Genomic DNA, 72,089 nt, shown 5'->3' with positions numbered 1-72,089 from the left:
GAAATTAGCTTTTCCTGTTTCCAGTGACTAGAGTAGCTATAAGAAGCCATTATTCAGTAAATTGCACATTCTGTCTGGTTTATGGACATATGCATATCCTGGATGTCATAATATAAGTTTTTATAGATATAAATTCCCTTATATCATAGGACATTATCCATTTTTCCCCACATAAGAATAACGTGGTATGGATCGTTTGGATTCAATCCCAGCTGAGTCATAGGAGATGGAATTTCCTTTTTCATCTTTGGCACCTGAGACATTACAGAGCAACAATCACTCCTTTTCCCTCTGTGGCATCTGTCATAGTGTCCTCTAAAATATACCACCTTGGCCCAGGTCACTAAGCTTACTGACTGGATCTTTAAATACACCAGAATCCATACTGTCCTTCTTGAGTGAAGATTTAAGCCCTCTATCAGAACAATAACGAGTTTGGTATTTCATCAGCTTAATGATATGACTAGCCAACTCACAAATTATTCATCATTCCCAACTGACCGCTGATGCTGTTCCCCTGAACTAGTGGTAAAATTAAATTCCTAGAATCATAAATCAACTGAAATTCCTACATCACATCTTGCCTACCATGTCTAATTGTCATCAAGTCACCACACTGTTGCTGCCATGGGGTGCTTTGACATAGGACAGAAGAACTGTGCCTATGTTCTTTGGCATAAGACAGAAGAACTGTGCATGAAACTCTCCACTGGGCAGAGTCTAACTCTAAAAACAGCTCAGTACAGGTTGCCATAAATAGCACATCTGCATCTCAAAAGGAGAGTCTTTGTGATGTATGACTGCCTCCTAATCCTGAATTCCCTTCTCTTGAGGCTGCCCTGCTTCTATGCCATTTTTCTTAAAGGTACTTAATCTACATTCACATTTTAGTGTATTCAATGGAGCAGGTCAAGTGCTGATCTTCTGGAAAGGTGGTATCAACTGGCATCCTACTCCACCCACATAGCTGCCTTCATTTGGCATCTCCCTTTAAATCTACACCATGTACAGAAGCTAAGCAGCATAACTCAAGTGTAATACTTACCTCCAGATACATTTTAAAAGAACCAAAAGAGTAAATACCGTCCACAAATCATGCATTGAATGTTAGTTCTTATTGGTTGAATCCTAGGTGTGCACTGTGACATCTTTTTTCCCCTGATTATACAGAGCGAGTTTGTAGGCAAACCATAAATCAGCACAAGTCAGTTTTCACTCTTTGCATAAAATAGGTATTATGGCTTCTCCTCTATTTGGCACTAAATGATACTGGCTCTTAGAGATAGCTAACAGTATTATGCTCTTGTTCTGAGACACTCTTATGGGAATAAAATTATTGCATCTTTCCCTGGAATTACAAAACACTTATAGGTGTCCTTCTAATTTACTATTAATTTCTTTTGTCTTTCATTATCTATTTTTTTTAAAATATTTTATTTATCTATTTGACAGACAACACAAGTAGGCAGAGAGGCAGGCAGAGAGAGGAGGAAGCAGGCTCCCCACGGAGCAGAGAGCCCAACGTGGGGCTCGATCCCAGGACCCTGGAATCATGACCCAAGCTGAAGGCAGAGGCTTTAACCACTTAGCCACCCAGGCACCCCTTTCATTATCTATTTTAACCTATATCTTCCCTCCCTTGATGCGGGGCTCTGTTTGGTCGTAATTCTTACTTATAGGTAGACAGAAACATCAATAATAACTGCTTCACCAGGTCTTTATCCTGTTTCCAGGAAGAAGTCTAGGACTTGATAGGTAAAAAGTTGTAAGACTGTCCTTTCCCCTTGGTAATGAAGGCACAATCTCAATTATATCTAATTGTGCAAGGGGCAAAATTTTATCCATTCTAATCACTTAGTAATGTCCACTGACAAATTTAGCTAATAGATATTATATCTTATGCATCAATATCATTCCCTATCTTGGCATATGTAAATGCAGCTTTTGCCTTAGGGTAGCCAATTCAAGTAAATGAAAAGAAAAATTTTGAAAAGGAGGAGAGATAAAAAGTTATATAAATGCATTATCACGCAACATCTCATTCCCCTTTTTTAAATTTTGCATTTATATTATGTTATTTATATTTTACAAGATATTTTAGATCACATTAATTATTTTACATTACCCTTGGTCTATAATAAATTGTCAAAATCATATCATTTACATTTGTGAGTTCCAAAAGAATAATCTGCACTAAGCATAGAACACACATAGGACAATTTCAAACACTCTAACCCTAACTACACCAATCTGTCACTGAGGTTTCATTTAAATTCTGTATTCAGAATTTCATTGTTTACCCCTGAATACAATGGATAGTTCTAAATCAAGCTAAAAATTTTAAAATATCATGGCAAGGAATAAGCCAATTTGATGAGATTTCTCCTTGACACATGAGGTGACTGAGTGTTAAGATATTGGCTTTCTCAATAATTCTGAGATGATAAAGATTAAGGCCCCATGGAATCAAGGAAAATACATTCTGAGGTTCACCACAGACCTTGGTTGAGACTTTTGCCCACCAGACTGACTTTTTCATTAGTTTCATCTATGTTGCTTTATAATCCTATGAGTTGCCAACATATTGACATAACTTTCTCTTGATGACAAAATTCCTCTTTCCTGACCACTTTTAGGAATGAATGATACTAAAAATTGAATTGGGGACAACTGCCCAATGATGAAGAAAGACTCTATAATAGTGCACCAGACCATGGAGCAATAGTTTCACTGGCTTTGTTTATCCATGAAGCAATTACTCAAATATGATTTATTGATTACTTACTCTGGGTCACCCAGAGCTTTAACATCTCATTCCTTTCTTTGGATCCTAATAACTGCTCCTGGAGAGTCCCTTTTTTTTATGCCTTCTAAATTCAATGTCAGGACATACTCATTTAATTAACTCAGCCAGGCTCTCAAACCTTTCCCATCACCTCTTTTAAGGAACACAGTGTTTGAAATTGTGCATTCAATAAAACCACTAGTCAGAGGGTATTAAGGAATATAACATATCTTGCTTAAAATATTTTCTTGCTTATAGTTATACATTTGTAAAATAAAATGTGTATGTAGGTTGGACGAAATAAGTCTGTCAGGGCAAACTGATAGCCTGTTTGCTATCCCAAACTTCAGTTGTATTTGCCACAGTTGCTTCTGAAATGAATAAACAAAGCACAGGAAAAACAAAAACAGAAACAACTCCAAATTCTAAACAATATCCATTTTTAGCCCCCTGGGGCTATGGGTAGGAGTTCATACATTGTAGCAAAGTGATGGCATCTAAGCAGTAGAATATCACCTAGAAACATCTTAAGGAGATTTCTTTCCTGTTGGTACCAGCATAGAGCAGTCTCTTAACACATTAGTGGTTGCACTTGATTGAGGTTTAACTTTGTACAACCTCATTATACCCATGCATACTCATTTCATGAACTCAGGTCACTAGTTCTAGGGATCTGACTATGGTATGTCCATAGATTTCCAATCTCTCCTTGGCTGACAATTCTGGTTTTTTGAGAGGACTTCTACATGAATTACCTTGAGTCTTTCTGTAAATTTACAAAGAGACATCCATAACTAAGTAAATCACACAGAAGTGGAGTTTCTCATCTAATTAGCTAGAATTTCCTTGTCTCATTATACTCTGAGGCCATTGGCTATAGCACAAAGGTGCTATAGTTCCAAGTGGTATTCTCAGTGTGGGAGCCTAATTCCACCTGTGTCTGTTAAATGGCCTGACACCAGTTTCACCTAGTGTGTATCTTTGCCTACCCCACTAGAGTTTTATACTGTCTATCAAGTAGATTGCAATCAATTTCCAAAACAGTGACTCAGCCCTCAGTTCTAATTGGGGACAAAAATAGGCTTTGCTGAAAGAGAAACATAAGGTTTAGGATGCACTAAGATGAGGATAGGGAAATCCCTGAAGGGTTCTATCATAGTACTCTGTAAGTAGTCAAGAAACCAGGTCTTGTATGCATGAACTCATAATGAAATTTTCCTCATCATGGTTTTGGATCTATCGGCTCCATTTTGTCAGTGAACATTGTTTTGCTGCTCTCTGTCTATGGAATTTCTCCAACATTACCTGAGACATAATAGCTATTTCTGGTTTCAAAATTATCTGATATATTTCAGTGGCAGGAATGGTTTCTTTCAATACCTAGTAACATGTTGGAAATTGTCTCTCAAATAAGCTATAATATTGCCTGTGTATGGCAATTTTAGAGCTCAAAATGTAAGACATTTTGGATGAATAGTGGTATTCAATTTCTGCCAAAGGGTTCAGTCTGCATGAGTTCTTGTTGCAAGCACATATAAAGCCTTACAAGCCACTTAGAATGTGCCAGTCAGATTCCTAAACAACCGCCTTTTGCTAATCTTTTAAAATGTCTACTCAGAACCCAATTCCAATTTAGATTTTATTTTGGTGACCTTATGTATAGAAGCCATCAAAGTCCTGGGTTCATTAGAACTCAAATTGTTCTGCCAGACACTTGGAATATTTTTCAATAGTATGGTTAGACTTTGAGATACCACCTTACACCAGTTATAATGGCCCAAATTAACAAGACAGTAAACAACATGTGTTGGAGAGGATGTAAAGAAAGGGGAACCCTCTTACACTGTTGGTAGGAATGCAAGTTGGTGCAGCCACTTTGGAAAACAGTGTGGAGATTCCTTAAGAAATTAAAAATAGGGGGGCTCCTGGTTGGTCCAGTTGGTTAAGCCACTGCTTTTGGCTCAGGTCATGATCCCAGGGGGATCGAGTTCCCCATTGGGCTTCTTGCTCTGCAGGGAGTCTGCTTCTCTCTCCGCCTCTGCCTGCCACTCTGACCACTTTTGCGCATGTTCTCTCTCTCTCTCTGACAAATAAATAAATAAATAAAATCTTTAAATAAAACAAAAGAAATTAAAAATAGAGCTTCCCTATGACCCTGCAATTGCACTACTGGGTATTTACCCCAAAGATACAGATGTAGTGAAAAGAAGGGCCATCTGTACCCCAATGTTCATAGCAGCAATAGCCACAGTCGCCAAACTATGGAAAGAACAAAGATGCCCTTCAACGGATGACTGGATAAGGAAGATGGGGTTCATATATACAATGGAATATTACACCTCTGCCAGAAAGGATGAATACCCAAATTTTGTATCAACATGGATGGGATTGGAAGAGATTATGCTGAGTGAAATAAATCAAGCAGAGAGAGTCAATTATCATATGCTTTCACTTATTTGTGGAGTGTAAAGAATAACACAGAGAACATGGGGAGATAGAAAGGAGAAGGGAGTTGTGGGAAATTGGAGGGGGAGATGAACCATGAGAGACTGTGGACTCTGAAAAACAACTGGGCTGAACTTTAATAAAATAGATAGAGATTATGTTGGTATGACAGAGTTAAAACTCTCATCACTCATATTTTAAGCTGAATAGATGTACTTTCCTCCATAATTTTCTTTGGTACCTGGATTGATTATAAATTCATAGCATTTTAATATTTTATTATGACCTTATATAAATGAATTTTTTGAAACTAAGCACAAATATTTAAATATATATATATATACATATATATATATATATATATATATATATATATATATTTCTACAGACTGATAGTTTCTATTTTTCTTCCTAAAATGAGGTCTCATTTTACCTGTATAACAGTATTTTAGATAATTGATTTGAGAAAGAATCATGGGAATTCTGCAAGGGGGAATCTTTTTAGGAACAATAATTAGAGAGATTTCTACCTGCTTTTAATTTACATACAAAATGTAAGTTTCACAGTTAGTTCTAAGAGGGCAACTCATTCTGGAGAGTCTGTTTCTTGATCTCTGTCCTCCCACACAAACGCATTTTCTTACCTCTACCCAGGCAAGCATAAGAGGCAATGATGATGCGGGCAAGAATGTTGATACCAAGGGATTCTCACTGGTTCTGTATGAAATATGCTACAACACAGACATCTAATTAGCAAAAATAATTAAAAATAATCTTTTCTCCTACTCCATTTCCTCTATCATGGAATTAAGATTTATTTTCAATAATATATTTTTATGTCACAATTACTAGCAGGGGAATTTATGCTCAAATTTATATTATAATTTTCTACTCTTAATGAATTCATTTTGTCATGTTTTAAAACTATAGCAATATATTACGGACACAAAACCCTACTGAAATATCTCATGTCACTAAAAGTTATCTTAAATGAACATGTAACAGGATTATCTCTAAACATACAAATATTTTTTAAAGGGAGCTTTTGTGTTTATATCACATTGTGATCCCATCTGCAATACAGAATTAAATATGAATGCATGAAAATATAAAAGAGTCCATGTATTTGAAAGTATAATTCTCTTTTCTTCACAAAACTAATAATTTTACAGGTGCAAGAAACTAAAAACAAACTGGTAAAGGAGAAAAACAGACTTGGGAGACATACAATTTATCATTTAGAAAATCAAATTAAAAGAGAAAACTACTGAGTAACAGAACCAGAAAACATGAATTTATATCACTAGCACTGGTTTCTTCCAAATACCTTTACTATCTCTCTCACTCAGGAAATAAATAATCCACCATTCGATTTAGAATGTGGAAAGACTGATGTACAATTTTATATAAGTAAGAAGTCATACTCCCACACATTTAGAGTAGAGTGGTTTAAATTCAAGTTGTGGAAAATTCCAGAGGCTGTGTAGCTCTCCAATTGGAGGACTCTGGAGAAGCAGCATTTCTGAGTCTGAGAGCCAAACATAAGTACCAGTTCAGTGTCTGCCTCCCCAAGGACTACCATCAGGCAGAAGGAAACACAGTAGCTGTCACATGGTCACAAGGCATTCCCAGTTCCCTGGAGAAGGGGATCAGTGCTCCTTACCTTATCAGACCAGAATGAGGGCAGAAATCTCTTTACAGCACTCTCTTGTGTAGAAAAAATGTTACAACAAAGGAGGATTTGGGGGATGGGGACAGGGAAACAGATTCAAATTATTCGAAGAAGCAGTTATGAGCCTGGTCCATGATGTTAACTTCTTTTACACACACATTAAAAACATAAAATTTAGTCTCTGCCTTTATGAGCCTTTCATTTCAGAGAAAAGGTAAATCCACATGAAACAAATTTTCTCTTCCTAAAATGGGCAATAGAAGAAAATTTTATATATATATATATATATATATATATAATATATAATATATACTATATATACACACATTACATATATATGTAATACATGGAAAATAAATTTAATCTGCCCTTTGATTAAATGTTTCTTAGTCTTCAGATTTTACCTACTTGAAGCATTTTGACAACACTTTAGAAAAAGAAAACTTTATTTTCTGATATTTTGAGAAAATTACTAATCAGAAAGTGCAAAATGTGTAATGACATCTGTTTTGCTTTTATTATTGAGCAATTAAGCCAGACACGTTCTCTGTTAATCAATCAGGTGAGCACAGAAGGAGTTGATCTCAGCAAGATCCTCTTTTCCGGCCCTTCATCAGTTACTGTAAATAGGAGTCCGCTAGGGTTGCAGCACAGTGTTCCGCAGAGAAGGCTCTCCCACCGTGCTTTTGTGTGGCTTTGCTTCCAGAGGATGAAAAAAAAAGAAAGATCCCCCTCTACGCTATAATATTGCTCTCGGTATTTGGCACCAGGTAGGCTTTCAGATTCCTGAACAAAAAAAAAAAAAAAAAAGGAGGGGGATGTTTTATTAAGAACAGAAAATAAAAACTGGCTTTCAATTTTGTCTAAAGTAGAAAGTGAGATTATTGACTTATGAAGTAGAAAAATAATGATTCAATGTTAATAGCCAAACTATGACTCAGAAATTAGATCAAATACTACTTTCAGATACTAACTATATTCAAATGAAATTTTCACTGTGATAAACTAATATGAAATCTATTTAATAGAAACTGAACGTATATACAATGACTATGGTTATGATAAATGGATAAAAACAATTTCTTCCAGTTAAGCTTTTGTTCTACATTAGTATTTCCCAAAACAACATTTTTAAGGGTATTTATTTCAAAGCATTGTAGAAGTCTTCACAGAAAGAAAGAGAAGGAGGTTGATGGAGAGAGAAAGAGAAAAAAGAGACAGACAAGCAAAGAAGTGATTGAGAAACAAAAGTTAATGTTTTAGAATCAAACAATGTGGTCTGTGAAGTTAGAGTTTTCCATGAAATAAGACAAAATTTACATTACCTGGGAACTACTGTTAATACACTACAACACCATAAATATTTTTCAGTTTCCTGAGAACATAGTAGTATGCCTCGATTTGTTTTTCCATGAGAAACCAGTCCTGGAGTTGTTCCATGGGATATGTGTACTGCCGTCCAAAGAAAAGTGGTCTGTGTTCAACAGAAATGACCTCGTCTATTTGCTTTAATAAATTCTATATCTCATATCTCAGGAACTGGGCGTGGCACATAGTAATCTTCCTAAAAATAGTTAAATGAATGAATCTATCAAACTTAGAAAATTATGTGTAGTAAATACCTTCTCTAGAAACATTTTAGGCACTATCTATCTTTCTATCTACCTATCTATCTCTAAAACATAAGTTACATCCTTTGAACTCAAATACCCAAGAAACATATCTTTGCTTTCTATAATGTTTCAATGCTTTTTTTTTAAAAAAAGATTTTATTTATTTATTGGACAGAGAGAGAGCACAAGCAGTGGGAGCACCAGGCAGAGGAAGAGGGAGAAGCAGGCTCCCCACTGAGCAGGGTGTTAATGTGGTGCTCCATCCAGAACTCCATCCCAGGACCCTGGGATCGGGACCTGAGCCAAAGGTAGATGTTTAATCAACTGAGCCATCTAGGTGCCTCCATAATGTTTAAATTCTTAATCCCTATACAACCTGGGTGGCAAAACAGTTCATGAGCTCCCATTGCCTCTGAGGTATCTCTTGTCCCTGTCCATCTACATGACCTTCAAGTCCAATGGTCTCTGCTGCACCTCTATAGTCTCTGCTCCTGATTTCTATACAGGAGGGATATAGAAGTTGCATGGAAGAGAAAAGCTAATGAACTTTTCTTGACTTGTGTGTGTATATGGCAAGGCTTTAAGAGATCTGACGGAAATTACTAAGTCATTAATGAGCTGTTCAGGCACTTCCCCAGCTATTCCTTGATGCTGATATGAGTTCTCCACTGTTCTCGAAGTTCAAAATCTTTTTTTGTATTTCCTTGCTTTGGTTAGTGCCTGGTCTGTGATTTCATCTCTCCAGATGCATCATGTTCTGCTCTGGAATTTTGACACTTCGGTAAATATGAACAGAACATTCATTGCTGTTGTAGTCCTAAGAATCTCACTTCAGACAAAGCAAAATTACTCACCCCTCATGTTTTTTTCTTGCAAACATACTGTCTATGCCCGAACCCCCTTCATGTTACAACCCTTTGATTGTATAGAGGGCCTAAACTTTTGGGGAAAAAAATACCAAATACTCATGTACTTTTTCTCACTCTATATCCTGTACCTTTACCTATATGTTGTTTGAACAGAAAAAGGAAAATATACAAATAAAATGTTTGCCACATGTCTTAGTCTGTCAGGGCTGCTATAACAAAATACCACAAATTGGGAAGCTTATAAAAGATAGAAATGTATTTCTCATAGTTCTGGAGGTTTAAGTCAGAGATCAGGGTGTCAGCATGATGGGGTGAGAGTCTTGGGTTGCAGACTTCTTATATCCTACATGGAGGAATGTTCGTGCACCGCCCCAACTCCTTTCAAATGCTAAAATCCTAATTCTAAAACTCAGTGTAACCATATTAAGAGGTGGGGCTATTTGGGGTGGAATTAGTGGCCTTTTAAAAGAGGGCCCAGGGAACTCCTGTTCCCCTTCCTCCACGTAGGATACATGTAGCATGATAATGAAGTATTTACCGGCCATATGTACTAAAGGCTCAGGAAAAAGGAACTCAATAACATATTTTAATAAATATCATCCAAATCAATTTGAGTAAGCAATGCTCTACCTTCTACCTTTTCCATCTTTCATATTAACATCATATGGCTGAGGGTTCTGTAGAATACCTTTTGGGGAAAGCTGATTTAAGTACTTACAAAGATTGAATTGTGAATATTTAAATTGAGGTATAAAGTACCACTAACTAGTAGTTATGAGATTACTCACAGGATATAAAAGAAATGTAAAAATGAGGATTTGTTTACTTTGCAGAAAGTGTCAAAATGATGATGGTCATCAAATATAAACTGAATAATTGTGAAGTGTGGAAAACAATTGCTTTTCCTCTTCACTGAGTAAAGTAAAAGCAAATTTTGAAGCAAGAATTTAATTGAAGAAAAGTGGATTGTTCATTATAGAATGTGTCAATAGTAAAGCAGTTCACCCAAAAAAAAAAAAAAATTAATTTCTGGGAGAAGTTTCAAAGCAAGATAGAAAAGTCTCTTAACTAACAAATATACCTTTCAGGCTACATGCACAAAATAGGACAAAAAATATGCTTGACAGTATTTTTTCCTCTTAATCTATCAAGTAGAACTAACCTACTATTCACCTTTCACTTTCTTATGTTATGTTCATTTACCTTAGACTTAAGTTCTAATGTAATTTTAGAGAAAGCCTCTACCTAAGAAGGGAGCAAGGCCATTTGGTCACAAAAGGATTTTTTCCCCATCCAAATCTAACAGTCGTGTTGCAGCTATCTTGCAGCTCTTATTCATTCTTCATTTATATCATTCTTTCCGCCAAAATATTTTCCTTGAACTCCTGGTACTAATTACTGATGCCTAACCTCCTGAATTATATTTTCTACCAATATTCTTCTGCAAATGTATTTTTTTTTTTTTAGATTTTATTTATTTATTTGACAGAGATCACAAGTAGGCAGAGAGGCAGGCAGAGAAAGAGGGGGAAGCAGGCTCCCTGATGAGCAGAGAACCCCATGTGGGGCTCAATCCCAGGACCCTGGGATCATGACCTGAGCTGAAGGCAGAGGCTTTAACCCACTGAGCCACCCAGGTGCCCTCAAAGTGTGGTTTTTAAAACTTAATTTTTTCACTTCTGTGTAATATTTACTGAGTTTTCCAAATAAAAATTTTGGAACTTTTGGTATATTTTACTATTTTATTTGGAAAGACAAAGAGCAAACAGAAACAACATCTGTTCTTCCACCAAGCAAAATTAAAAAAAATAATAATCAATATTCTCATAGTTCCAGGGGCGCCTGGGTGGCTCAGTGGGTTAAGCCGCTGCCTTCGGCTCAGGTCATGATCTCAGGGTCCTGGGATCGAGTCCCGCATCGGGTTCTCTGCTGAGCATGGAGCCTGCTTCCCTTCCTCTTTGGCCTCTGCCTGCTTGTGATCTCTCTCTGTCAAATAAATAAATAAAATATTTAAAAAAAAAAAAATATTCTCATAGTTCCAAACATTAATAAAAATACCTAAGAAAGGTTGTATTTGTGTGATTCAAATATTAAAATTAAAATGGAAAATTTGCTTTATTGTAGAGAATATTTTTTTTAATTAGAAAAAAAGTCACACTTTTAACATGAACCAAATTGGAGCTTCTAACTATCAGGTAAAATATTTCTCTGTTATTACTTAGTCAAATTTTAGAAATGTTGCCTTAGGACTAAAAAAAAGAAAAATAAAAATCTGTTTTATTGGGGATAGCTACCCAAGGAACTAATGGGAAAAATAGTATAAAAAAAATTTAAATATTGTACAATAGTGCTTTCGACTTAATCTTATAATCTCTCTATGGCCCCTGAATATACAAGATTGAAAGAAGTCTAAAATATGAATTTTTAAAATAGTCTTTGAGATAACCTGAAAGAGAAAACAAAGAGCTACAGCTGATTTTACCAATCCAGGGCTTCTTTTATACTGTCCATTGTCTGCAGAGTAAAGAACACATTTATTTTGTAAAGGTCTGGCTTCATAAATGGATGGGCTAGTGATATGATTTGAGGGATTCTGTGGCAGGTCAATGTCTACTAAATATTCTTCCCAAATCCAGATGCTATCCATTGAATCCTATAAGTTCTCTTCCATGAGATTCTCCCATAAAATATAAATATTCATAGAAGGTTTTTTTTTTTTTTAAGATTATTTATTTATTTATTTATTTGAGACAACACAAGCAGAGGGAAGGAAAAGAAGGAGAGGGAGAAACAGATTCCCCACTGAGCATGGAGCCCAGTTGAGGGTCTCCATTCCAGGACCTCAAGATCATGACCTAAGCCAAAGACAGACACTTAACCAACTGAGCCACCCAGGCACCCTATGAGTTTTCATAATAATAATAATAATAATAATAATAATAATACTTATTACTAGCAGTGCAAATAATGATGACTATGATGACATGGCTCACACATTTATAGGGTTTACTATGAGCTAAGTGCTGTTCTAAACACTTTACATGTATGAATTCATTTAATCTTGGCAATAAAGCTAGGAGGCGACTCTATTAAATTCCCAACTTTACAATCACAAAAGCTGGACTACAGAGATGCTAACTTGTCCAAGGTCACAAACTTATTATTAACAAAGCAGAATACATTATACAAAATCCCTTTATGGTGTCAGGGACCACTCCGAATTACATTTCTCCCAAGGGAAGAAACATAATGGACCACACTATGAATATATTAGGTGTCAAGGTAAGAAAGTATATACACATGAGGGTGGGAGATAGAAAATAAAAATAAAAATGGCACATCACTGATGAAGTAAACTAAAATAATTCAAGAAAAGAAGAAAGTTTTAATGATAAGTTTTAGCTACTCCAGGGTTTTTAAATTTTTTTATCTTTATTTTTGAGAGAGAGAGAGAGAGAGAGGAGCATTCATGAGAGCTAGAGGGGGAGTACAGAGGGACAGGAGAGAGAGAATCCTAAGCAAACTCCACACCTAGCATGGAGCCAGATGTGGGACTCTTTCTCATGACCCTGAGATCATGATGGGGTTTTTAATATGGCCTTCGTTTTAAAGATTTTTTAATTGAATTTATAGAAAATGCTGTTTGTTGAAAATCTCCTTTTACTTATGAACCAAAAACCAAATGTTTTTATAATGCCTTTATTCCTTCTTATTCATATTTAAAACTCAAATCTCCAATTTCCAATAAAGTGTTTACTATGTGTGTTGATTCAAACACCTTCTAATGAGTAAATGCCCTTCTTATTTAACAAGTAAGCAAATATTTTTGCTGTAGCTTCTGAGAATCTTGGTTATTTGTGTCATGAATTCTCCTGACAAGCTTTAGTTCTTTGCCTGCTAATTAACTTCAAAATCTTTCCAAAATACTGGTCAGTATTTCCTGCATAGCTCTTCCCAGCAGCACCTTTTGAGAATTGGTTCTAAAAGAAAATTCAGGCCAAGGTCAAACTGGTCAGTCTTCTAAAATCATCTTTTACCTTAGGGTATTCATTTAGAAGAGATTTACAGTGATTTGTCCTTCATAAATTCATTCATTTATTGTCCTTACATTTTTATGGTCAACATCAGATAGCAATATAAAAAGGGTCAAAGACATTTTAGAAACTGAATGATGATTTTCAAATAATAATAGCTAATACCAATGAGCAGTTACCACATTCCAGGTATTAACTTTATTATAAAAGGTAGGTACTGTGATCATCGTCATTTTATGAATGAAGAAACCAAGCTAAAATGTTAAGCTACTCAGCCAAGTTACACAGTTGGTCAGTAGCAGAGCTGGCGTTCTAAGCAGACTTGGATGAAGCAAAATCCACATCCCTAACTTCTGCTACATCATGAAGATGAATAATTAAGAACAATTATTTAAATGGTATCAAAAGAACTATGTCAAGGTCTTTGGAAATTAAAGAAATTTAGTAATGTTTTACAATAGCTCTCCAGTTCAACCCTCTTGGTTGTGGTAAATATGTCATAACAAGGTGAAATAATAATGTAAAGAGTGAAAAAAAATGGATAAAAAACTGAACCTACATGAAGTTTTGTTGTATTGTTCCTAGTAAATACTAGTATTTATAACCACTACCACAACCAAATATAGAATATATCCATAATGCCACCGTTGCTTTATGACCCCTTCCAGTCCATATTCACCTCTCATAGGCAGCAGTTGCTTTGATTTCTAGTATTATCAGATTCGTCTTACCTGTTCTTAAGTTTCATATAAAAATATACCATATGGGATGCATTGCCTTGTGTCCAGCTTCTTTTCTCTAACATATTTTTTTTGAGTTTCATCTATGTTTCTTGTATATTAGTATTTCTAACTTTGTTTTCTTTTTTTTCCTTCTCTTTTTTTTTCTTTTTCCTTTACTTTTTATTGCTGAGTAGTATTCCATTACAATACTACATTCTGTTGTCCTAGTTCTTGAGTGTGGGCACACAGTTGTGGGCAATCATATGTCCTCCCTCCAGAGATAAAGTTAACACAAAGACACTGTCAAAATAGAGAGGTTGTTCACAGTGACAACATTGAAACAGTCCAGGGACAGCAAGACTCCAGTGATAGTGAGAGTGGTTAGAATGGGATCCTACACACATGATTTCAGTTGTGTTATCTTATCTGTAGTTCTTACTAATAAGTTTTCAATGGTCTCAGTTCATTTTTCTAGACAACTGCAGGCTTCCATGAATTCTCAAAGTTCCTTGATATCCTTCTAGTTATGTTTCTGGTTAATTACCAGAACTGCTTTCTATTGCTTTCCACCAAGAATCTTTCTAGGCTAACTCATTTCCTTCCAGTACTTTAAGATTAGATATCCAACACCTTCATTTTGCACACTAAGATAACAAGTTTAAAAGCTCTGATCATAGCATTAGAAGTATTTGCTGACAGACTAGTTAAATTTTCTTGTCATTGGATCAATGATTGCTTTTAATTCAGAAAGATATTAAAGGTCAGGACCATGAATTTTCTCATGTACTTTTTTACTTATTCATTCATTCATCAAAAAAATAAATAAGCACACAGTGATAATATAGAAAAATGTTTATTGCATGTTTCAGGATAAATGTTAATATATATATAATCACATTATGTAAAAGACATGCATGCACATTTTTGTACATACACTGAGATACTGCTTTCCAAAATCAAAACAATATTTGTATAGACTAGAAATAATTTTTCAAAATCATATTATTGTTTTTTTTTCTGTTTATCATAATAAATATAAATTGATTTAAAATCAGAAAAATAGATTTTATAAAATTAAGTCAATGCCATGATCCTATTATAATTTTGTTCTCTTGATGTTTAAAAAAAGTAAGATATAGTTGTGTCATAGTATGATATAGATAAAAATTAATACAAAGTAATATCTTTTCAAATTCTATCTGGAGTAAAGAAGAAGCTAAGAGAGAAGGAAATATTGTCATTCTTCCTGGAAGAAGGTAGAGTGAAGATACATGTTTTCAGGAAATAGCATGTATCTAGAGTATTAGATGTGTTAGAAAAAGTGGAAAAAGAAAATTGGGAAAGAAAATTAGCAAATTATCTCTTAGAAAGATCACTCTAATCTTCTATTCCAATCATCCAAAAAGAAATCTCAATTAGTGAGTTTGAATAAGGTGTATAGATTAGGTAGTAGTTCTGTATTAATGTTAATTTCCTAGTTGTAATTATTTTACTATAGTTATGTGAAGGAATGTCTCTGAAGGAATATACACAGAGGTATTTAGGGGTAGAAGGCATCATGTCTGCAACTTACTCTCAAATATTCAGAAAAACAATTATATAAAAAACAATTATATATATCAAAAGTAATTGTATATAAACAACAACAAAAAAGAAATCTCAGTTTGGTTCAAAGTTGCATTAAAATATCTTAAACGATGAATCTGTTGATGAATCCCCTTTTGACAAAACAAGAACAGCTTTTGACATATAACAGTTTCTAAGGAGAATTTTCTTGATTTCAATGATTTTATTTTGACAGTTAACTTCTATTAATGACAATTGGTATTGAATACATGTTTCTTTTAAAATAAATTTCTTGAACTGTTGAAAGTTATTGATGGAAGATACTGATGGAAGAACAATGTTGAATAACAGCATAGGTGGGTCTGGTACAGAGATTTGTTGGAGTAAGGAAGACACTGTTACTAGTTGAGGTTTAAAAAAAAGTAATTGAACAATTTGAGGTTTTGAATTGAAAAATGACTTTCCCAAATATTTTTATGCAATCCAATTCCTTTAAATTAGATCATGTATTTTAAATAAGTTTTCAGGGACACGCAGGTGACTCAGTGGTTTAAGTATCTGCCCTTGGATCATGATCCTGGGGTTCTGGGATCGAGTCCCACATTGTGCTCCCTGCTCAGCAGGGATTCTGCTTCTCCCTCTGCCTGCTGCTCCCCCTGCTTGTGCTCTCTCTCTCACTCTCTCTGTCAAATAAAGAAAGAAAAAAATGTTTAAAAAAAAAATAAATAAATAAGTTTTCAGTTTACCCCCCACAATCATAATTATGATTGAAGATGTGTGGTATAGTGGAAAAAGAAGCAGTCAATAAGGAGGGCACATGATGTGTTGAACACGGGGTGTTATATACAAACAATGAATCATTGAACATTATATCAAAAACTAAAGATGTGTTATATGCTGGCTAATTGAATTTAAATTACAAAAAAAGCAATCACAGACTCAAGGTCTCTATTCTTTCTGAATATTTCTGAATATTTATCAAGCTTAGTTCTGTCATCTACCATGAGACCACCAAAAAGTCCCTGGACAGCTGAGAATTTCTTCCTTCCTTCAGACTTTCCCTTTTCTTCAAAAGGATCCCTTTAAAAGCATATTGATAAATGAAGGCACTGGATCTGTCATTAATTTTCAGGCCATGTTCTGATTTGAACGAAGATTCTGTGATGAAGGAGATGGAGCGGTTAGGAACAAGAATAAAGAACTTTTTTTCTTCATCTCCTCCACTCCTCTCAACCTGAACAGTTCACAATTTATACATTTTAAAGATTTTATTCAATGACAGTGTCCTGGAATTAAATTTGAAAGCTTTGAATTAGATTTTTCCAAAAATCTTTGCCAATTTTTAAAAAGAAAAGGCTATATTTTATTGATTCCATGTGTTGTTCATAGTATTCTCATCTATTAAAATAAAATATATGTTTTTGTTGATATAATTAAGGTAATGCATTATAAAATTTGAATGATCAAAACTCAGGTGCTATTAAAAATATGTAGGTTTACTTCTTTAGAAAGGGAGGTGCTATGGGTCATCATACAACTATTATTCTTGTGGATATCACAATTTGTTCCTGAAAAAGTATTGAGGAGCTGCTTTGTTAAAGAATTTTCCAGTAAAATCAGAGACAAAAGTGTAGAGTTCATACCAAAATGTTATTTGTTTTCCTCATTTTTCACATAAGACACATCCACTTAAAATCTCACTCAAAAGTCTCACCATCAGAGAAATGAAGCAATTGAAATAGATTCAGATTCATTTTACATTTTTTTTCCAATAAAATGTAGTTTGGCATATCTGCAGAATAAATCTATTTAAACTCAAAAGGGCACTTATCTCTTCGTTTCCCTGAGGTGATACTATTGGATACTGAGTAGAGTAGCATATAGCAATTACCGTCATATTAAAACAACAAAATTTAACTTATGAAAGTGTTAGAGGACTAAGGAATGAAAGAAAAAAAAAAGATTTTAAAACATAGAGACACACAGTGCAAAGCCATTAACTATTCATTCCTGCACACAGGAGAATTTAAAGATGCATTGAAGAATCTGGGTGTAGATTTTACCATCATTTATGACAGGTGTCTAGGGTAATAGTAAGATTTTGATTTTGACAAAACCTTCACATGAAAAATAAGACTTTGCTGATAAAAAATATTTATGAAGTGTAACTATTTAATAAAGTTTTCAAATGTTTTTTAACTGACTTTATTTTTAAATAGTTTTAAAATTACAAAGAAAATGGGAAACTGGTACAAAGAACTCACACATACCCCCTCACTGAGTTTCTGTATAATTGCTATTTTACATTAGTATGGCACACTTGTTGCACTTAATATACACTACTACTATATATTTTATTCAGATTCCTTTAGTTTTTATCTAAAATTGTTTTCTGATACAGAATACCACATTACATTTACATGTTATGTTTCCTCAGACTTCTTAGGCTTATAACAGTTTCTCAGACTTTCCTATTTCTACATGTGATTTTGTAGGATGTTGCAAGATGCGCTCTACTGGAATTTGTTTGCTGCTTTTCTCATAATCAAACTGAGGTTATGATTTATTGGGAAGAAGGCCATAGCTATAAAGTGCCATTTTTTTCCACATCATATCAAGGGTATATATTATAAACATGATTTATCACTGTTGACATTGACCTTTATTACATGGTTGGAATAGTGTTTGCCAGGTTTCTCTACTATAAAGTCACCCCCCCCCCACGTTTCCATACTGTACCCTTAGAAAGAAAGTCACCACACACAGATCACACGTAAAAAGGGTGAAGTATTCACCTAAATTATGTGGAATTATTCTACAAGAGAGATTTGTCCCTTCTCTTCCAATTATTTATTTACAAAATAATTTATTTATATCATATGAACTCAATTGATTAAGCAACTGCCTTTGGCTCAGGTCAGGATACCAGGGTCCTGGGATCAAGCCCCGCATTGAGTTCCTTCTGCTCAGCACAGAAGCAGCACTTCTCCCTCTGCTGCTCCCCCTGCTTGTACTCTTGCTTCCTCTGACAAATAAATCAAATCTTTTAAAAAATTTTTTAAAATATATATTGCTAAGATCAGACAAGGGCTTCTCCAAGAAGCCCTTGTTCCTCTTATTGGATAACAGTATTAGAAAACCAATATATGTACATTGAGGTCCACACTGCTACTAGAGTGTTGATATTTCCAGGCTCTCCTAGCTGACACATCAAGAAAATATACATGTGTATACTAATATGTATATATACATATACCTATACATAATTTACATTCATATATATGTATCTCTATTTAGCTGGGATTTTATACTGCCTCCAACTATAATCCATTACCTATGAGTCATTCTAGCCTCCTCCTCATACTTATCCATAAATTCAAACTGAGAAACCTGGCTTCCACAATCTACCATTCACTCACTCAGTTGCTCATTTCCAGTCTTTATTACACACACACACACACACACACACACACACACACACACACCCCAGATATATATATATATCAGATGCATATATCAGTATCAAAATCAACCTGTGGACCCCATAAACTGGTTTTCAACCATAGTACAATGTTTATCTGCCACTGCTTTGCCTTAAATCTTACAGATTCCACTCATTTCCAAAGTTTCCCTAAGACTGTATCTATCCCTCCAACCCTTTTTGTGAAGTTGTTTCATGCAGGTTTAATATAATTGACTTGTTTTGTCACATTCTGCATTCCATCATGTGATCTCCCACCTGTGAACCTCCACACTGAAACAAGTAAAGGCAAATGAGAATAAATTACCAGTGATGACTCTTTTATGCTATGAGATTCTATAATGTGAACACAATTGAAACTTTTTTTTGTTTCTGATAGGCTTAGGGGCTATTATGATGTTTTTGTTGTTGTTAAGGTAAATATTTGAATGGTCTTTTCTTTGGCCACAAACAAATCACTCCATATTTTCTCTTTCTGTACCTACTTGCTTTGAATATGCATAATATGTCATGTCCATCAATATTTATGCCAAGAATACATTACTTTCTCAGGTAATCAAGCTTTAAAAAAGTAACACAGATGGTTTTGTAGAGCTAAACTGGGTGAAGTTCAGTGTAACATAAATGATTTGTAATCTGTGAACAAATAATTTTTTGACAATGTTAGGAATGTTCTTTATAAATTTAGGTAGATGTTGAGAAAGATGAAGTCAAGGTTTTCCACAAAATTTACTGTTATGTCTCCCTTACAGAAACAACTATTTGTAAAATATGTATTTCAAATCAAATCTATCTTCTCTATATCCAGGCCAATTATTTCCTATATAAAAATATTTGTATAGGAAAGAAACAATGATAAAAACTGTATTCTGTTTTATCCAAAGAACACCTGGAACAGAATTGATGATGATGTTTATTAAATATGTTGAATTCAGGATTAGACCAATGAAATAAAAATAAAACCCAAATATTGCCTCAGAAACATAGAGAAGCTCTGGATTCTGTTATCAAGTAAACTCACTTTTAAAATCTCTTCAAAATATTCAGAGAGAATTGAGAATTGTTATTGGTAGTTAATACTGATTGTTTACTGGACAGGCAACAAATTTCCATAATGGACCAATTTATTAAATTTCCATTATTACATATGAGATGTGTTGTTAGATTAACTGTAATGATGTCCAAATACAAAATTTAAATAGTATTATATAGAATTCTGAAAATGTTTATCTGCTACATGGTTAGCATAAAAGCATTAAATAGAGTGTACTAGTAATTACTTAATTTTTTAAAATACTGGTTCACCTCTCCAAAGACTTGTAATAATATACTGGGGAATATTTCTATTAAAATACGGTTTGAAATAAGTATAATTACTTTATTTTAGACTATCAGAAAACAATAAACCTAAATTGGGAAGCAGTGACATATAAAAATAACCATGGTTTTTCAAGCTCTTTGTGTTGTAAGGGAAACAAAGTATATATAAGACTTGTTTCATGACCTTTTAATCTTGTGCTACAGATGGGTTTCATGTAGCTATGGTAGCTAAATTGAGAGGCACTGTTTACTTTTAGGACCCCATTGATTTTTCGACACCTATTTCATGTGTCGCAGTGACTAAAGCAATACTTTGTTAGGAAAAGAGAGAATTAAGATTCAGAGCAAAATGTACAGTAAGATAAGGTTGACCTGCAAAGAAAAGGCTGGCACTATTCATATTAATGCCTAACACAATTCCTAGACAATTCCTGGACTACATTAGGAGTTCAACAAGTACTGTTGATTGAAAAAAAAAGTATAATTAAATATATGACAAAGTACCTATTTAACAGAATATTTAAATTGGATCATATTATAAATGTAAATATACTAAGATCTAAAATGAGTGAAGGAACATATTGCTTACATTTATTTCCTAAAACAAAATTAGTAATTATATACTTATATTTTTTCATAATTGGCTTTATCTAGTAACAAAGATTTAAAAATGGTTTGTGTTTGAACAAATTTATATAAAAATATAAGTTAAAAAATCCAACTGTATCCACTCAAAATTCATTTTTATTTATATATTCAAAAATTATTTTTCTGCCTACATCTTTGAATTATACAAGCAAAGAATTTTAGTTGAGATATGTCAAAACGTTAAAATGAAAATTATGTAAGTAAAACTAACATTTTGAGAGTTTAATTAAATCTTTTTAAATGGTTTCAGCATTCATAGTCCTTTTGGTTTTTAATATAAAGAATTACTTTCAGGAAATAACACTCAACCTCTCTCTATAGACAAATTCAAGAGTAATATGAAATAATATGGCAGTATATGCTGCAGTTGTCAGATTAAGTTCTGTTGTACGTTCGTGCATATTACTTCTAGAACCACTAACTGAAACGTAAAGGAAGTAAGAAAACGGATACTTCACACAACGGAGAAATAATGCTGATTATATAGGGCTTTTAGCTACCTGAGAAGAACATTTTGACAAAATTAATATATTTGTAATTCTCTAACCTAAAATATTCTGCTAAATAAATAACTTTTATTTGTCAAGAGCACAATTCAAATGTGACTTTCAAATGCAAGTATCTTAGGGTCTGTATACAATTCATCAACTCTCTTTTTCTTACCATAGGGACTGATGTTCCAGATGGTGGAAGCCGCATCCCCTAAATTATTGATTGAGACGGAATTAGAGCCAAGGCCTCAGAAAATTCACAATGGACATGCAATGAAAATGATCAATAATTTTTGTTTTGTTTTGTTTCAGCCACTTCAGCTTAACCTAGCCTATTTTGTTTAAAATACAGGAAGTTTCCTAATGGTCTAGTCATTTGAGTTTTGCTTCAATGTAATGTTTATATGAATATAAAAAATGTGATCATGTACTTACTGTCATTTTTGACTGATGGTCCTGCCAAATAATACAGATAGGATTAAAATTATGTCATATTTGTAAAGATATATATTAATTTTTTCCAACAAAGATTTAGTTTTATTGAATTTAGGAAAGTATACAACAAGGTCTCATTCCTACAGGGTTCCAGGTTATCTTAGTTTTTGTGTGTGTTAAGTGTGTGTATGTTTGTGTTTTACTAAATAGCCAAATTTTCTTTTTCTTTTCCAAGTTTTTATGCATTCCAGTTAGTTAACATTCAGTGTAGTATTAGCTTCAGGTGTAGAGCTTAGTAATTTATCACGTACATCCAGTCCAAAGAGTGAAGTTAACAAAAAACAGAATTTATTTGTATTTCCATGGGACATATTAAGTTATGATCATTCTGTCACATGTCAAAAAACTTCTAGAAGCAATTTTTACTACTCAAATTCTGAGTTCTTAAAATGCTAAAAATAACTAGGCTAAAGAATGGAATAAAACACAGAAATAACTATATGCTGCAGTTTAAACTGATGATTTCAGGTTCCTATATGCATTCTAGACCTCAGATGATCAATGTATCATTTATTCTTCTCGTACCCACTTAAGCCCCCATGTTGCATCACCACTTCCTCATATCAGGGAGATCATATGATAGTTGTCTTTCTCTGCTTGACTTATTTCGCTAAGCATGATACGCTCTAGTTCCATCCATGTTGTCGCAAATGGCAAGATTTCATTTCTTTTGATGTCTGCATAGTATTCCATTGTGTATATATACCACCTCTTCTTGATCCATTCATCTGTTGATGGACATCTAGGTTCTTTCCATAGTTTGGCTATTGTGGACATTGCTGCTATAAACATTCGGGTGCACGTGCCCCTTTGGATCACTACGTTTGTATCTTTAGGGTAAATACCCAATAGTGCAATTGCTGGGTCATAGGGAAGTTCTATTTTCAACATTTTGAGGAACCTCCATGCTGTTTTTCAGAGTGGCTGCACCAGCTTGCATTCCCACCAACAGTGTAGGAGGGTTCCCCTTTCTCCACATCCTCGCCAGCATCTGTCATTTCCTGACTTGTTGATTTTAGCCATTCTGACTGCTGTGAGGTGATATCGCATTGTGGTTTTGATTTGGATTTCCCTGATGCTGAGTGATATGGAGCACTTTTTCATGTGTCTGTTGGCCATCTGGATGTCTTCTTTGCAGAAATGTCTGTTCATGTCCTCTGCCCATTTCTTGATTGGATTATTTGTTCTTTGGGTGTTGAGTTTGCTAAGTTCTTTATAGATTCTGGACACTAGTCCTTTATCTGATATGTCGTTTGCAAATATCTTCTCCCATTCTGTCAGTTGTCTTTTGATTTTGTTAACTGTTTCCTTTGCTGTGCAAAAGCTTTTGATCTTGATGAAATCCCAATAGTTCATTTTTGCCCTTGCTTCTCTTGCCTTTGGCGTTGTTCCTAGGAAGATGTTGCTGCGGCTGAGGTCAAAGAGGTTGCTGCCTGTGGTCTCCTCAAGGATTTTGATGGATTCCTTTCGCACATTGAGGTCCTTCATCCATTTTGAGCCTATTTTTGTGTGTGGTGTAAGGAAATGGTCCAATTTCATTTTTCTGCATGTGGCTGTCCAATTTTCCCAGCACCATTTATTGAAGAGGCTGTCTTTTTTCCATTGGACATTCTTTCCTGCTTTGTCAAAGATTAGTTGACCATAGAGTTGAGGGTCTATTTCTGGGCTCTCTATTCTGTTCCATTGATCTATGGGTCTGTTTTTGTGCCAGTACCATGCTGTCTTGATGATGACAGCTTTGTAATAGAGCTTGAAGTCCGGAATTGTGATGTCACCAACGTTGGCTTTCTTTTTCAATATCCCTTTGGCTATTCGAGGTCTTTTCTGGTTCCATATAAATTTTAGAATTATTTGTTCCATTTCTTTGAAAATGATGGATGGTACTTTGATAGGAATTGCATTAAATGTGTAGATTGCTTTAGGTAGCATAGACATTTTCACAATATTTATTCTTCCAATCCAGGAGCATGGAACATTTTTCCATTTCTTTGTGTCTTCCTCAATTTCTTTCATGAGTACTTTATAGTTTTCTGAGTATAGATTCTGTGTCTCTTTGGTTAGGTTTATTCCTAGGTATCTTATGGTTTTGGGTGGAATTGTAAATGGAATTGACACCTTAATTTCCATTTCTTCTGTCTTGCTGTTGGTGTAGAGAAATGCAACTGATTTCTGTGCATTGATTTTATATCCTGACACTTTACTGAATTCCTGTATAAGTTCTAGCAGTTTTGGAGTGGAGTCTTTTGGGTTTTCCACATATAGTATCATATCAGCTGCAAAGAGTGATAATTTGACTTCTTCTTTGCCAATTTGGATGCCTTTAATTTCCTTTTGTTGTCTGATTGCTGAGGCTAGGACCTCTAGTACTATGTTGAATAGCAGTGGTGATAATGGACATCCCTGCCGTGTTCCTGACCTTAGCGGAAAAGCTTTCAGTTTTTCTCCATTGAGAATGATATTTGCAGTGGGTTTTTCATAGATGGCTTTGATGATATTGAGGTATGTGCCCTCTATCCCTACACTTTGAAGAGTTTTGATCAGGAAGGGATGCTGTACTTTGTCAAATGCTTTTTCAGCATCTATTGAGAGTATCATATGGTTCTTGTTCTTTCTTTTATTGATGTGTTGTATCACATTGACTGATTTGCGGATGTTGAACCAACCTTGCAGCCCTGGAATAAATCCCACTTGGTCGTGGTGAATAATCTTTTTAATGTACTGTTGAATCCTATTGGCTAGTATTTTGTTGAGTATTTTCGCATCTGTGTTCATCAAGGATATTGGTCTATAGCTCTCTTTTTTGGTGGGATCCTTGTCTGGTTTTGGGATCATCAGATGATCAATGTAAAGAGAATACTCATGGGTTCCCGTGATTTAAGAAGTTTATGGATGGATATTCTATAATATTAATCAAAAATGTTTTCTTATAAACCCCATATACTAATTTTACTGATAAGATATACTAAAAATAGGGACACCTGCATGGGTCTGTTGGTTGAGTGACTGGCTCTTGATTTCAGCTCAGGTTATAATCTCAGGATCCTGGGATCAAGCCCTGCATTGGGTTCCATGCTCAGTAAGGAGTCTACTTGAAATTCTCTCTCTTTCCCTCTCCCCCTACCTCTTCTTACATGTACATGCTCTCGCTCTCTCTCTCTGAAATACATAATACTTTTAAAAACAAGATATACTAAAAAAAAATAATAATAATTCTTAGCTGCCTTTGTTTTTAGAATATTCTGTGTCCATTGTTGGGGAACACAGCACAATGTTGAAAAAAGCAGAATCTGAACTTTGTGTGGCACAGATACAGATTTGATTTCAAGCTCTTCCAATGTAGTGATTGAGTAGTCTGAGACACATAAATAAATTTCTTTGAGTCTTAGTCTCCTATCTGAAATGGAAATTTAAATGTAGTGTTTGTCCTATAATTGATTCATATACCTAGTATGAATATTAAAGAGACAATGCACATAAAATACTCAGTATTTAAACCAAGTATACAACACATACTGGCTAATATTAGTTTCAGCAATTGTAGTAATAAAAGTAGTAGTTGATGATGATGCAACCACAAAAATAAAATGTTTTCATTATTTAAAAAGGTAAAGAAAAGTAATATGCAATTGATAAAAAAACCACTTAAAACGATTTAGCTCAAGAATAGTTGAAAATTATATGATAAATAATAAAGTTATGAAATTGCTAACAAAAGATTGGAAATTATTCCAAAAATTCCATTATATTTTCAGTGATCAAAAGCTAATATGTATATTTTACTTCTAGATGTTTATTTCCTTCAGTATTGGCCAAAAAGAATACAGAAAACAAGTCTAATACTACAGTCAGTCTACTAATGTCTGAGTTGGTATTAAGACAGGAATTTTAGATCCTTATGATATTTGTCATGGTGGTACTATTTCATAAGCTCAAGTTTCCTGTTTGCAAGAAATGAGAACTAAATCATGGAATCAAATATTTATTGAGAATCTACTCTTTTCCAAGAGTTCTTCAGCATGAATATTTCTCAGCAATCAAGTTGAATTTCTTTTTTAATTTTCCTTTTTCATTTAAAGAAGAATCACAATGTACAAAAGACTAGACAATAAATGCTCTTAAATAAGCACAGATTCCCCCAAACACACATACACACATACTTCTGTAGTTAACATTACAATTGTTTTAGTACCATAATAAGTACTTTCTCCAAATATCTTTCCTTGCATTGAGATATTAATTCTTCTATACCAAAAATTTTACATGAAATGCCACTTTATAGATTTGGAGATCTTCCAGAGTTGATACTTTATACAAAAACAAAATGTTTCCACAGTATCTTCCAAAGATTTGTAAATGCAAAATTAAATGGAATTGGCTCTTTAGTATTTTATGATTTTTCAGAACTTTTCATTTGAACTTTGTTTATGTACGTACATGAATGTGTGTTTGTGTGTGTGTGTGTGTGTGTGTGTGTGTGTTTTAATTTATGGCACAGTAGACAAAAGAGAGGTGAAAAAGATTTAAAAAACACATAATCTAAAAAAATGACATGTCATTTGTCATTTTAAAATATGTGCCTTGGAGGGATGCCTGGGTACACAGTTGGTTAAGCATCTGACTCTTGAACTCAGCTTAGGTCTCAGTCTCAGTGTTGTGAGTTCAAACTCCATGTTAGGCTTCTTGCTGACTGTGAAGCCTCCTTAAAAAAAAAAAAAAAATTAGAATGTGTGCTTTGGAGCAACTAAAATTTGGAGTTAGCATCTCAATCTATTTGATAATATCTGATAGGACTTTTTGACAAATCCCTTTATAATATAATTTGTATTCTCTCAGATAATATAAAATATTTGACATAAAAATATTCACCAATAAAAACAGTATTTTTGATGAAAATTATTTTAGTATATATGCTGCTGAAGTGAGCACATGAAAATTATTTTAAAACTCAAGTATAGGAGCAGAAATTATTGAAAGGAATTATTGTCCTTTATATGTTTTCAAAAGTCACTTTATTCAATTCACCAGGTTGTTAGTCTGATCTCACTTAATTAATCTAATTCTGAAAATTGTGTTCTTGAGTTTGATATATTAAAAACAGTTTTATATAATTCTCTGATGATTTTAAAAATCCATGTTTTCAGGAAGAGTATCTTTCACATTTTCTAGTTGTTTGGTTATTGGAGAAATAGACATTAACAGGCATAAAGACACTCTTAAATGCATTGCTTCTGTTGGGCACCAAGTGCAGTACCAAACAGTACACAGGTCAAACAGATTGTACTATATAATTGGAATCTACCTTAGAGATACATAGAAATGTGTACCATTTCTTCTTGCCTCCTTTGATCTCCTGGTCTCTGGATCCTTTACATATAGCCTTACATTGAATGGTTCCTGATTTTTCTTTATAACTAACTCCTTCAGAATCAACTTCTACCTTATATGTACACAGATAAGGTGAAAATTTAGCTTCCTCATAGCCTTTGAGGTCGTTTTGTGAATGGGTTTCTTAGCAAACGGAATCTCAATTTCTTATACTGCCACTCCCCTTCCTTTAGAACTTGTAATACCACTAAATGTATTTATCACAATTTCAGTGCTGCCCTTTCCAAAGACCTAATGTAGCAGAATCCATTAGAAAGAGTAAGACATATCCAAACTCTTGGATATTTAAGGACACAAATTAAGAATCACTAGCACGATTAGATTGTTTCCACTTTTGATAATTCCTAAGGTTAGTTCATAGCTTCATCATAACTGCAAACTAAAAATTTTAGAATCATATTGAACTATCTATTTTTTTTTCACTCATATCCAATCAGTTAACATTCATTCAATCTCAGCAGAATTTCTTGCAATTGTCCTGCCTTTGTTCAATCTCACCACTTCCTTAGTTCAGACCTTTTCTACTTCTCAACTATAGTTTTTAATTACTCTTGCTCCATTCTCTGCTACCCACAGGAAATCAACATTCCCATACATATTTTAGCCTGATGACATAGTTAAATCCTAGCCATTCTTGAAAAATGAACTTAAATGTGAATCTCCTAATCTTTGCCTCCTCCTTTGTAACTTCATAGTATTTTACATTTATCTCATCATATTTTAATACGTTATTTTCATAACTGCATCTTCCACTAGATTATGATCTCATCAAGATCAGAGACTGCATTATGTTATTCCATATCCTTGACCCCAAATAAATATTTGTTAAAAAAATTGTATTATTTGTGTAATTATGGGTCCAGTTCATACCAAAATCAGATGATTGTCTGCCCCCCTCTTCTCATGATATGCATTTACCATAAATTCATATATTCTAGTTTTGAATCCAAAAAATAATCAACATAATTAAATTGATAGAAGAGCAGATATTTAAATGTTGAGAGTTCTGATTCAGGACATAACTGTAAGCTCATGAATTCTGAGAGGGTTCAGTGCCTATTCTCCTGGTTTTCCCATCACAACTAATTTAAATGCAATAAAAATGTCTGCTTGGTTGTTTACAAGCAATTGGGGCCTTGAATTCCTTCATCCAGGGCCACTAGGGACTCTAGATAAAGTTCTAGAATAAACAATTTAATGAATAAATAATTAACACACAATTAAAAAGTTATTAAAACAGACTGGCATTAGCTATCTGTGTATTGAAGTTCTCATAGGTCTCTTGTAGATTAGCATTTAATACTTCTACCTCTATTATTAATCTTGGTTAATGGCACTTTTAGTCTTAAGTAAGAGAATTTTTGTATTATTATTTCTCCTAAGGCCAAAAGGTATATAAAGCCATGCAAACTAAACTGCCCAATTTTTGTGTATAGATTTTTGAGAGCAATATAGCTGAATTATATTTGAGTTTATTTTTAAAACGATTTCTAGATGAAACACTACCAATCACTGTAAGTACAATATTCTCATAAAATATTTTGCAGTTGGCCCTTGAGCTGTGATTAGCTTATTGTCCCAGGAAGTCTGGAATATAGTGAGCAAATTAGATGATCCTAATTCTAACCTCTTTAATTCTTACAGAACTTCTTAATAAAATTTTAGAGGGACTTTTCTCATAACTGTGCTATTTCTATGCTACTGTGATAAGCTTAGGAATATCCCAAGTACTTGTCCAGATTTCTTCACCTGTTCCTTTAATCATTATGATACTCTGCTTAAAGTTAGTTTTAGACATTCCAAGGCCCTAAAAGAAATAATTTAGGCATAACTATTTAGATGTTCTAGATCTTCCACTAATATGCCTGTGTGAATGGGGGTTTAGAAGAAAGGAGAAGGAGCAGGTAACATCTGCTGACACAGGTGACCTGTGCTCACACAGATGTTGGCTATATGATTACATGTGGTATACAGTTAGAAAATACAAATATATAATAATAAAAAAGGCACCATACTTAGGGGAAAGAAAATGGATTCCTGACTAATATAATTAAGTTGAAATTCCAGCACTGAAACTGATAGCTGTTAGATCTTGGCAAATAAACTCCCATATTAAGTTTACTTATGTAGAAAAAGGGATAATACCATAACTCACAGCATTGCTGTAAAGACTAAATGAAAGTATATAAGCTCACCAGAACAATGCTTAGTGCATTATTTGTGTTCAACAAATATTCCGTTCTTAATTCTAAAAGAAGGAAGGAAGGAAAGCAAGAAAGAAAGAAAGAAAGAAAATCAAGTCAATATTTCCTAATTTTTTAAAAAAATTGCCAGATAACTCTTTTATAAAATTCTTCAAGTCACATTGGTTTATCAAAATATTCATGAAGGTGGATGCTTACAACTGTTAGGTACAAATGTGTAGATGCTCTGATGAATTCCCTATAGAAATTGTTATTCATAAAATGCAACAAATAACTTAGGAAAGGTATTACTTCTTTCATAAAAGTTCATTTTGGAAATTTTCATTTTCAAAATGTTTTTGTTTTGCTTTTCCCCTTCTGCACTTACATATGCTAATCATGGAGGGATCTGAGTAGTTTAACAGTAAGAGGAAGCAGATTTTCCATTCATATGCTAATAGGTCAGTTCTCTAGATATGCAAGGTATCAAAGTGAATGTGAACCAGTAGGTAATTTTATTCTGCTCCACTGAGTTACCTAACCAGATGAAGTAAAAATATGAACCTGTTTTTTTAACTATTATAGTTGTTATTATTTTCTTAAATTAGGAATATTATTTGTTATTGTTTTAATTTAATTAAGGGAAATTAATCACATGAATCCTTTGCTTATCTAACTTTCTGCTCTGAAACATTTACCAAAGATTGGAGTAGTGAAGATTAAGCAGAATGGCTTTGCTGCAGTTGAAAGGGATTAAAATTCAGAAATTCTGATGCAGCAGGAATTTCCAAGATAGAATACCAGAAAGTAGAAAGCTATATAGAAGAAAGACATCTAGGAAACTGTTTAGGTGTACATGGATTGTAGCTGAGTAATAAGGTACATATAGTGTAAGACTCAATTAGACCAAAAAAAAAAAAAAAAAAAAAACTTCTGGAATTTGTGTGGGTTTGAGAGATGTTCAAGTTAGAATCTGAGATCAAATTGTCCACATTGAGCACCCAGCTTTCAGGAGAGACTCCCATGTCATATTCTTAGGAGTATAATGAAGATGGCCCTTTAGTTTAGTCTAGATAATAAAATGTATTAGTAAGACGTGAAAAAACTCAAGCTGAGCCACAAATACTTTTACTGCTGATCAAAACAAAACTAAACATTCCTAAAGATAAACAACAAATACAGATACTCAGCAATAAAATTCACAACAAATTTTTGTTTTGATCTAAAACAAAATCAGTATGAGAAGTAAGTATAAGACAATAGAAATCATGAAAATAAGGTAATTATCAAACATGTTTTTTAAAAACAGCTGTGATAAATACATATAGAAATTTTTTCAATGAACATAATAAGGAAAACAAATTATAAAACAGGAAATAAATGGAATATCCAGATTATAAGATTCTGAAATGAAAGACAGTACTGAATGAGTAGAATAACAGATTAGACACTATAAACAAAACATATCAAAAACTAGAGCTTAAAGACAGATCATTAGAATGCCTATCTAAAAAAAATAGCTAGTAGAAAGTCTAAAAATTAATATAAGTTCAGCAATCTAAAGGAAAATATGTATCTTAATAGATGTACAATCAGATTCTGGAGCAATATAAGGGAAGATAAAATACTCGAAAATATAATAAACAAATATTTTCTAACTTTAAGAGATATGTAAGTCCATAGATCCAAGAAACTCAGCAAAATCAGAGTGGAATAAAAATAAAGAAAATAACCTCAAGAAGTCGTGATAAAATTTCTGGAAACCAATTATCAAAAGAGCACCTTGATAGCAGTCAACAAAGAGAAATACATTATGTACAGAGAAACAAATATAAAAACAAGGGCTGATTTTTTATTGGAAACAATGCAAGTCAGAAAAAAAAGGGTAAATTATTAATAGAGCTAAAAACAAACAAAACAAAACAAAAACCTCTTAAATTGATAGAGAAGGTTATATTCAGAAAGTGTTTTTATTTCCCTTTGTTTTTATTTTTCTGAAAAAAAGTTGAGAAATTTCACAGTATAAGGAATAGTAAAAGATATTCTATAATCTAAAAGAAAAGGATTCCAGTTAGAAACTCAAATCTTTAGGAAGAAATTAAGAATGTTGTTAATGATAAGAAAGTTAATAAATATAAAAAATTATTTTTCCTTTAAAACTTGCTTCAAAATATATTTAACCCTTTAAAGCAAAACATGTCACTGTACAGTAAGATTTATAAAATAAGTAAAATAAATCACATGACCTTAATAGCATGTGGGGAGGGGCAGAAATATATTTTGTAATGTTTTTATTACTTATTATTGTTGTTGTTATTTGATCAATGGAAAAGAATAAAGGACCCAGATATAAACCTCCTAGTACATGATCAATTAATTTATAACAAAGAAGCCAAGAATATATATTGGGGAAAAAATAGCCTCTTCAATAATTTGTGCTTGGAAAAATGGACAGCCACTTGCAAAAGAATGAAACTGGACCACTATCTAACATTATTTACAAATAATCAACTCAAAATGGATTAGAAATGTGAAAGAAACTCAGACCTGAAGTCATAAAATTCCTAGAATAAAACTTCAGCAGTAAGACACTTAGCAATGGTTTTCACAATGATTTTTTGAATTTCACACCAAAAGCAAGCATAACAGAAACAAAAATTACCAAGTGGGACTATATCAAACTGAAAATATTCTGCACATAAAAGAAACCATCAATGAACTGAAAAGGTAGCCTATGGAATAGGAGAAAATATTTATAAATTATTTATCTCATAAGGAGTAATATCCAAGATATATAAAGGACTCATACAACTCAATAGCTAAAAAACTAAACAATCTAATGGTGATGTTTTAAAATTATAGGTAAAGTAGTACAATGGTACTGTTGTGCTACTTGAAAGTACATGTGATAAGTTAAAAATATGTATTGTAGCCCTAGATAAAACCTCAACATAGGAGAGAAGAAGAGAAGGGAGGGGAGGGGAGGAGAGGAGAGGAGAGGGAAGGAGAAGAGAGGAGAGGAAGGAAAAGAAAAAGGACAAAAAAAGAAAGGAACAGAAAGTAAAAAAGAAAAGAAGGAAGGGAAACAAATAGGGGAGTAAAAATACATGCTAAAACATAATTCAAAAGAATTCAGGGGAAAAAAGAAGAGAAAGTGGAAACTTAAAATCACAATCCCTCCAGTTTTATTTTGTGTGTGTATGTTTAAGACATCAAGATCATTCCAAAGTATTTCAGGAAAAGAAAAAGAAAACAAATATAAGAAAAGAAGAAACAATTTTTAAAAAAATGATAAATTAAAAAAAAAGAAATGAAGTTGGAAGAATGATTGTGCAATTTTTCAAGATGTACCATACAGCTTTAGAGTGCAGTAGGCAAAAATGATAGCCCCTCAAAGATGTTCATAATCCGAACCTACAAATGTGTTACCTCACATGGCAGAGATCGGTTAAGGCTGCAGAAAGAATTAAGTTTACTAATCAGCTGACCTTACAGTGGAGGTCTACACTGGATTATCTGTCTGGGCCAGGCAGTCACATGAATCCTTATAAGTTGAAAAGAAAGGCAGGAAAGAGAGGAGCAGAGAGATTGTAGCATAAAAAATCATTTGGCGTAGTATTGTTGGCTTTGAAAATGGAGGAAGGGAACCGCCAGCAAAGAAAGAGTGATCTCCAGAAGCTGGCAAAGGCCAAGAAAACAGATTATCCTCTGCAACTTCCAGGAAGAATGCAGTTCTGGTGACACCTTGATTTAAACCCAATGAGATCCATTTTATACTCTTAATATCTAGATCTATAAGGTAATAAAAACATATAGAAAAAAATACATGAAACATTTCATCAAAATTAAATATTATGATCTTCAAAAGATAATAAATTATATATATAGGTAAGCCACAGACTTGAAAAAATATTTTTATAATATATCTATTTAATAAAGGACTTATATCCAAAATATATACAGAATTTTGTAATTCAAAAGAAAAAAAAAAGGTCCACAAAGACACTGTTACACAAATATTCATAAACATTTTATTCATAACAACCAAAAATGGAAATCAAACTAATACCAGTTAACTGGTGAGTGGATAAATACATTAAGGCACATGCATACTATAGGATAGTATTTGTAATAAAAATTATGAAATTCTGATTTATGTATAACAAAGATGAGTCTCAAAAAAAGAAAACATTAGGAGGAAAATAAACCAACCACATCCAGGCACAAACCAGGTACTACTCTGTAGCCATTTCTGGGAAATCTAGACCAGGTCAAACTGGTCTGTGTCTTTGATAGATTGGCTAAAGGTTGTATGAATTTGAGAGATCAGGGTGGATTGACTGTACCAAAGAATGAGAGAACTCATTCTTTGGTAAAAATACTCTAGATTTTGGTTGGAATAGTATTTGCACAAGTACATACATTTATCAAAACTTACTGAACTGTAAATAAATCTTAAAATGTCTGTATTTTATTGTATGAAGATTATCTCTTATGATTCATTTATAAAAAATGAGGTCAAACTAAACCATTTGTCCTATATCACCAAAAGTATGTGATTTATCATAAAATATAAAGTCTCTTGGTTGCAGAATCTCATTCAAATGTTGAATATTTACATAATTTACAGATCGGCTTCTTCTACAGAGCTCTTCTACTAAGAAATATATTATAAGGTAAAGTCCATTATCTTTGGAAGAAACCAGTGTTCAAATTTTGCCACTCTTTTCTATTGAATAAACAAACACTAAAATTGCATGAGTCTCACTTATTTCATCTATAAAATTTGAATAATGATGCTTACTGTGTAAGGTTGTTTTGAGTAAGATGATTATCTCTTATCTGTTTCACTTCAAATTTCTGAGATAAGCAAATTCTGACTGAATTAACTCATACTGCAGGACATGAAGTACACCAAAATAGAACAAAACTCTCTACCCATTCTCTTTCAATAACCTGGGATGGGGAATAATGTCAACTTTTGTGTAATTTTTTTTTTAATGGAATAGAGATTAAATAATCAGCTATCTAGGAGACCTAAAGAAGCCAAGCCTTCTTAATTTATGCCTTAGAAAGATACAGAAAAGTGAGGCTCAGAGTTCTTTTATAGATCTATTTGTTGTCCAGAACTAAAAACAAAACAAATACAACAACAACAACAAAGTTTTTGGTTGAGAGACACCTTCCACTTTGGAAGGAAAGTAGGGCCAGGATGTGACTCAGGAAAAGAGGCAGCAACTGGACATGATTTCTCACACTTGGCTGAAGTTTGGACTTTCAGAAAGATAAATAAAATACAACAAAACAAAACTAGGTATACTGTCTTTGTTTGCCAGTATAAGAAAGTAAGTAGGGACTATAGGGAAAGACCAGCCAGGAAGCAAGACTCTGCATTTCACTGGAAGGTCTCAAGAAATTGACTGCATTGGTACAGAGATGTAAAGAGTCATTAAAGCAGAAAGGAAATTGAGTAATAACACATGTGAACAATTAGCACAATGTCTAATTAGCTGTGTAATAAATATGACTCCCTTCTCTCTCCATCCTACTTATGCTTAATCATCACTCTGCAACTACCAAGAATCTAAATCAGTGGGGAGAGATGACTGGGACAGAAAGAAGCTACACCATTGCTTCTTTTTAAAAATTTTTTAATTTATTTCATTTTTATTTAAAATAAATTAACATATAGTGTATCACTAGTTTCAGACATAGTGTTTAGTGATTCATATATATATATAACACACATATATATATATATATAACACACAGTGCTCATTACATAAGGTACCCTCCTTAATGCCCATCACCCAGTTACCCAATCCTTCCACCCACCTCCCCTCCAGCAACCCTCAATTTTTCTCTCTTTTAATACATAAGTGAGGATACTGCATAATCAACCTCATTTTTGCTGCTCATCTTCTTTTTTTTTTTTTTTTTTTAATTTTTTATTTTTTATAAACATATATTTTTATCCCCAGGGGTACAGGTCTGTGAATCACCAGGTTTACACACTTCACAGCACTCACCAAAGCACATACCCTCCCCAATGTCCATAATCCCACCCTCTTCTCCCAATGCTGCTCATCTTCTTTGGAGCAGTGCTGTCAAGGAAGGAATTGGAAGCTAAAGCTCATGGTTTGTGAAGATGGGAAAAATAAAAACATTTCAATATACTGAGATTTAAGGAGAAGAGCTCCAAGAGGAAGCCTTTCTTTTATGGTAGGTCCCTACAGTTTCTTAGTAATAAATCACTGACAGATCTCAGGAAGTCTCTTGCTCAATTTCTATCACCACCATAATTCCAGTTCAATGAGTTCAGTTAGGGGTAGAAATGATATTGAGGTCACACTCATCTTCAAAACGTTTCAAAATACTTGTTAAATAGGCTGTACCTTGAACCCCTGCGGGAAAGTTTTTGTTTTTATTCTTCTCCCCTTCACTTCACTGTGTTTATCTGAACTAAAATGCAAACCAATTGTGGAGATAAAGCTTCAAACATGTACATACATTTTTTCTTATTTTAGAAGAAATTGGATATTGTTGCTATCAGAGAAGTAGGAAGAATTCTGCATTTGTGTTGTTAAATTAAAAACTTTTAAAAAGACTGTGATATCATTTCCAAAATCATAGTGCAACAAAAATAAATCTTCTTCAGTTTTTACCTCCTTTGTCTAATGTAATTTACAAAGTGCATGGAAAAAATGATGCAATATTTCTGGAAATTTGCTAACATCACCTAAAGTACATAGCTGTACTGTTTCCAGGAAAAAATAATTATTCCTTATCCAAAATTTTATTAAAACCTAATTATACAAGAGATTATGAAGAAAATTATTTTCTTTTGCTACTTTATAGTTAAGTACAGGTACTAAAAATTGACTCAAACCACACTCTCCACAAAGATTAACTCTGAATTATGCACATATGTTAATGGCTGCATATCACAAGGAAGCAATTATGTCATTTATCTTTGTAACTTTTTTTGCCATATGCTTTATTAAGAAGCTCTAATTACAGATTCAAATTAGTGAAAATGGCATAAAAGAATTGTTATGAATATAAGTAAAGGCAATATAATCATGAAATTTGATTATTTTTAAAATTCAATTATAGTTTCGCCATATTATTCATTTGATTTTATATGAATTTTCTTACATTTAACTCCATTTGACTGTATGCAATCCATATAATACTAATCAATGTTTTCCTTATGGGTGCACATAAATCAGTTGGTGATTTTGGTTTATTTTATTTTGAAACATTAATGTTAATCACATTATCCAGAATAATGATAAATAGGGTCTTGATATTTATTTGAGAGAAAGAGAAAGAGAGAAAGTGAGTACCAGCAGGGGGAGCAGCAGAAGAAGAGGGAGAAGCTGACTCCCCACTGAACAGGCTGCTGATGCAGAGCTGGATCCCAGCACCCTGAGATCATGACTTGAGCCAAAGGCAGGTGCTTAACGTACTGAGCCACCCAGGCACCCCAGGGTCAGCTGTCTTAATAGCAAAATTGTATCCCAGTTGCACTAAAGTGCAAATCTTGGAGCAATTTGCAAAATCTGAATGCCTGCAATAGATGTTAGTGGAATCAAATTCAAGAAAAAATAGATAAAAGTAGAAGAGAAAGAACAAAAGTTAACATTCTCAAAGCATTGCTGCTTAGGAAAAGAAGGTATGGAGACTGCAATGTGCAGAAGGAAACATGGGAAAAAAGTTCTATTTTTATAGTTCAGACTGACTCCTATTTATTTTCCCTTCTGTGCCTGACGGAGTAAATGTTCAATAAATAAATTAACTATGTCAACTTGAACTCAGGGAAGACTAGCTTAGCAGGTATTTAGGCCATTGTCTAGTAGTTATGGCCAAGGAAAACTTGGGAGACAACATAAACTAGATGCAGGGGAATGAGTAATGTCAGTAATCTTTTTCACAGTGAAGGATGGAGCACTGGATAATCCACTTGTGAAAAAAGTGCTCTTAAGCTGGAACATGGAGACACCTGTTTTATCTATATATAAAACATATATATATATATAGTGATTAAATTTAGTGGTCAATATTAATTAATGTTTGTGTTTTGTTGATGTATCTATTAACATATTCACTTTGTCTTTTCTCTTCCTCAGATATAGATGGAAAATAAGACAAAATAAAGAGCACTAAAAAACATTTCATTCGAGGTTCAGATTTATTCACCCTAGGAGTCAGGATGGCAGAGGAGTAGCAGACTGAGATGATATCAGGTCACAGGAGTCAGCTAGATAGTTATCAAGCCATTCCAAATACTTATAAACCCAACAGGAGATCAAAAAGAAGAAGAGAAGCAATTCTAGAAATAAAAAAAAACAACCACTTTCTGAAATGTAGGAAATGTGGAGAAGTGAATCCGAAGTGATGGGAAGATAGACTGCAGGGGGAGGGGCCGGCTCCTGGCAAGTGGTGGAGCAACAGAGCGCAGAATCCAAACGTTTAGAAGTCTGCTCCACTGAGGGATATCACTCTAGAGACTAAGCGGGGGTGAAGCTCTTGCAGGGACAGTGTGGTCTCAGGTCCTGTGGGGTCACAGAAGGTTTGGGAGTGTCTGAGTGTAGTAAAGCTTACAGATATTAGAGTGGGGAAGCCAACTACAGAGATGGAGCCTCTGAACTTGGGGTTACCCTAAACTGTGACTAACAGCACAATTGGACTACTGCTCTTTGAGCAGGGACCCCACAAGTGGCAGATTCGGGGAGACCCACCTTCTGCTGGAAGAGCAGTTCAAGAGGAATCTACTGGGTTTGGAGACTCCAAACGGGACTCTGTACCAGAGACAGAAATGCTCGGTCACAGGCCAGGTGACCTTGGAGCAGGGCCAGAGACCAGGGAGATGGGAGTGATTGACTGCTTTTCTCCCAGGGTGGACTGAGGAGTGGGGCCCTGGTTCTCTGATCCTCCAGGCCAGAGATTGGGAAGCTGCCATTTTCATTCCCATCCTCCAGAGCTCTACAGAAGGCGTTCAGGGAACAAAAGCTTCCAACAGTGAACCCGAGCAGATTACTTAGCCTGGACCCTGGCAAGGGTAGTGCAATTCCACCTCAGGCAAAGACACTTGAGAATCACTAGAATAGGCCCCTCCCGCCGAAGATCAGCAGGAACATCTAGCCAAGACGAAGCAAACTGATCAAGGAGAACAGCAGAATTCCAGAGACAGGGGAAAGCAAAGCATGGAATTCATGGCTTTCTCCCCATGATTCTTTAGCCTTGCAAAGTTACTTATTTTTTTTTAATTTTATTTTTTCTTATCCTAATTTTTAAAAATTTTCCTCTTTCCTCTTTTAACTTTTTTTAAACTAGTTTATCTTAATAATACCTTTCTTAAAAAAATCTTTTTAAACCTTCATTATTAGAGTTATATTTTATCCTTCATTGTATCTAACTTTATTTTTTTGAATACATATAGAGTTTTATTTTTTCTTTTTTCTGAAAAATTTTGGGCTACAATTTTTTCTAATAGATTAAAATACCCTAAATCTAACAAAGGGCTCTGTTCTAGTTTCCAACCTGAGCAAATTCTGTCCACATTTTTTCTCTCTTTTTCCAACCAACTTATCTTATCAATTCCTTTTTTAGATTTTTTTATTTTCTTCTTTACAATCATATTCCATCCCCTTATTGTATTTACCCTTATTATTGTGCATATATATATATATATATATTTGGTGAGATAGTTTCTTCTAAGAGACCAAAATACACCTAAAATAAAGTGGATGGATCTGTTTATACACTTTCCTTTCCATTTGGGGTCTCCTCAGATTTGGTTAGCATGCATTTTTCTGTTTTTTTTTTTTTTTTTTTTGCTATCCTTTTAATATTTTGTTTTCTCATTCATATATTCTTATCAGGATAAAATGACAAAACAGAAAAACTCACCACAAAAAAAAAAAAAAAAAAAAAAGAGGCTGTACCAAATCCTAGGGACCTAACCAATATGGACATTGGTAATATGTGAGATCTGAAGTTCAGAATGACTATTCACAGGGTGCTAGCTGGGCTCAAAAAAGGCATGGAGGATATTAGAGAAATCTTGTCTGGAGAAATAAAAGCCCTTTCCGGAGAAATACAAGAACTCAAATCTAACCAAGCTGAAATTTAAAAAGCTATTAAAGTGGTGCAATCTTACTCCTAAGATAAATGAGGCAGAAGAGAAAATGAGTGATATAGAAAATCAAATGACAGAGAATAAAGAAGCTGAGTAAAAGAGAGACAAATAGCTACTGGACCACGAGGGGAGAATTTGAGAGATAAGTGATACCATAAGATGAAACAATATTAGAATAATTGCAATTCCAGAAGAAGAAAGAGAGGGAGGCAGAAAGTATATTGGGGCGAATTATAGTAGAGAGTTTCCCAAACATGGCAAAGGGAACAAGCATCAAAATCTAGGAGGCACAGAGAACCACCATCAAAATCAATAAGAATAGGTGGGTGTGTGGAAGAATAGATAGGGTGCAGACCCCATCATCTAGGAGAAAAACTTACAAGACTTAGTGACAAAGAGAAAATCCTGAAAGCAGCCTGGGACAAGAAGTCTGTAACATACAATGGTAAAAATATTAGATTGGCAGCAGACTTATCCACAGAGACCTGGCAGGCCAGAAAGAACTGGCATGATATATTCAGAGCACTAAATGAGAAAAACATGCAGCCAAGAATACTATATCCAGCTAGGCTATCATTGAAAATAGAAGGAAAGATTAAAAGCTTCCAGGACAAACAAAAACTAAAATAATTTGTAAACACCAAACCAGACCTACAGAAAATATTGAAAGGGGTCCTCTAAGTAAAGAAAGAGCCTAAAAGTAGAAGACCAGAAAGGGACAGTCACCTTACAGGCAATACAATGGCACTTAATTCATATCTTTCAATAGCCACCCTGAATGTAAATGGGCTAAATGCCACAACCAAAAGGCACAAGATATCAGAATGGATAAAAAAACCAAAACCCATCTGTATGCTGTCTATAAGAAACTCATTTTAGACCCCAAAACACATCCAGATTTAAAGTGAGGGGGTGGAAAACAATTTACCATGCTAATGGACATCAAAAGAAAGCTGGGGTGGCAATCCTTATATCAGATCAATTAGATTTTTAGCCAAAGACTATAATAAGAGATAAGGAAGGACACTATATCATACTCAAAGGGTCTGTCCAACAGGAAGCTCTAACAATTTTAAATATATATGTCCCTAACATGGGAGCAGCCAACAATTAAAAACAAAATTAAACAATTAAAACAAAATCAAAGAAACACATCAACAATAATACAATAATAGTAGGGGACTTTAACACCTCCCTCACTAAAATGGACAGATTATCTAAGCAAAAGATCAACAAGGAAATAAAGGGTCTTAAATGACACACTGGACCAAATGGACATCACAGATATATTCAGAAGATTCCATCACAAAGCAACAGAATACAGATTCTTCTCTAGTGCACATGCAACATTCTCCAGAATAGATCACATTCTGGGTCACAAATCAGTTCTCAACTAGTACCAAAAGATTGGGATCATTCCCTGCATATTTTCACACCACAATGCTCTGAAGCTAGAACTCAGTAACAAGAGGAAAGTGGGAAATAACTGAGATACATGGAGGCTAAAGAGTGTCCTTCTAAAGAATGAATGCGTCAACCAGGGAATTAAAGAAGAATTGAAAAAAATCATGGAAACAAATGATAATGAAAACATAACTGTTCAAAATCTGTGGGACACAGCAAGGCAGTCTTGAGAGGAACGTATATAGCTATACAAGCCTTTCTCAAGAAACAAGGAAGGTCTCAAGTACACAACCTAACCCTATACCTAAAGGAGCTGTAGAAAGAACAAAGAAAGCCTAAACCCAGCAGGAGAAGAGAAATAATAAAGATCAGAGAAGAAATCAATGAAATAGAAACCAAAAGAACAGTACAACAAATGAAAGAAACTAGGAACTAGTTCTTTGAAAGAATTAATAAGATTGATAAACCCCTGGCCAGACTTATCAAAAAGAAGAGAGAAAGGACCCAAATAAATAAAATTATGAATGAAAGAGGAGAGATCACAACCAACACCAAAGAAATTAAAAACAATTATCAGATCATATTATGAGCAACTATATGCCAGCAAATTTGACAATCTGGAAGAAATGGATGCATTCCTAGAGACATATAAACTACCACAACTGAACCAGGAAGAAATAAAAAACCTGAACAGACCCAGAACCAGTAAGGAGTTTGAAGCAGTCATCAAAAAATCTCCCAACAAACAGGAGCCCAGGGCCAAAGGGCTTCCCAAGGGAATTCTACCAAACATTTAAAGAAGAATTAATTTCTATTCCCCTGTATTTGTTCCAAAAACTAGAAATGGAAGGAAAACTTCCAAACCCATATTATGAGGCCAGCATTACCTTGATCCCAAAACCAGAGAAAGACTGCATCAAAGAGGACAATTACAGACCAATATCCTTGATGAACACAGATACAAAAATCCTCACCAAAATACTAGTCAATAGGATCCAACAGAACACTAAAAGGATTATTCACCATGATCAAGTGGGATTTATCCCTGGGCTGCAAGGTTGGTTCAACCTTTGCAAATCAATGTGATACAATACATTAATAAAAGAAAGAACAAGGACCATGTGGTACTCTAATAGATGCTGAAAAAGCATTTGACAAAATACTGCATCCTTTCTTGACCAAAACTCTTCAAAGTGTAGGCATAGAGGATACATTGCTCAATATCATCAAAGCCATCCATGAAAAACCCACAGCAAATATTCTCAATGGAGAAAGACAGAGCTTTTCCATTAAGGTGAGGAACGTGGCAGGGATGTCCAATATTACCCCTGCTATTCAACATAGTACTAGAAGTCCTAGCCTGAGCAATCAGACAACAAAAAGAAGTTAAAGGCATCCAAATTGGCAAAGAAGACATCAAACTACCACTCTTTGCAGATGATATGATACTTTATGTGGACAACCGAGGAGACTCCACTACAAATCTGCTAGAACTTGTACAGGAATTCAGTTGTAAGGCACATAACTAAAGATGCCTCCACAGGGTGCGGCCCAGAATAAAGATGGCGCCGGCTTGCCGTCTCTTCCAGCCAACAAGGCGCCAATTTCACAGATCCGGTTCCTGAAACCTATGGCACTTCCTCCTCTCGCCCGACACGCCTTACCCAGAAACTGCTACTTGGCATAATCTTATTGGCTCTTCCCCCTCTGTCCTCACTTCCCTTCTGCTGCTCTATATAAGGTGTGCCCCACACAATAAAGTGAGATCCTGCTTCGACAGATCCCCCGAGCCCGGTGTCTTCTGTGGGTGTGTTCCGGGTTCGCGACACTCGCCATCCCGCTCAGCCCCAAGGAGAGGCCTCCGGCTGGCCCTGGCGCCTCCTCCCCTCGGCGGGGAGCCCAACAACTGGTGCCCCGTGTGAGGAACCTCGCTCTTCTCGCTGACGGGCCAATCGGTCTACGGGTGAGTGTACCCCCATAAGCTATGGGGCAGTCCTCTTCTAAAAATGACCCTTCCTTAGAATCCCTACGCTTCCTTCTGAAGAGCCGCGGTCTTTCCCTCACCGACTCCCAGGCTCTCAAAACATGGGAAACCCTTATTAAAGCCGCCCCTTGGCTGCCTGAAAGTAATCTCTTTGACTGGGACACCTGGGACCGTATCGAACAATTAGTTCGCAAAGCCCATGTCAACAGGGGTGAAGTCCCCCCCCTGGGTACATACTCTACCCTTGCAGCATTAAAAAGTTGCTTTCCTCCCCGACCTCCCAAGGGGTCAAAGGAGACATCCTGCCCCCCTAGATCCCAAACTCCTTTCCCCACACAACCTGAGGCCACTAAGTACACTCCCGAAGCAGCTGCCCCAAATGAATCCCACCAGCCCTCAAAGGAGCCCGCCTCCACCATCTCAAACACCACTGGAGATCCCCCTGTTAAACCAAAGAGGCTCTATTCCTCGCTAGATCCCTTTGATGCAGCTCCTTGGCCCCCGGATCTCCAACCCAAATCTCGGGCTGAAGGCCCTCCTGCGTGCCCCCCTTCCACTAACCCCTTTATTCAACCGTCAGCGCCCACTCCTCTGCTTCCTTATTGCCCCCCCCCTCCGGAGCATACCTCCCCTGAGCCTTCCAGCTGCTCTCTTTTCCCCGTAAACGTTAACCCAGGAGGCAACCGTCTGGCTCCTTGGTACCCATGGGAACCTGGGGACCTTAAGTAGCTCAAAAAGGCAGTATTAGAGGACGGGCCCAATGCCCCATGGACAGAAACCATCCTCCGAGGTCTGGCCCATGCCCCATGTACAGCAGCTGACTGGCGGTCGCTAGCTAGGGCCGTTCTTCCAGGGGCCTTATACCAGCCCTTGGAATTTAAATTAATTAAGAAAAATAGAAAAACCTTGCAAGGGAGAAGTCCGCAGGTAAGCGGGGAAGGGACCACGATCAAAGTGGTGGGAATCTTGTACAAGACCGCAATAAGAAGCGGGTCGGCCTTAGAGCCGGGATTAAGCAGCGAGTATACACGGAATAGCCATTAGTTTAGGTTTCTAATTATGGGATCTGGACTGTCAAAGTCGAGGTTAGAGGGTTCCCTAAAGGACCTTCTAAAGGCCAATGGCACACCATTAAAAACGAAAACTGCCAGGACATTCTTGAATACAGTTGAGACAGTGGCGCCTTAGTTTCTGGATGAAGGCTTGCTAAATATCCCCCAATGGAACCAGTTAGGTGAGGATTTTAAGAAGAGGGATAAAAATAAACCATTGCCACCGGGAACGTTAGTTATATGGACTCTAGCAGAGGGTGCCTGGGAGGATATAAGCCAAAATGTGATTCAGTTATTCAGGAGGGCGCTGAGGCACTCAAGGAAGTGAAAGAAGAATGCTCATCTCTTGCTTCGGAAAGGAGTAGTTTTAGCGAAGGGGAAGAAGAAATGTCGGGGGAGGAGCTAGAGTGGAAGTTCAAATTAAAACCAGACCCTCCCTGTTAACCATCTTAAACCTCCAGGAACAATTAGACTCCTTAGCCGCTGTAGTACTCCAAAACCGCAGAGGTCTTGATCTTTTAACTGCCGAAAAGGGAGGCATCTGTTTGTTTTTACAGGAAGAGTGCTGCTTCTATGCCAACAAATCAGGCATAGTTCAAGATACGATTAGAGAACTACAAGAAGACCTGGAAAAAAGACGCCGAGAGATATGGAACAGTCCGTTCTGGACCGGATTCGGGGGTCTCCTCCCATACCTCGCTCCTCTTCTGGGCCCCCTCTTAATTCTGCTCCTTGTAATTTCCTTTGGCCCCTGCTTTATCAATAAGCTAACTCAATTTATACAAAAGAGGATGGAAGCCATTCAGCTTATGAGCGTTCAAGTACATTACCAAAGGCTGGCCACCCGCGATGAAGAGATATATCACTAATCTCTTTTGGCCAATGACGGGTAAGACTCCATACCGGTTGGAGCGACCTAAGACAGGCCTTAAAAGAGATGCCCCTCGTAGCAGCGTGATATTCAGTGACTGGTAAGACCAATGAAAGACACAGAGCAACCTAAGACAGAGGACATACCTACGCTGTATGACCCTCAATGACGGGTAAGCCTGTTGTCTTGTCACTGGCAACCTAAGACAGAAGTCATGCCTACAAAAACAAAAGGGGGAAATGTAAGGCACATAACTAGAGGTGCCTCCACAGGGTGCGGCCCAGAATAAAGATGGCGCCGGCTTGCCGTCTCTTCCAGCCAACAAGGCGCCTATTTCACAGATCCGGTTCCTGAAACCTATGGCACTTCCTCCTCTCGCCCGACACGCCTTACCCAGAAACTGCTACTTGGCATAATCTTATTGGCTCTTCCCCCTCTGTCCTCACTTCCCTTCTGCTGCTCTATATAAGGTGTGCCCCACACAATAAAGTGAGATCCTGCTTCGACAGATCCCCCGAGCCCGGTGTCTTCTGTGGGTGTGTTCCGGGTTCGCGACACTCGCCATCCCGCTCAGCCCCAAGGAGAGGCCTCCGGCTGACCCGGGCACCTCCTCCCCTCGGCGGGGAGCCCAACATTCAGTAAAGTGTCAGGCTATAAAATCCATGCACAGAAATCACTTGTATTTCTATACACCAACAACAAGAGAGAGGAAAGAGAAATTAAGGAGTTGATCCCACTTACAATTGCACCCAAAACCCCAAGATACCTAGGAATAAACCTAACCAAAGATACAAAGAATCTGTACTCAGAAAACTATAAAATACTCAATGAAAGAAATTGAGGAAGACACAATGAAATGGAAAAATGTTCCATGCTCATGGATTGGAAGAACAAATATTGTGAAAATGTCTATGCTACCTAAAGCAATCTATATGTTCAATGCAATCCCTACCAAAATACATCATTTTTTTTCAAAGAAATGGAACAAATAATCCTAAAATTTATATGGAACCAGAAAAGACCTCGAATAGCCAGAGTAATGTTGAAAAAGAAAGCCAAAGTTGGTAGCATCACAATTCCAGACTTCAAGCTCTATTACAAAGCTATCATCATCAAGACAGTATGGTACTGGTACAAAAACAGCCACATAGATCAATGGAACAAAATAGAGAGCCCAGAAATGGACCCTTAACTCTATGGTCAACTAATCTTTGACAAAGCTGGAAAGAACATCCAATGGAAAAAAGACAGTCTCTTCAACAAATGTTGTTGGGAAAATTGGACAGCCACATGAAAAAAAATAAGACTGGACCATTTCCTTAAACCACATACAAAAATAGACTCAAAATGGATGAAAGACCTCAGTGTGAGAAAGGAATCCATCAAAAATCCCTGAGGAGAACACAGGGAGCAACCTCTTTGACCTCAGCCACAGCAACTTCTTCCTAGGAACATCACCAAAGGGGAGGGAAGCAAAAATGAACTATGGGACTTCACCAAGATCTAAAGCTTTTGCACAGTAAAGGAAACACTCAATAAAACCAAAAGACAACTTACAGAATAGGGGAAGATATTTACAAATGACATATCAGATAAGGGGCTAGTGTCCAAAATCTATAAAGAACTTTCCAAACTCAACACCCAAAAAACAAATAATCTAATCAAGAAATGAACAGAAAACATAGACCTTTCTGCAAAGAAGGTATCCAGATGGCCAAAAGACACATGAAAAAGTGCTCCACATCACTCAGCATCAGGGAAATACAAATCAAAACCATGATGAGATACCACCTCACACAAGTCAAAATGGCTAACATTAACAAGTCAGGAAATGACATGCTGGTGAGGATGTGGAGAAAGAGGAACTCTCCTACACTGTTGGTAGGAATGCAAGCTGGTACAACCACTCTGGAAAACAGCAATGATGTTTCTCAAAAAAGTAAAAAATAGAGCTACCCTGTGACCCAGCAATCACACTGCTGGGTATTTATCCTAAAGATACAAATGCAGTGATCTGAAGGGGCACGTGCAACCTAATATTTATAGCAGCAATGTCCACAATAGTCAAACTATGGAAAGAACCTAGACGTCCATCAATGGATGAATGGATAAAGAAGTGGTATATATACACAATGGAATACTATGCAGCCATTAAAAGAAATGAAATCTTGCCATTTGCAAGATTTCCACGTGGGTGGAACTAGAGGGTATTATGCTGAGCAAAATAAGTAAATCAAAGAAAGTTATCATATGATCTCCCTGATATGAGGAATTTGAGATGCAAATTGACGGATTGGGGTGTAGGGAAGGAAAAAATGTAAAAAGACGGGATCGGGAGGGAGACAAACCATAAGTAACTTAATCTCACAAAACAAACTGAGGATTGCCGAGGGGAGGTGGGGATGGAGAGGGTGGTTAGATTATGGACATTGGGGAGGGTATATATATGTTATGGTGAGTGCTATGAAGTGTGTAAGCCTGACAGTTCACAGACCTATACCCCTGGGGCAAATAATACATTATATGTTAATAGAAAGAAAGAAAGAAAGAAAGAAAGAAAGAAAGAAAGAAAGAAAGAGAAAAGAAGAGAAGGAAAGAAAGAAGGGGAAAAAAAAAAAAGACTGTCTTAGGACCTTAGAAATTTTTTCCAAACATGAAAACTTTGTGTTGGTTATAACTGTGTGAAATAAAGTAAAACGTTTTTTCAGGAAAAAAATAGAGATTCAGATTTAATGGCAACATCAAGCTTAAGTTGAGAATTTGAGATGGAGAAATCTGCATGTGCAATGTCATTTATATACAAATGAAAATTACAAAAATTATTCTTTTTCTGAAATTCATACATATAACCTTCTACCATGAACTGTGAAGCAGAATTGGGCTATTTAGTGTATAATTTTGAGAAGCTCTGATTTTGACCCTTAGATTCTAGTTTGATTTTTATTTATTTTATTACATTATTTTTTGTTCCTTTGTTAAATATTTACTGGATTATTGATTATGACATCAAGAGAACTCCTTATAGAATTTCTTGTTTTCTTTCCAGGTTAAGACTAAGTGATATAGCAAGATCTAGCCCCATATCTTACTAAATATACTGCAGAAATTATTTGCTTCTATAGAATATATACACTGCCTAGCTCATGACTGATTATCTTTCCAGAATCCCTATAAAATTATTTTTAAAGGTTCAAAAGAAAACCTCACCTTGTTATACTCTGCGCCCTTTTTATTTTTATTTTTTTTTAAGATTTTATTTTTTTGACAGAGAGAGACACAGCTAGAGAAGGAACACAAGCAGGGGAATGAGAAAGGGAGAAGCGGGCTTCCCACTAGGCAGAGAACCCAATGCAGGGCTTGATCCCAGGATCCTGGAATTATGACCTGAGCCAAAGGCTTATGCTTAATGACTGAAGCACCCAGGTGCCCTCTGCACCCTTTTTAAACAAAGATTTTGCAGAGTATCTGGGAAAATACAGAAGTTTGGACTATGAGCTGTTCTTTTTTGTTTTTTTCTCCCTCCAGGTTCTCATCACATATAAGTCTCTCTCTCTTTCTCTTTCTCTCTCTCTCCATATTTTTATCTAGTTTGATTTTTAACTTGAATTTTTATATAAAATTAGAATATAATAATACTCACAGCTTCTGAAAACAGGGAACAGAATAAATTTGTTCTGTATGGCTATGATGGAATAGATACTACAACTAAGTTGTATGTGCTTTGCTAAAAATCTTGCAGCAGTGAATATCTAAGAGTTAACAAAAGAATATAAAGTTAAATTTATTGTTGTAGAGAATAGAACTAGGACCAAGATTTGGAAAATAGAGTTAATAAATTTCCACTCAACATAAGGAAGAACTTTTTAGCAATGAAAGCTATCCAAGCATAGAGAAGGCTGCATCTCAAGTAGTCAGTTCCCTGTCATTGGAATTATTCAAGCAGAAGCCAGATATATGACTATCATTTGGGGATGGTACGCATGTGGTGAGAAGTGAGATTATGTGACCTTTAAGGTTCCTTCAAGCCCTGCTATGATTATAAGTAGATGTCTTATTGAAAATAAATTAGCATACATATTGTGATGCTAAAATATCAACATCATCAAATTCAGCCAGAGAAATAATAAATTGAAGATATATTTGTGATGGGGAAAAACAAGTATATTTTCTAAAATCTAGTAGCAATGAGTTCCAGGGTAAGACAGTGCAATGAATCAGTGCTTGGCATGAAGGAGACACAATGATTTAGTGTTTCAGCCTCAGTCCATATGGAGTTACTTATCAAATGGCAGCAATTTCTGTAAAGCATGCTAGGATGAATCTGCTGCCCACTACACAAACACCATGTAATGTCACTGTCAATTGCAGAGTACTTGCTTCTACATGTAACAAAAAGCCAGCGACCCTACCTGCTATCACTGTTTTGATTGTAGGGTCTAGCTAAACTCGGCTTCAGTTTTTCAGATTGACTTTAGGATTAAATCATATTAAAAATGAAAGTTTAAGTAGTAGTACACTGACACTTTATCAGACAGGGTAAACAGTTGTCTAGGATGGATCTAAAATGGAACAAACTGGGCTGGGGGGTAGGGATAGGGTGACTGGGTTATGGAAATTGGGGAGGGTATGTGCTATGGTGAGTGCTGTGAATTGTGTAAGACTGATGATTCACAGAGCTGTACCCCTGAAGCAAATTATATATTATATGTTAATTTTAACTTTAAAAAATAGGTGTATTAAAAAAACCCCTCATAGCCAACACTGTTTAAAGAAAAGGGCTTTAGTTCAATTGAAAATATTTTTTGAAAATAAGATTTTTTGGGGGGTTGTTTAAATATTAATTCCTACTGAAACAATAGGTGTTTGACATTAATTTTATGGGAATAATGTTATTCTGTGGTTAATTTTTGTTCTGTATAAGGTATATAGAAATGAAGGGGCACCTGGGTGGCTCAGTAGGTTGAAGCCTCTGCCTTCGGCTCAGGTCATGGTCTCAGGGTCCTGGGATCGAGCCCTGCATCGGGCTCTCTGATCAGTGGGGAACCTGCTTCCTCCTCTCTCTCTGCTTGCCTCTCTGCCTACTTGTAATCTCTGTCTATCAAATAAATAAATAAAATCTTAAAAAAAAAGATGTATAGAAATGAATAACAATAAGTTGACATTATTTGACATGAAATAGCAGAGAGTAGCCAGAAATTCTTTATTAAGTCTATGTGAGGAATAAAAAAGGAAGCAAATAGACCTGTGGCTATATTAAAATATATTTACTGAGTATTTGGATATAAATACCAATTACATAATTTATCTGGCAAGTAATCTCAATTGGGGAATATGTAATCCTAAGGAAATCAAGATCATCGTACAGTCGGTTAAATTCTTCTTACTATTCATATTTCAATATATGCATTTTTTTTAAAAAGCACAAGCAAAGAAAATCTATTTTTTTAAAAAGGGGAGAACCAAGGAAACCCACCAAAACTCCTAGAAAACTCCATTTATTAAGTAATTCAGTCAATTCTTTAAAATAGTTATTATAAATCAGTTTTATTCTAAGTAGCATTCCAAATACATCATGTGGCAGCCAAGGAACTATGCTGCATACATCTCGCTTGTGATAAAGAAAAATGAAACATATATGCGTGTATATGTATAGATGTATGTATGTATGTACACATGCATGTAGATTATATAACAGCATTTACGCCAAAGGCACTGGGAACTTTCTGAAAATTGCATTGAGGACTAAAGCTATTCTTTCTTAAACTTTTTTTTTCCCACTAGGAACTTTCTGAAAATTGCACTGAGGGCTAAAGCTACTCTTTCTTAAACCTTTTTTTTCATGAGTACTTTATAGTTTTCTGAGTATAGATTCTGTGTCTCTTTGGTTAGGTTTATTCCTAGGTATCTTATGGTTTTGGATGCAATTGTAAATGGGATTGACTCCTTAATTTCTATTTCTTCTGTCTTGCTGTTGGTGTAGAGAAATGCAACTGATTTCTGTGCATTGATTTTATATCCTGACACTTTACTGAATTCCTGTATAAGTTCTAGCAGTTTTGGAGTGGAGTCTTTTGGGTTTTCCACATATAGTATCATATCATCTGCGAAGAGTGATAATTTGACTTCTTCTTTGCCGATTTGGATGCCTTTAATTTCCTTTTGTTGTCTGATTGCTGAGGCTAGGACCTCTAGTACTATGTTGAATAGCAGTGGTGATAATGGACATCCCTGCCGTGTTCCGGACCTTAGCGGAAAAGCTTTCAGTTTTTCTCCATTGAGAATGATATTTGCGGTGGGTTTTTCATAGATGGCTTTGATGATTTCATCAAGATCAAAAGCTTTTGCACAGCAAAGGAAACAGTTAACAAAATCAAAAGACAACTGACAGAATGGGAGAAGATATTTGCAAACGACATATCAGATAATGGACTAGTGTCCAGAATCTATAAAGAACTTAGCAAACTCAACACCCAAAGAACAAATAATCCAATCAAGAAATGGGCAGAGGACATGAGCAGACATTTCTGCAAAGAAGACATCCAGATGGCCAACAGACACATGAAAAAGTGCTCCATATCACTCGGCATCAGGGAAATACAAATCAAAACCACAATGCGATATCACCTCACACCAGTCAGAATGGCTAAAATTAACAAGTCAGGAAATGACAGATGCTGGCGAGGATGCGGAGAAAGGGGAACCCTCCTACACTGTTGGTGGGAATGCAAGCTGGTGCAGCCACTCTGGAAAACAACATGGAGGTTCCTCAAAATGTTGAAAATAGAACTGCCCTATGACCCAGCAATTGCACTATTGGGTATTTACCCTAAAGATACAAACGTAGTGATCCAAAGGGGCACATGCACCCAAATGTTTAGAGCAGCAATGTCCACAATAGCCAAACTATGGAAAGAACCTAGATGTCCATCAACAGATGAATGGATCAAGAAGATGTGGTATATATACACAATGGAATACTATGCAGCCATCAAAAGAAATGAAATCTTGCCATTTGCAACAACATGGATGGAACTAGAGCGTATCATGCTTAGCGAAATAAGTGAAGCAGAGAAAGACAACTATCATATGATCTCCCTGATATGAGGAAGTGGTGATGCAACATGGGGGCTTAAGTGGGTAGGAGAAGAATAAATGAAAGAAGATGGGATTGGGAGGGAGACAAACCATAAGTGACTCTTAATCTCACAAAACAAACTGAGGGTTGCTGGGGGGAGGGGGTTTGGGAGAAGGGGGTGGGATTATGGACATTGGGGAGGGTATGTGCTTTGGTGAGTGCTGTGAAGTGTGTAAACCTGGTGATTCACAGACCTGTACCCCTGGGGATAAAAATATATGTTTATAAAAAAAAAATAAAAAATTATAAAGAGAAAAAAAAAAAAAAAGATTATGGGACAGATGCCTCCAGCAACAAAAAGATGTCATCCTGAGGAGCCAGGAAAGAGTTAATATTTGAACATGCTATTTACAAGTGCCAACAGATGGATAAGCATAAATAGGGAATGTAGATGGCTCTTTCTGCTCTGCCTCAGATACCTCCATTACTCTTACTTTCAGATGCCTTGTGCCTAACTTACATCTCAGTCCAACTGGATAAGGCTGGTCAGTATGCCAGAATGAGACAGAGAATAAGATATTCCAGGTAAAGCAATAACGTCCTCAAAAGTGAGGGGATATGGAAGAGTGAAAGTGTTAATGCAGATTAGAAAGAATTTCAGGATGTAAGGGGTGTAGGTTTTATCCTGATATATTTTTTTACATACGCGATTTTTCATTTACAGTTTTGAGACTTGTCTTTAGGGTCAGCCTGGCACCCATGACTTGGATGTCCAGGCATATGGTGATGATTTGCAAACCTACACTGTCAGTCCAAATCTCTCCCCTGAGCTCCAGCTGTCTCTGTATCTCTCCTCCTGTGCATATTATGAGCACATGCAATTCTTCATGTCCCAAACAATTCTCTATTTCAGTCTCTGCCTCCCTCATCTCACCAATACAGTAAACATTTATGTTCATAAATCTCAGTGAGCTTTTCTTCCTAGGAGCACAAGCCAGAAGCTGACGCATCATCCTGACACTTTCTCTTTGCCCATCATTATGCTTCCCAGCCCAATTTAGTAATTTACCTAGTAGTAATTTACCAACGGGTATTCTCTCCTTAAATACTTTCCAATCCATCCCCTTCTCCTTGCCCCTCAAGTTACTCTCCCCAGTACAGAATCCACTTATCTCTCATCTCAACTATTGCAAAAATCGCATAATTGGTCCTCCTTCTGTCTCTGTTCTTTCCCAATCTAATACTTTCTCTACACAACTACAATGTCTAAAATAGATATCCGATAATATTAACATCCTGCTTAAAATTCTTTAGTGGATGTGGTAAAAAATATAAACTCCTTTTACCTTATAGATGATACTTCATTATTTAATCTTTGTATATTTGTATGTCTTTATTATTTATATCCTGCTATCTCATTCCCAAAATAAGGATGTGAACTTACACACACCCACCCCCCCACACACATGCATACCACACACATGCACATGCACAATGTACAACTCCAAACTTGCCTAATGAACAACTCCTATGTCATATCCTCTTTGTTTTTTCCTCTATAATTTGCTTCCCACTAGCTGGACTGCCCTTAATGCCCTCTTTCCAGGCCAATCCATTATCATCCTTGAAAGAGCATGCCTTTCTAATCTAAATTCAAAAGCTTTCCTCAGAAATTATCTGCAAAAATTGTGCCTTCTTATTGCTTTTTGTGAATGTGTATGGCCCCCTGGCTCTGCCTACCAAAGCCCACACAAATACCAAATTCCCCTGAGTTCATTCTTAAAACAGCAATGCCAACAGTCATCATAAAATGTCATCAAGTTTAGCTGGGTGGTAACTGGCATAAAGAAATAAATGAAAGGAAAGCAAAGTGTTACATCAACAAATCAACCGTGACTTCTAAAATAATTTCCAGTCACAGTCACAGTGAGATTCTTATGTATAGATCTGTGTTTAAATGAGTGCCACCATTAAAAAAAAAAAATCTAGACAACTTTTAGACTCAAACTTAGAATAAAATACTAAGGCCCCTGGATATCAGTAAATAGTTAAATGTGTGGTCAAAAATATACTGGATTATTTTATAGTGGGGCAACAGCTATAAAAAAAATAACAATTTGAGTCACTGTTGAGGTAGCAAATATAATGTAACAGCAGAGACAAGATGACAGTTTGATGTGAAAAATCTATCAACCCACATGGTTTGTATGACATTGATTCTATGGAGTGGCTCTAACCTATCTATCCAGTGGAAATTTTATGAACTCAGACAACCGATGCTTTGAATTTTATGGATAGAGTGTCAGAAAAGAAAAAAATATATAAATTATTTGGATTCATTCAATGATATGTCAATTTTCAGCTTCCACGATTTATTAATGTAACAAGAATGCACAAATACCAAATAATGTTGATACTATTCTGAGGTGAAAAATAAGCTTTTGTGAGCCTTCAAAGCAACAGAGAACCCAGAATATGAGAAAAATACAGCATTTCCTCTACTTTTCACGAAACGTACTGACTTTAAAAAGATGTCAGATACAGTTTGCCCTCTATATTTCAAATGGCCACAACATATTTCCATTTGAAATCTCATTCATTTATGAAAAATCAATGCGATGAATAATATTATGTAACAGATATTGCTGCTCTCTATTAAGCCTAGAAAGATGAAAAGACATAATTCTGATAGAAAAAAACAAATTTCTTATTGTAAGCACCAGCAAGGAAAATATAATGTTCTGTGATTGAGAGGCAGTAAGTGCAAACTCTAAAAACATGACCTCTGAAGCCAAAATGCTGAACTATGAATCCTGATACTTTTACCTTCTATGTGGCTTTCTACAAATTACCCAAACTCTATATGATTCTTTCACATTTATAAGATTACATGAGGAAAATCATAGTATTACCTCATAGAGTATTAAGAAGATTAAAGAAGTTAATGCATGCAAATTACTGTAAACAAGGCCTAGTATATAATAATGAGGTGCTCAGTAATTTAAGCTATGATTAATGTTTGTGTAAAAAGATTGACAATAGTGATTTAGAGGGGAAGGTCTTTGAGCACAGATGGTAGGTGGGCTGCCTGATTCTCTTTAGTGAGAAATAATTTGAAAATAATTTCCAGGGAAATTGCTACTTCTCCTGGAGTCTTCAAAAAGGAGCAGTAATTTCCCAGGATGATTGGTGAGCAGGCACTTGAGCAGAGGGGGCAACATGTGCAAAGGTAAATAAATGACAGTTTGGAAAATAGCGATAATTATAGTAGAAACTCCTAGAAGGAAATTCATCTAATCTATTTATCCAAATTAACTGATAACTTTCTCTGAGAAAGTGCTGAATAGGACTTTCAGCATATGCTAAATGCTCTAGAGCAGGTAAACCACATTCTAGTAGATACACTTTGCCAGCATTTTGAGTCATCAAAAACAATTGGTTTTCTTTCTGTTTCTGTCACTTGCAATGGTTATGGTGAAAATGAAATGTTTACGATGCCTAAAAGTAATTTTAAAATTGTTTCTAGCTGCCAGATTAAAAAAAAAAAATTAAAGGCTTTAGTTATTTGAGAGAGAAAGAGAATTCACAAGAGAGAGCATGAGCAGGAGAGAGGGGCAGATGGAGTGCAAGAAGCAGACTCCCTGCTGAACAGGGAGCCTAACACAGGGCTCGATTCTAGGACCCCAGGATCATGACCCAAGCTGAAGGCTAACACTTAATGGACTGAGACACCCAGGTACCCCAGCTACCAGATATTTTTAATAAAATAGTATTCTTCCACATTGTTTAAGATGGTATAGTTTTGGTTGTTTTTTTCCTGTAATTTGGCTTGGTTAAATGATATGTAACTACTGAAAACTGGTGGAAAATAAAGCTGGAGATATAAGCAAGGTCACGTTATGAAGTATCATTTATACTTTTCTGAAAGTACTGCCCAAAACCTTATAAATACAAAGATTCATTGTTAATAATAAGACATTTTTGTGTGTGTGGATTTACAAATACTCAGATCGGTTGTCAAGGTATCCCTTCAATTTATATAGTTTTTCAGGACAAAGGTAATTACTCCCATTTTCTAAAGGATAAAATAATGTATAGAGAATGTCTGAAGTAAAATAGTGGCTTTTGGTTTGTAGGATCTTTCCATAATTACACACCCCTCTTCCTGTGGTCCTACACATTTTTAAAATTCAGCTAATGGAATACCCACTGCATAAGATCTTCCACCTTGTCTCTTGAGTTAGTCAATTATACCCCTATATTCCCAGAGTATTGTTAAAGGATCTCTGTTAAGTCACACTGTAGGATAATCTCTTAGTCTTTGTTGAAATACATACCACCCTCCTAGATCATGAACTATTCAAAGACACTTTAGTTATTTTGCACAATAAATTCCAAGAGTATGTCCACAATAGATGTTTGGCTAGGCTGGACAAAAAGCTGGATAAGACACTTCTAAAACCACTTCTAAAACACAAGTTTTATTTTGTTATTGTACTGCTCTAACACATCATGACTTTCCCATTGTCTGTACAAGATAAAAACAAATAACATTTTCTTAAATTCTAGTTTAAATATAAAATGCCCCCACCTAGATCATCAGACTAAATTTCTTACTATCACCCCTACTCAAAGCCCTCTTTGGAACCAGATTCATATCTTCACTGTCCTCCTAATGTCTCAGGATCTCTGTGGTTTGGTGCACGATATCAGGATCTCTGTGGTTTGGTGCACGATATTTGTTCATGACCTACATGTAATTGTCCTTATTGCTCACTTTCCTTCCCACATACTGCATTTTCTCTTATGCTTTCAGTTTATACTGAAGTATTTTTTATACATAAAAAATGTATTTTCCTGTGTCAGAAACTCAGCTGAACTCAACAGACCTAAGCTGCTAGGTGTCAGAGTAGTTGATTAAGGCAAGTCAAGATAAAAGTAATAGCAAACCTTTCAACTCATACTGATTGGCTAAACCAGAGAAGGTACTGACTCCCCTGACCCATTTTTTCCTATGAAATGGTACCAGTGAAGGTGGTCTCATAGCAAAGGGATCCCAAAACCAGAGGATCTTGCAGTTTTATGGACCTGCCAGTCTTAGGAGGGGGAGAAGGGAAAAGGCTAGGAGTGGAAAAAGACTGAATACTGAGTTCAGGATAGAGAAAAAGTGTCCTTGAGTGTCCTTGCCTTCACCCCCAACTGTGAGGAGGTTTTGACATAAGAGCCTTTGAAAGACCTCAAGATATATACCTCCAAATGAACGTACCTGGGGTAGGAATACAGCTTGTATGAGAGCATGACCAGTCAGCGATCCTGAGTTCTAGACTGCAAATCTCTTCAATGACTGCAGTGCACGGGCTGTGCCCCAAGTCTGGTGTAAGGAGGGTAGCCCTCCTCCATGAGGTCCTCCAGGTAAAGGCTTTGTAACTGCTTATATATGTTACAGCCTGAAATATCACACATAGCAGTTGGGATTGAAGCTGGACTCCTTATCCTACACCATGCAGTCCAACATTGCCTAACGTCATTATTGAATTCTTAAGCTTCTTAAGAGCAGAGACATCTATTTCTCCATTTCCCACTGTACTAATCTGAATAATATTTCTTAATTGAAATTAGGGAGTTAATACTTCCTATTTTCTATCATTAAATTATAGAGTCAGGTGAACGAGAAACTCTCTTTTCTGATAGTGGCAAGTGTTACATGAACAAAATTTATAAATATCTTGAGTGGAATAAGTTTCTAATAAATGTTGCTAATCATAACACTCACCCAGGAAATGCATTTGTTTTAAATATTGGAAGAGAATATAATTAGTAGGTTTTGTAAGATAACAGGAGAATAGAAATCACGGTAATCTATTTCAGTTAAGTGACTAGAATTCTTAGTGATTATTGAAATTTGCATGTTCAATTTCTTGAGCCTAGGAATAACTAGAAATTGTTCCCTTTTCACTGCATAATTATTAAATCTGAAAAAAAAATGCCACACATCAAATACCATTTGACCAAAATTTTGGGAAAAAGTAGTATTTTTTTCATGCATAAAGAATTCAAGATGCATGCAAGAAAAAGTGAGTTTGTTCTGGTAAAGTGGAGTATATTTAATGTTCTCAAATAGACTGTCATTGATGAAATGCCTGTCCCGAAACAATGGAAGTTACCGTATTGGAATCTGTGCTGGCTTACAATTTCCAGATGTAAGTTCCAAACTGTTACTGAAGAGAAAAAAGGTCTTCTGCTATAATCAGTAAAAATAATGGTGCCTTTCCTTATAGCCAGCCGCTTTATTGTTTTGCTCTAATTCCATCAGGAATCAACCCGTATGTCTACTGTCTGCTTTTGTCCTATCGGGCCAACTGTGAAGAGGCGTTCAGAGGAAGGGAAAAACAATTTATCTGTATTTAATCAGATAAAAAATTAATCATATTTTAAAAAGGACAAACTGAATGGTCAAATTGATTTTATTTTTGAAGCAGGAGCTACCAGGCATAGATCACATGACAAGTTACCAGATAGATTCCAAAGTTCATTGAACTGTAAAAGTATTACACTAAAATGACTGAGTTGACATGTTTGGGGGGTTAATTACACAACAAATGTTAATTATTTAATTCCTTTGTAGATATTTTTGTTGGCTATAGAGACTTTACAAATAAGCAAAATTTGTTTTGCTAACTCAGTGGCATAAATAATGTTTGCCAGCTTTATTCTGAAGTCTTAATAGGTAAATAGAAAGTTGTATAAATAACTAAGCTTGTATAAATATATAAACTAAAAAACTCCACTATAAAAAGGCAACCTCTAGCCATTTTCTGTTCAACTTGTATCTCTAGAAAAAGTTTTTCTTTTTCCTTACAGACATTTTTCAAGTGTCTGAAATATTTAAATAAAGACTTTCATGTTGGTTCACTTTCTGTCATTCCCTCATCCTTAAAAATAACTAAAGAAAATGGCATAGCCACTCAGACTAACAGAGGTGTAATGCTGTTATTTTTTTCTTTCCTTTCTTTGTTTTTTGGTTTAGTTCTTCATAACTTAGTCTTGTTTGTAACCAAATGGTACAAAAACTTCACAAATTACTTTCCATGTTAAGAAATGTTATTTATTGCAAGAAAAATTTTCATATCTCTATGGAATTGTTCATGATTGTGAGATTTCTGTGGGCATTCTTTTGTTTTGTTATAATCTCCATAACATCTATCCTGTGTATCACAATAATTTGCATGTCACAAATGCTTAATAAATTCTGATTTGTTTATTTAATGGAGTTATTTTTCTGATATGATTAAAAATATCTCCTTAATGATGCCATACTGTTCCTGAAATACAGTATCAGAAGTTTAGATTTATAGTTGGTATCAGCTAAAATTTTAACAACTCAAAATCTGGTTTTATCTACTGGAGATTGCGGTATTATTCATCCCCATACAAGTTGAATTTATTATTATGTATTTTGCTCTTTTCAAGTTGCCTGTGCATTTTTGAGAAGAACTAACAAATCAGCATAATTCTTAAAGAAACAAAACTGTAAAAATAATCTTGTCAACTTACCAAGTTTCTTTTAAAAGACCATTTTAAGAGCTGAATTACTGCAAGCTAATTTTATGATGGATGAAACAGTCACATCAAATGAAGTAAATCATCTTTTCTTCTTTTGACAGAAATTCCTTTTAAGTTCTTAGCTAGTGAAAAGGAACTCAGTGAGCACAAAATACATCCATCAGTGCTGCCTTCTGAAAAACTAAACCTAAGGTACTTAGAAAAATCATTTTAAAGATCAGGGATATGTAATATCAGATTTCAAGAGAATCTCAATTGGTTTGGTGCTCAAGGACAATTGAGTTACTGGTAGCATCACTTTGACTAGTTGGGAGGAAATTAGAATTTTCTACTCGTGATTTGACAAAAGAAAAAGTTAAGCCTGATGTATAGCAAGTCTGAATCAATAGAGGAAGTGTAGGTATTTAGATGTGCTTTGGTTTGATCAGTATCTATGCTGAGCCACTTTTTGTGTTTTATGTTTTTCTTTAAAATTTTATTTTTGAGTAATCTCTACACCCAGTGTGGTGCTTGAACTCACAATTCCCTGAGATCAAGAGTTGCATGTTCCACTGACTGCACCAGCCAGGTGAGCCCTGGGTTTGTTTTTAAAAATACTTTTGATATTATGCCTCCCCAGGGAAAACTCAAATAAGGTGTATTTACTTTTAGATTTATTTTTGTACCTATGTGAGGAATAGTCTCTTTTTATTATATGAGAATATATGGGATTTTTCCCCCTTTAAAATTTACTTTTCTGGTTTCATGAGTTCCTTTTTCTTTTGTTTAATCTCACTTCTTACACAATGTCCAAAGGAATTTCCCAAAACCACAGTTAGACAACAGAAGTACCAGGGTATTCTTCTCTTAACTGCAATAGCATCATGTGGATAAAACTATATCCAAATATTTAAATTCTAGGTACACGTTCTGTACCTACCCAGTTACCATGATGTGACCTAAGTACTCTCAGAATCCTGTTTGAAAGTGTAAAGCATATGTAGATTATTCTTTAGGTCACTTTACATTCTTTGCTAATTTACATAATGCCCCCCATGATCACTCTCAGCCCATCATGCAAGATTTTACTCTACAAAACCTAGAAAACACATCACATTCTGCATAATATTGAAGAAGAGTTTGAGCACTCAGTAATACATTTCAAGATGTAGTGGAAAGCTGAAGCCATCAAGACAGTCTACTATCTGTGAAAGAATCAACACATATACCAAAGGAGCAGAATATAGAGCTCAGAAATAGAACTACATAAACACAGTCAATTGATCTTTTCTGGAGGCTCAAAGGTAAATCAATGGAGAAAGGATAATCTTTTCAACAAATGGTTTTAGAACAATTGGCCATTCATATTAAAAAAAAAAAAAAAGATCCTGGACACATAAAATACACTTTTCACGAAAATCAAAATGGATTATGCACTCAAATATAAAACACAAAACTGAAAATTTCCAGAAGGAAATGTAGTGAAAATTCTAGATGGACTTAGATTTAGCAATGAATTTTTGAATATAAATAAGTTTTTAAATAAGTTGGACATTATTAAAATTAAAAACTTCTGCTGTGCAAAATACACTGTTAACAAATGTAACAAGTTACTGTCTGGTAGAGAGTTTTCGCAACAAAATACATTTCTCATGAAATAGTTTTATCTAAAATATACAAAGAACTCTTGAAACTTAACTTTATAAAACTCAACAATAAGAAAACAATTCAATTAGAAAATAGACAAGAAAACCTGAACAGATACTTTACTGAATAAGAAACATAAATGGCAGATAAACATAAGCAGAGATGCTCAATGTCATTTATCATTAGGGAACTGAAAATAAAGGAATAAAATATCACAACACACCTATTGGAATGGTTAAATTATGAAAATAAAAATAAAACATGAAGATATCAATACCCAGGGATGATGTAGTACAAGAAATCACTCTAACTGCTGGCAGAAATGCAAAGTGGTAAACCACTTTTTTTGATGACAGTTTGACAGTTTCTGTTACAAAGCTAAACAGTCTTATCATACAATCCCCCTAAATACTTATCAAACTAATCTGAAAACATGTCCACACAAAAACCAGCTCACAAATGTTTGTAACATCTTTATTTTTAATCACTAAGCAACCAAGACATCCTTCAGTAGGTAACTGAGGTATATCTAAATAAAAAGAATAGCATTTGATGGAAACAAAAATGAAGTATGAAGCCATAAAAATACATAGATGATTCTTTAATGGCTATTTTAAGTAAAGAAGCCAATCTGGAAAAGTTACATACTGTATAATCCCAAATACATGATTCTAGAAAGGGCAAATTTACAGAGACCACACACACACACGCACAAAATCAGTGGTATCCAGGGTTTAGGTATAGGAGAGTGACAGTAGTATAGATGAAGTACGGAAGAATTTTTAGAGAACTGAGATTATCTTCTGACACTAATGGTGGATACATGACACTATGTCTATCAAAACTCATTAACATGATAGCACAAAAAGTAGACTGTGTTATATGAGAATTTCAGTATAAATAATTTAAGAGTAAGGGAAATCCCCAATGGAATGCAGAATGTGATGATAAAATCTACCTTCATTCATTCACCTTGAAACAACCTCAAGGTGGTGGGTGTGGAGAGAGGTACTTACCTAAGTAACTCTGAAAATAAACAAGGTCTACAAAAATAAAAGAAGCTGTACATAAGCACAATGGTCTAACTGTCGGAGTGATTTCCTTTGTGGGTACATATTTCTTAGTCATGTCATTTTTCTGAGAAGGCCTAGAAACAATGACACCCATACCAATGTACATAACTAGTACCCAAAGCCTAACAAATTGTAGACTCCTTGAGGAAATGATTGAGTTTAGAATGGGGGCAGGAAAAATGTAATATGAACCTGAACATCTTATAATGCCAGAAGGAAAAGAAGTGAAAATATTTCCCTTCACACACACAATGGAGCTATATCAAAGGGACCCAGGAACCAAATGAAAGAGCCCTTCAAGATCAAATCTGCAATAATTTGAATACATAAATAAATAAAGAAGTATTATAAATACTTGTCTTACCTTTAGAGTCAGAGCCACAAACAAATCACAAAGACTAATGTCAAAGAGATTATTGCGTATGTTCTATTTTGGGAATTTTATGGTTTTGTGTCTTACACTCAACTTATTATTCCATTTTGAGATACTTTTTGTATATGGCAAAAGACTGTGATCTAGTTTTATTTATTTATTTATTTATTTATTTGCATATGTCCGTCCAGTTTTACCAGCACTATTTATTAAAGAGATTATCCATTCTCCATTGTATGTTCTTGGCTTCTTTGTTTGATATTAATATCCATATTATATATAGGTTTATCTGGGTTATCAAATTCTGTTTCATTAATCTCTGTGTATGTTTATACCAATACCATACATGTTAATTACTATAGCTTTGTAATGTAGTTTGAAATCAGGGAGCATTAAATTTGTTCTTTAAAAAAAAAAAGATATTTAATTTATTTATTTGAGAGAGTGAGAGAGAGAGAATGAGATGGGGGTGCAGAGGGAGAAGAGTACTCTCTGTTGAGTAGGGAGCCTGATGTTGGACTCAGTCCTGGGACTCTGGGGTCATGACCTGAGCTGAAGGCAGATGCTTAACCAACTGAGCCACCCAGGCAACCAGATTTGTTCTTTCTTTAGATTGCTTTGACTTTCAAGATCTTTTATGGTTTCATGCAAATTTTAGAATCATTTGTTCTAGTCCTGTGAGAAATGCCATTGGAGTTTTGATAAAGGATTGCATTGAATTTGTACATTGCTTTCGGTAGTATTGACATTTTAACAATATTAATTCTTCCAATCCATAATCACAAAATATCTTTATTTTTGTGTCTTCTTTAATTTCTTTAATCAGTGTCTTATAATTTTCAGTGTTCAGAAATTTCTTTTTATATAATCATCCCAGTTTTTCAATTCAGTAGGAGATATAAAATTAGAAGGTCATCACTTTGTAACTTAGTAAAAGTAATAGATTAATGATTATCAGTATGTGATAATATCTCAAAAAGAGACCCAAACAATTACTATGTACCTCCTGATGGAATTGTTATCTAGAGCTATTTTTGATTATAAATTGAAAAATAATCCAATATCTAAGTAGCAATTTATAGGCAATATAGATCTACGTACCAATTACGTATGTGAAATATTTACGAAACCATAGAAAAATATATGTAAAATATAGGGACATAAAAATGAGTTCAATTATAGTATGAGGATAAAATAAAACAATTCAGATTGTGAAAACTATGTGGAAAATAAGACCCAACTCCTTCAACAAAATTTTCAAGAGGAACAAATGTTATCAAGGAGGAATCCTTGGAATAAAAACAATTTCAGAGATATAATAGCCAATTTCCATGTTTAAAGTTTATAGGATCTTGTTTCACAGAAACAATTCTCAACCATAAGTAAACAAACAAGTAAACATAATAGCAAATAAAAAGCCCATATGTACAGACTTATTAGATAACTGAGTAAATTTGAGCACTGACTAGATATTTGATGATATTAAGCCAAACTATAGGTCAAAAATGTTGGGGTATTTGAGATTTTGTATCAAATATTCAATTTGGGGGCACCTGGGGGGCTCAGTGGGTTAAAGCCTCTGCCTTCGGCTCAGGTCATGATCTCAGTGTCCTGGGATCGAGCCCCGCATTGGGCTCTCTGCTCGGCAGGGAGCCTGCTTCCCCCTCTCTCTTTGCCTGCCTCTCTGCAAATAAATAAATAAATAAATAAATAAACAAATCTTTAAAAAAACATGTTCAATTTGTGTTGTAACTGCCTTAAGAAACTCAATTTTTTAGCAGCAATAATAGTATGGCAGTTCATTAAAAAAAAATAGAATCCTTATATGGTAAATCTATGTTCTAAAATATTGCAAATAAGGTACACCTGGGTGGATTAGTCAGTTAAGCATCTGCCTTTGGATCAGGTCATGATCCCAAGATCCTGGGATCGAATCCTGCATCAGGCTTCTTCTCACTGGGGAGCCTGCTTTTCCCTCTTCCTGCTGCTCCCCCTGCTTGTGCTCTCATTCTCTCTCTGACAAATAAAGAAAATCTTTAAAAAAGTAAAATATTGCAGATAAAATGAGATGACTTAATAATTGTTGAAATTTTATGAGCCCTCATGTAGATTCATATTATTCTCTGTATTTTACAAATGTATAAACTTCCTCAAAATTGTAAGTTTAAAAAATTAATGAATAAAGTATCAGTCCCTGGGAGCCCTTTTAATATTTTATAAAGACATTCTTCGCTACAGCTAACTACCACAGCATAATAATTGATTCTGATTATAGTAGAATCTGACTTCTGTATAAATTGATTGGTAAAAATAATTCAATGTATTCACAGCATATTTTATATACACACAAAAATACACAAAATTGGTATGGAGAAGAAAAGATGTGCTGTGTAACTTTGATTTTCTCTGATAAATTAAGGAAGATTTTAGAAAAGTTATAAATGTAAGTGTGCAACAATTCTTATAATTCACAAACTTCCTCTGTGTCAGCATATACCAAGCTGCTGCCTAGAATACAGTATGATTATTACTAGAAATTATCTTTTCCTAACATTTATTCTCTTCCTCTATTAGACTTACTCACGCATTTTCATTTTCCTTTTGACATCCCTTTTCAAGTGGTCTTTAAACATTGATGTTCTCCAGCATTATAGTTTCAGGTCTGTCTTTTTTTTTTTTTTTTTTTTAATAGTCTTGTCTAATACACCCAATATCTAATGATTTTCTGTATATTTAATAATAACTAATAAGATGATGGATCCCAAATTCATATCACCAGCACAAATGTTGTTCTTTATTTTTAAAATCCCCTAAACGCATTTTTCCTTAATGTCCTTGGAAGTTACTAATCTTTTCAAACTATCTTGTCACCCTACCAATGGAGAAACCAAGATAAATAAGTTCCTAAAAAATAGTGTCTTTACTAGTCTTGAAAAAAAACCTGTTATTTAAATAATTATTTTCTTAAATGTGTGGAGAGCAGGGAGAGACTAATTCTTCATTAAAAATCACACAGTGTTCAACTTATTTTAGTAGGCATTACATAATAAATTCTCTCTTTGCTCTTTATAATGACCATCAATATAGCAAAGACCTAGAAAAAGGATGACTTAACTCAGTATTTTCCAATTTTAACTTCATAATATTTTCCAATAATGCAACACATTTTAAAATCTAAAACAAAGTAGGAATTTATGGAATATACTCTAGGAAACCTTTGTCTAGACTTAAATTCTTCTTTAGAAGGACCTCCATAGAAAAAATGATTAACTTCTGCTGTCTGTTGTGTTTCAATTGGTGGTGGCAGACACAGGTAAAATCTCCTTTAATAGTTCAGCTGGAAAATGTCTGGGGCTGAATTGGAAAGCCATTGAGTTCTGTCGTTTAATTGAAGATTAAAACAAGCTCTGCTTCAGTCAATTCTTATAAAATACATGCTTATTTTATGAAACAAAACAAGGAACAACAAATAATTAAATGTATTATCAAGTGTCAAAAAATGAAATGAAACTACATACAAGTAAAAACGTAGAAAAACAGATGATGACCTTATCAATATAAATAAATATTTTAAAATTTCTTTATTATTTAATTAAGGATATTTTAAATCTGTCTTTGTCTTTTTGCCTTATTGTTCATTTTATTTATTGATTTTGCTTTTTCATGGGAACTTAGATTTGTGAAATATGATTATTTGTATTCATTTTTTATTAGCATATAATGTATATTTAGCTCCAGAGGTACAGGTCTGTGAATTTCCAGGTTTACATTTCACAGCACTCATCATAGCACATATCTTCCCCAATGTCCATAACCCAACCACCCTCTCCCAATCCCCCTCCCCCCAGCAACCCTCAGTGTGTTTTGTGAGATTAAGAGTCTCTTATGGTTGTCTCCCTCCTGAACCCATCTTGTTTCAATGAAATATGATTTTACATGATTTTATCTTAAGGATAAAAGCCAGTTTTTCCCCTTGGAAAGTAAGAGGGGGAGAAAATGGAAGCTATATATAGTGACAGCCAGGAGAGCACTGTGTAGCTCCTAGAGGGGAGGAAGGCAAACAACCTGAGAGCAGACAGCATGGACCTAGCAATCTAAAAAAGGTTTGGGACACAATGGGGTTTCTGAGACCACAATCTTGAGAGGTAGTGTTCATGGAGATGCCTCTCCTGGAACACAGGAACTGTCCAGCACCATGTCCTTCCACACCACCTCAGAATTAATACAGAGCCACCTATGGAAAGCAACATAGCACTGCCACTGGCTGCCTAACTTACTTACACCAATTCCACCTCCTTGCATTCCCATGGAACTATCCAGCTCAGTCAAGCTTGCCTTAGTCCCAAGGCTGCAGGTCCCTTCCCCCATAAGGCCATCACAAACCCCTGCCCACACCACATCTCCAACCAGAGAGTTCTGCAGGACCTCAGCTTTGTGGAATTGGCATCAGGTCTCATTTCACAAGCAGATAAGAGAACACCTTGTTAAAACTCACAACATTCAGACCAGGAACCAAACACTGTCCACAGCAGCCAAGAAGAACCTCTGCAGATGATTGGCCTGAAGGATACAGCAGCCACAATGCAACATCAGAGTGCATGCAGCATACACCAGATGCACTAGTGAAGTATCAGGCCCATGGCACTATAGACCCCTTTTTCATAAGCCCATCACCTTGAGAAGCAGGAGACATAACTGGAACATGAGGTTAAACATAGGGAACTCAGTGACTCCATCAAACATAACATTCACACTATAGGAATATCAGAAGAAGAGAGAGAAAAGATGACAGAAAATTTATTTCAAGAAATAAGAGCAAAAAACCCCCCTAATCTGGGGAAGGATAAGGATATTCAGATCCAGGAAACACAGAAATCTAATCACAATCAACAAAAGCAAGCCAACACCAAGATGTATAGTAATTAAATTTGCAAAATACAGTGATAAGGAAAAAACTGTAAAGGCAGCAAGACAAAAGAAGTCCTTAACTTACAAAGGAAGACCCATAAGGCTAGCTGCAAATCTCTCTACAGAAATTTGGCTAGCCGGAAGAGAGTGGCATGATATATTCAATGCACTGAATGGGAAAAATCTGCAGCCATTCGAATGCTTTTTCCAGCAAGGCTGTCATTTAGAATAGAAGGAGAGATAAAGCATTTCCCAGACAAATAAAAAATAAGGGAGCTCAAGAACACTAAATCAGTCCTGCAAGAAATATTAAAGGGGACTCTTTGAGTGGGAAAGAAAGAGCAAAGCTGATAAAGACTAGAAAGGAACAGAGAAAATCTCCAGAAACAATGACAAAACAAGAAATGGCAGTAAATACATATCTATCAATAATTACTCTGGATATAAGTGGACTAATTGCTCTAATCAAAAGACAAAGGGTGTTGAACTAGATTAAAAAAAAAAAAAGCCCCATCTATATGCTGCCTATAAGAGACTCATTTAAGACCTAAAGTCCCCTTCAGATCGAAAGTGAGGAAATGAGAAAAATGTATCACACAAATGGATGTCAAAAGATAGCCAGATAGCAATACTTATATTAGACAAACTAGACTTTAAGATAAAGACTGTAAAAAGTGACAAAGAAGGACATTATATAAGGTTCAATTCAACAAGAAGATATAACAATTATAAATATTTATGCACCCAACACAGAGCACCCAAATATATAACACAATTAATAACAAATATAAAGGAGCTTATTAAAAATAATACTATAATAGTAGGGGACTTTAACACCCCACTTGTATCAATTAACAGATTATCTAAACCGAAAATTAACAAGGGAGCAATGGCTCTGAATGACACACTGGACCAGATGGATTTAACAGATTTATTCAGATCATTCCATCCTAAAAACAGCATAATACACATTCTTTTCAAGTACATATGGAACATTCTCCAGAACAGAATGCATGTTAGGTCATAAAGCAGGCTCAAAAAATATGAAAAGACTGAAACCATACCATGCACCTTTTCAAACCACAACACTATGAAACTTGAAGTCAACCACACACACACACACACACACACAAAATGGAAAAATCACAAATACATGGAGGTTAAATAAATGCTACTAAATAAATGGATGAGTCAACCAGGAAATCAAAGAAGAAATTTAAATATATATATATATATGGAAACAAACAAAAATGAGAACACCATACTCTAAAACTTTGGGGATATAACAAAATGATCCTAAGAGGAAAGGATACAGCAATACAGGCCTACCTCAAGATGGAAGAAAAATCTCAATTTCACAACCTAACCTTACACCTGAAGGACTTAGAAAAGAACAATAAACAAAGCCTAAATCCCAGAGCGGGAGGTGTGTGGGATGGGTCGGGTAAGTGATGGGGATTAAGGATGAGCACTGGATGTTGTATGGAAATTTTGAAACACTATATTGTACACCTGAAGCTAATATTACAGTGAATATCAATGAACTGGAAATTAAGTAAAAACTTTTAAAAAGGTATAAATGGTCACATTCAAATAGTTTCGGATAGTAGCTAGATCAAATAATTCTGTCATATTAAAATGGGAAAAAAATTTTAAATCTCATATGAAATGTTATCACTTTCCTGTTAAAAGCAATACATTCAAGTCTGTGATGAGGTTAAAAAACAAGAAACAAACAAACAATCAAAAAGCAAACCACCTCTCCCACCATTGAACTCCACAGTAAAAATATTTTTAAAACTGGTTCACCTGGGATAGTTATCATTTTTAATTTTTTTTTTTCCTTTAGAATTTTCATGGAAACTTGAAGATGATAAAAAGGAACAAGAATAAAAATGGAAAAGTTTTATATTATATGGTATGTGCTTTAGGCAACTGTGATGGCAATATCTAAATATGTTACGATGATACCATTTTGGGTGACACCTTAAAACTGAGGAAAATCAGAACCACCAGATGGATGTTATTTAACAAGTAACACCTTATGTTTTCTAGTCTGAATATTTTTTCTAAAATGTGAAGATAGGTGGTTAAGTAAAAATGGAGCTGAAAAGGCATATTTTTGAGTAAGAATATTTACTTAATGTAGTGAAATATTTCAACTTGTTAATGATAAAAAATGGTTTATCTGCCTCCTTCACATTTGGGCTACAGTATATTATACAGAAAAAAAGTGAAATAAGTATCATACCAATGGCTTTTGAAATTTTTCAAAGCTCCTTTATTCTTATTAGACTTCTCATTATCTAACACTTAAATCTTTTCTTTTATTACCTTCAAGTTCCAATTCCTTTGTGCTAGAGCGGAAAAGCAACCGTTCCTGTCTGCAACTGTTTTATCTCAACCCAAGCCTTGTCCTCAGGAAGATCAGAAACTTTATGTGGAGCACAGAACATAACTGTTTAAATATGTTAATGTGAGAGGAGAAAGGCAGCTCTCTTGACCACCAAAGCCCTTAAATTTACAGATGACCTTGAGATTCTATGTTATATTAATTTTGGGTGAATTCAGAAAAATGTTTGTGGCATACCAATCATACGACAGTCACTGAGTAATTAACCAGTAAGAGATAGGAAAGAAAAGTTCAAGTTACAACGAAAGCTTTTATTGGGGCAATTTTACTTTCTGAACAGTAAAGAAGACTTGCTTGTAGAAGAAATGTTTGAGCTTTTTCTGGAAGGGTAAAAGGGAGTTAGCTAGGAAAAGATGGGGAGTGAAATTTTTTTGCCTGCCTTTGTGAAGCATGGCATTCTTTTAATGCAGACCAACTCTACTCTCAATTAAAAATAAGGTATACACTTCAAATATTCTTGAGAGAGATAATAATGATGACTTTAAATGAAATTCAAGAATAAATATGTGATTTATATCTGATCTTTTAGGAAGAGAAAAAAATAGATTTTGATAGCCAAGTTTGTAGTGAAAGACAGAACCTAAGGACAACAGTTGAAATAAATAAAAAGAACGACCATATAGAAAGATGCAGAAATTCATTGAGTTCACTTCAAAAAACACTAAGCTAGGCATTGTGTTGAGGATACCAAGGCATTGAATATGGGTTTTCAACTCTTAAATATCTTATAATCTTTTAGGGAGGTTTTTCAATAAATAGAGCCTGCTCATGCAATATAGTAAGTGCTAATGAAGAGGACTGAGCAGGATAATAAAAGAACCTAGAAAGAAGTATTCAGAGCTCTGTCCTGGGTTTAAAGAGATGATTTCTAGACCAAGATCTTCTCAGCACCACTCTCCCAGCCCCCAAACCTCATGAAGTCAGAAGCTCCTTTGCTCAGGACCTCACGAAATGTTTCTCATCTGGCTCTTGATTTGTACCCTTTAATATCCTTTGTTAAAAAACCAAAACAAAACAAAAACAGAAACTGGTAATCTAGTGAGTCATTTTCCTGAGTTCCATGAGCCCTCCCAGTAAATTAGTCGAACCAGAGGAGGGAGTTGTGGGAACCTCCAAAACTGTATCCAGTAGGTCAGAAGCACAGATTGACAATTTGGGCTTGCAAATGGCCCCTGGGGTAGAGGGTGGTCTTACAGAACCGAGGCATCAAGCTGTGGAATCAGATTCCAGGTCTGGGTAGACAGTGTCCAAATTAAGTTGAACCGTAGGACCCCCGACTGGTATCAGAGCCTTGCTTAACAGTATGAGGAACTACACCATTCCCCACCCCCACAATGAAAGTGGTGAAGAAATAGCAAAGCACAATCAGTATATGCTATCTGGGCTTAAAGAACCAATACCATATGGGGGACACAGACAAACAAATATTAACTACCGTAGAGAGTGTGATATTTATGAGAGTGGAAGTAGTGTTATTGTAGTACTTAGAAAGGCTGATAGCCGAAGGGACGGATTCATAAATGAAGTGATAGTTCAGCTAGGATTTGAGACAAAATTTAAAAAAGTGATAAATTAAACAAAGATTGCTGTGGGAGCCAAAAAAAATGATGCTCTGAATTAAGGAAATAATGTGCCAAGGCCAGCAGTGAAGGACCATAAAATGTTAGAGCTAATGTCTGGTGAAAATGGAGCTGTAGATTTCAAGAGGTAGGTATGAAGGAGAGAGTTTAATAGAATAAAACATCCTCAAAGCCCTGTAAACCACATAAATAGATTGGACTCCATACTGTGTTAATGTGGAATCACTCAAGTGTTTAAAACTATGAAATGCTACAATCATACTTAAGTTTTACAATCATAACTCTGGCTACACTGTGGATGTTTAATGGGAAGG

Source organism: Mustela nivalis (genome assembly GCF_964662115.1).
Source record: "Mustela nivalis genome assembly, chromosome: 1".
In the NCBI taxonomy this organism is placed as follows: domain Eukaryota; kingdom Metazoa; phylum Chordata; class Mammalia; order Carnivora; family Mustelidae; genus Mustela; species Mustela nivalis.
Note: the sequence above shows the minus strand (reverse complement) of the source record.